Source organism: Macrobrachium nipponense, chromosome 43, assembly GCF_015104395.2.
Source record: "Macrobrachium nipponense isolate FS-2020 chromosome 43, ASM1510439v2, whole genome shotgun sequence".
Classification (NCBI taxonomy): Eukaryota; Metazoa; Arthropoda; class Malacostraca; order Decapoda; family Palaemonidae; genus Macrobrachium; species Macrobrachium nipponense.
The window spans coordinates 21,708,623-21,780,711 of record NC_061104.1 but is presented as its reverse complement, the minus strand read 5'-3'; the positions used below and the strand labels follow the sequence as shown (position 1 = coordinate 21,780,711).

General features: G+C 37.3%; 2 protein-coding genes across 4 annotated transcripts; one reads left to right on the top strand and one right to left on the bottom strand.

Annotated features, from left to right (window-relative positions):
• The first annotated feature begins 6,383 nt into the window (after positions 1–6,383).
• Positions 6,384–13,388, top strand: LOC135213560 (uncharacterized). The gene is made up of 5 exons (XM_064247529.1): positions 6,384–6,445; positions 9,800–9,891; positions 10,137–10,264; positions 11,667–11,749; positions 12,502–13,388. Exons 1-5 carry the CDS (start codon positions 6,434–6,436, stop codon positions 12,862–12,864), a joined length of 678 nt encoding a protein of 225 aa, XP_064103599.1. The 5' UTR covers positions 6,384–6,433; the 3' UTR covers positions 12,865–13,388.
• Positions 13,389–24,232: 10,844 nt separating this feature from the next.
• LOC135213559 (uncharacterized) lies at positions 24,233–67,233 on the bottom strand. Of its 3 annotated transcripts, none has more exons than XM_064247527.1 (3): positions 67,080–67,233; positions 28,540–28,727; positions 24,233–26,527 (listed from the first exon to the last, which is right to left on the bottom strand). In XM_064247527.1, the coding sequence occupies exons 1-3, from the start codon at positions 67,092–67,094 to the stop codon at positions 26,032–26,034; spliced, it is 699 nt and encodes a 232-aa protein (XP_064103597.1). In that variant the 5' UTR covers positions 67,095–67,233; the 3' UTR covers positions 24,233–26,031. The 3 variants fall into 3 exon arrangements, with proteins under 3 accessions (XP_064103597.1, XP_064103596.1, XP_064103598.1); XM_064247526.1 differs by lacking the exon at positions 67,080–67,233 and adding an exon at positions 55,045–55,186; XM_064247528.1 differs by lacking the exon at positions 67,080–67,233 and adding an exon at positions 28,931–28,951.
• Between the last annotated feature and the right edge of the window lie 4,856 nt (positions 67,234–72,089).

Sequence of the window (72,089 nt, the reverse complement as noted above, 5' to 3'; positions counted from 1 at the left end):
GATTTTTGGACAATCGAAAACAGCTGTTGATTTTCGGACATTCGAGAACAGCAATTGATTTTTAGACAATGGAAAATAGCTGTTGATTTTTAGACAATCGAAAACAGCAGTTGATTTTCAGACATTCGAAAACATCAGTGGCCTTTCAAACCTTCGAGAAAACAAAATACTTATTTTGCAGACTTTGCAGACCAACGCCCAATGTTTACAAATTCGCCAATATCAACCAGCTTTCAAAAATTACAAAAAAAAAAAGGCATGATCCGACATCCAGCTTACTTGAGGCGCATGCTAAAATCTATGGTCAAATGGTGCGTCGTTTCACCAACAAAAATTAAAATAAATATGATGTATTCTAATAGAGATAATTGTTCTGTATTGTTTAACATATGCATTATTTATTTTTCAAATTTTCATTCTAATAAATAAATCATAAATATCCCAAGGTCTAGAGAATACACCTTGAAATATCCCATTCTGAAATTCCTGTATCGTTGACTCAACGCGAAACACTTTTTTCAGATCTTTTTAGGCTCTTCCATAGACCTTTCCTACCAATCGCCCCCCATAACAAGAGCAACAACAACAACAACAAAAACAAAATAGATCGTAGGCTTACTCCCCGAGTAAGTAGAGTAGAGCTCCATGCCACCCGGGAAGCCTGTGACCTTGGGAAACTGGTCTAAGGTGGGTTCGCCGCCCCCCGCCCTTCGTAAAGGACAAGCAAATAAATCTGTATGAAAGAATAGTAGTTAAAAAATCTTGATACAAAACTAATTTGGTAATCTTTTTTTTATGTCATGCAACTCCTTGGCAGGATACCTACGTATTTTATCTTGAAGTTTTATTGCAATAAGATTTCATAAAATCTAGAGACGTGCTATAAGTGCTTGCAGGCAGTGTTGCATTTGAATTATAAGCAAGCCGGTTTTCTAAGCATGCAAGCAATATGAACACGGATCCCACTGAGTATATATATATATATATATATATATATATATATATATATATATATATATATATATATAGTTTTATATATATATATATATATATATATATATATATATATATATATATATTATATATATATATATATATATATATATATATATATATATATATATATATATGTGTGTGTGTGTGTGTGTGTGTGTGTGTGTGTGTGTGTGTGTGTGTGTATTATACAAATAAATAAATATATATATATATATCATATATATATATATTATTATATATATCATATATATATCGTAAATGAAATAAACAAATGAACATCATATGAAGGCATATACGTAAAGGTAATTATGAAATATGATTACTGAATTTATTTAAAAAAAGTGGCTTTTATGAAATTTGGTAACCTCTAGATCAAAATCATAAATTGTTAAGAAGAATATGTAAGTAGGTAAGTAAGTAAGAAGTAAGTAAGTAAGTAAGTAATTAATAATAATAATAATAATAATATAATAATTAATAATTAATATAATTATAATAAAAATGAATAAAAAAAATGAAACCATAAACCCTGAATCAAGCGAATGTCCGGCACTTGCACAGAACCAGTACAAAAAGAGACATGATTCAGTGGCAAAAGCCCTCCACTGGAGCCTGTGCAAGAAACATCAGCTACCTTGCAGTACCAACCTGAAGGAGCGATAGAAAACGATCAGACAAAGGTCCTCTAGGAATATGGTATCAGAACAGAAAGGGTGATACGTGCGAATAGAGCAGATGTGACGTTGATTGACAAAATCAAGAAGAAAGTATCACTCACTGATGTCGCAATACCATGGGACATCAAAGTTGAAGAGAAAGAGAGGGTAAAAATGGATAAGTATTAAGACCTGAAAATAGAAATAAGGAGGATATGGGATATACCAATGGAAATTGTACCCATAATTTTTAAGAACACTAGGCACGATCCCAAGATCCCCGAAAAGGAATCTGGAAAAACTAGAGGCTGAATTAGCTCCAGGACTCATGCAGAAGAGTGTGATCCTGGAAACGGCGCACATAGTAAGAAAAGTGATGGACTCCTAAGGAGGCAGGATGCAACCCGGAACCCCACACTATAAATACCACCCAGTCGAATTGGAGGACTGTGATAGACACACACACACACACAAAATAATAATAATACAAAAAACCAACAAGTCGAATAGGAAATTATAATAATAATATAATAATAATAATAATAATAATAATAATAATAATAATAATAATAATAATAAAAATAATAATAATACAAAAATAACCACCCAGTAGAATAGGATTACTATGATAAAATAATAAAATAATAATAATAATAATAATAATAATAATAATAATAATAATAATAATAATTCTGTTGTCTCTTTTCTTGAGTTGGTACCCGGCATCCATCTTCTGTAGTACTTTGTCATGGGAATCATGGCTACTACGAATAGTAGTGAGGACAGTGAGTCGTCTTGGAAGATCCCTCTCCTAATATTAACCTCTGCTAGTCTTATTCCAGAGCTTGTAAGTATGTATTCCAGTTGCGCATTGTATTTTTTGAGGAAGCTGATGGTGTTTTCATCTGCCCCATATATTTTCAGGCATTCTATTAGCCATGTATGTGGTATCATGTCGAAGGCTTTCTTATAGTCTATCCATGCCATGCTTAGGTTGGTTTTCCTTCTCTACTGTTCTTCATTACCATTTTGTCTATCAGGAGCTGGTATTTTGTGCCCCTACACTTCCTTCTGCAGCCTTTCTGTTGGTGGGGGATGGTGTTTGTCTCCTCTAGGTAGTTGTATAGCCTTTCACTGATGATACCTGTTAGTAACTTCCACATTATTGGTAGGCAGGTGATAGGTCTGTAGTTACTGGCTATATTTCCCTTACTCTTGTCTTTTTGTACTAAGGATGTTCTTCCTGTGGTCATCCATTTGGGTGCATGGTGATTTGAGATACAATGCTGGAGTTGTTCTGCTATTCTTTTGTGTAGGGCCTTGAAGTTTTTTTTTTGAGCCAGTATCCATGGACTTCATCGGGACCTGGGGCTTTCCAGTTGGGCATTTTTCTTTAGTTGGTGTCTAACTGTGTCTGTCGTGATCTCTGTGAATCTTTGTTTTTATTCTCCCTGTTTCTTCTTCCTTGACTTCCTGGAGCCAACAGAATCAACCATCTGATGTTCATGGACGACATCAAGCTGTATGGTAAGAGCATCAAGGAAATAGATACCCTAATCCAGACTGTAAGGATTGTATCTGGGGACATCAGGATGGAGTTTGGAATAGAAAAATGCGCCTTAGTCAACATACAAAAAGGCAAAGTAACGAGAACTGAAGGGATAAAGCTACCAGATGGGAGCAACATCAAACACATAGATGAGACAGGATACAATTACCTGGGAATAATGGAAGGAGGGGATATAAAACACCAAGAGATGAAGGACACGATCAGGAAAGAATATATGTAGAGACTCAAGGCGATACTCAAGTCAAAACTCAACGCCGGAAATATGATAAAAGCCATAAACACATGGGCAGTGCCAGTAGTAATCAGATACAGCGCAGGAAAAGTGGAATGGACGAAGGCAGAAGTCCGCAGCATAGATCAGAAAAACCAGGAAACATATGACAATACACAAAGCACTACACCCAAGAGCAAATACGGACAGACTATACATAACACGAAAGGAAGGAGGGAGAGGACTACTAAGTATAGAGGACTGCGTCAACATCGAGAACAGAGCACTGGGGCAATATCTGTATGTGGTATCATGTCGAAGGCTTTCTTATAGTCTATCCATGCCATGCTTAGGTTGGTTTTCCTTCTCCTACTGTTCTTCATTACCCTTTTTGTCTATCAGGAGCTGGTCTTTTGTGCCCCTACACTTCCTTCTGCAGCCTTTCTGTTGGTGGGGTGGATGGTGTTTGTCTCCTCTAGGTAGTTGTATAGCCTTTCACAGATGATACCTGTTAGTAACTTCCACATTATTGGTAGGCAGGTGATAGGCCTGTAGTTACTGGCTATATTTCCCTTACTCTTGTCTTTTTGTACAAAGGATGTTCTTCCTGTGGTCATCCATTTGGGTGCATGGTGATTTGAGATACAATGCTGGAGTTGTTCTGATATTCTTTTGTGTAGGGCCTTGAAGTTTTTGAGCCAGTATCCATGGACTTCATCGGGACCTGGGGCTTTCCAGTTTGGCATTTTCTTTAGTTTGGTGTCTAACTGTGTCTGTCGTGATCTCTGTGAATCTTTGTTTTATTCTCCCTGTTTCTTCTTCCTTGACTTACTGGAGCCAACAGAATCAACCATCTGATGTTCATGGACGACATCAAGCTGTATGGTAAGAGCATCAAGGAAATAGATACCCTAATCCAGACTGTAAGGATTTTATCTGGGGACATCAGGATGGATTTTGGAATAGAAAAATGCGCCTTAGTCAACATACAAAAAGGCAAAGTAACGAGAACTGAAGGGATAAGCTACCAGAAGGGAGCAACATCAAACACATGGATGAGAAAGGATACAAATACCTGGGAATAATGGAAGGAGGGGATATAAAACACCAAGAGATGAAGGACACGATCAGGAAAGAATATATGTAGAGACTCAAGGCGATACTCACGTCAAAACTCAACGCCGGAAATATGATAAAAGCCATAAACACATGGGCAGTGCCAGTAATCAGATACAGCACAGGAAAAGTGGAAATGGACGAAGGCAGAAGTCCGCAGCATAGATCAGAAAACCAGGAAACATATGACAATACACAAAGCACTACACCCAAGAGCAAATACGGACAGACTATACATAACACGAAAGGAAGGAGGGAGAGGACTACTAAGTATAGAGGACTGCGTCAACATCGAGAACAGAGCACTGGGGCAATATATGAAAACCAGTGAAGACGAGTGGCTAAAGAGTGCATGGGAAGAAGGACTAATAAAAGTAGACGAAGACCAGAAATATACAGAGACAGGAGAATGACAGACAGAACAGAGGACTGGCACAACAAACCAATGCACGGACAATACATGAGACAGACTAAAGAACTAGCCAGCGATGACACGTGGCAATGGCTACAGAGGGGAGAGCTAAAGAAGGAAACTGAAGGAATGATAACAGCGGCACAAGATCAGGCCCTAAGAACCAGATATGTTCAAAGAACGATAGATGGAAATAACATCTCTCCCATATGTAGGAAGTGCAATACGAAAAATGAAACCATAAACCACATAGCAAGCGAATGCCCGGCACTTGCACAGAACCAGTACAAAAAAAGGCATGATTCAGTGGCAAAAGCCCTCCACTGGAGCCTGTGCAAGAAACACCAGCTACCTTGCAGTAATAAGTGGTACGAGCACCAACCTGAAGGAGTGATAGAAAACGATCAGGCAAAGATCCTCTGGGACTATGGTATCAGAACGGATAGGGTGATACGTGCAAACAGACCAGACGTGACGTTGATTGACAAAGTCAAGAAGAAAGTATCACTCATTGATGTCGCAATACCATGGGACACCAGAGTTGAAGAGAAAGAGAGGGAAAAAATGGATAAGTATCAAGATCTGAAAATAAAAGAAATAAGAAGGATATGGGATATGCCAGTGGAAATCGTACCCATAATCATAGGAGCACTAGGCACGATCCCAAGATCCCTGAAAAGGAATCTAGAAAAACTAGATGCTGAAGTAGCTCCAGGACTCATTGCAAAGAAGAGTGTGATCCTAGAAACGGCACACATAGTAAGAAAAGTGATGGACTCCTAAGGAGGCAGGATGCAACCCGGAAGCCCACACTATGAATACCACCCAGTCGAATTGGAGGACTGTGATAGAGCAAAAAAAAAAATAATAATAATAATAATTAACAGTGAAGTGAATTAAGCTTAACCAATATCCAATAGCAAATGTTCTGCTAAACTTTAAATAAAAATAAAAATTGTAGAAAAAATGTTAAGTTCAAAATGATAAATTTAACATGAAATACATTTGTAAAAATAAATGAAATATGATTACTGGAGGAAATAAATACAATAAAATGAAAAGAAAATAAGTTGTAAACGTTTACTGAATAAGAATAGACGTATTATGATAATTTTGAGAAAATGATTTACGAATACTCGAAATGAAATCATTTTTAAGCCTGGATTTTCCTTCTTGAGTTCAGTGACCTCGAAACGTACCTCCAGTTCCTTCAGCAAACGGTAATAAATGAAAGAAAACGCCAAGGAAACAGGTAGAAACATCTGATAAAACAAACAAAAGGAAAACAGGCCTATAATCCTTCCTGCTTAGCGTATAGGTTTTTATAGAAAGTCTTCAGTTTTCACCTACATATTAAATTATCGTCCGGAACTCGACTATAAACATCGCCCTGCGAGTGGTCAACACCGCCGGTATAAAATGCTAGGTACCGCCGGTCTGGGGCCTTATCCCCGCCTTCCTTTCCCGCCATCATGAGGTTCCTGGTGAGTGTTCGCTAATTTTTGGTCCTTTTCCGCGGTAATATTTTAGAAATAGTTGTGCTTTGGTTTAAAATGGCTGCGTCTGTGTTGTGACCTTCGTTTTGAATTCCATTTTCGTTACTGGAAACAGATGATTTATGTTTTTTTTATCGTGATAAGTCTGTGAAAATGGTACTAGTGTTTTCTCCTTGGATGCTTGATAAACTCGCCTAGTGTACCTACTGAAGGTTTTTGAGATTGTTTTTAAAATTTTTGAGCTAAATATTTTCATTACTATTTAAGTTACGTCCAGCGGTGTCATTGCATGTGTATGAAGATAATTACCACGAATATTTCTGGGTTATTGGACTTTTTTCCTTCGATATTTACTTTTGTATTGAAAGAAACAGTGCCAGATTTCATTGTATGCTGATATCAGAGCTCGTACGCCCATGGTAATATACTTGTATGAAACTCATTAAAAATGATTATAAGGCGATCAGGTTAAAACCCCAGTTATAAATATCTTCCTACATTGTTTTGTCTTCTCACTGTAATACTAGTGTAATTAAGCTGTAATCATTGTATTAGTAGGTTGGTCTGTATCAGGATAACAGCACAGACATTCCGGGCTGTTACCTACAGGCACGTGGTAGACTGAAAACAGATTTAATGAGAGAGAGAGAGAGAGAGAGAGAGAGAGAGAGAGAGAGAGAGAGAGGGGGGGGGGGATATTAGTTGTGTTTACTATAAATATCCTGGAATCCATCAGTATTAACAACTTATTCCTCTCTCTCTCTCTCTCTCTCTCTCTCTCTCTCTCTCTCTCTCTCTCTCTCTCTCTCTCTCTCTCTCTCTCTCCACCACCCCTCCCCTCTCCCTTTCTCTATTACACAAGCACTCCTTCCTTCATTTTATTCCAAACTAAAAATTGTCATCTCGTATAAAGCCTAATTACACTCCAGCCATTTCTCTCTCTCTCTCTCTCTCTCTCCGTGAAGTTTGCACTGTCTCCAAGCGGCGGCAGTCAGCCTTTGAATACTCTGGTATTTACCGTTGAGACTCACCGTTATAGAGTCAACCCTTCAAAGGTCATGTCCTGGAGAGGTTAGTGACTCGTGCCCACCGGGGCGTGATGCCCCAGTACGACCTTACAGCTTCCATTTATTGAAATATGGTTGATATTTTTATTGTTGGGATTTTTATAATCTTAACGAATGCTTTCGAGCAAGGGCCCGTGCTGGCATACAGCCATCTTAATCTAACAACTGTAGAGATGGCAACACTAGATTCATTTCGCTATATGCAAATGAACCTTCAGAATTGACGATACATTGTGTACGTGACTGGTGTATTCATACATATTTCCTCTCACCATGCTCCTTTTCTCAGACACCTTTTAGTTCTCAGCCATTATGATTTCCACCCACTACAGTCGCCTCACTAACAGGTGCACTAGTTTACCGCTTAGGTCAACAGAGGGACAACTGAACTGAACGAAACGGTTACTGTATAGGCCTACAGAATTCTCCCTCTAGAGAATCGTATCTTATGGGTCTACAGAATCCTTCATCAAGAGGGTACCTTAATCTTCATTTAGTTTTTAGCCGAGTTACTCGACTTGAACAAAGAGGAAAGAGAGAGAGAGAGAGAGAGAGAGAGAGAGAGAGAGAGAGAGAGAGCATAAATTTAGCCCACTGATGCCGCCAGAGGTCACCTTTGCAGACTCGTCAGTCCACTTTCTGAAGATCCCGTATAGGGAGGGGTGAGGAGTGGTGGTGGTTTCCTGAAAGGGTCCTGGCTGAATAGCGTGGTATGGCAACTGCATACTTCGCCATGGTGTGGTTTTAAGTTGTTACAGGACTGTTGTGGACTTCTGGGATCTGACCAGCCGACAGAGACGTAGGCCTAGATACTTTTTCTGTCTTGATTAATGATTAGTTTGTTAATATCAGTTCCATGTCAAGATGTGACGGCTTTGTTAATAAACTCTCGTCTCTTGTTGCCGAGGCTCTCTTTCTTCGATTGTGTTTTGTTTATTACTTGCATTTTATCGTCTCCGATCCCATACAGTCATTTTACTTCTCTCTCTCTCTCTCTCTCTCTCTCTCTCTCTCTCTCATGAACATCCTTAAATATGAAATAAATAACATATTTGATAGTAAATGTTTCAAAAACATTCGTCCTTTAACTTTTAGAGGACATGTTTGATGAAGGTTTTAATTCCATTCGGATCTTTCCTTATTTACACTCGATTAGAATAGGAATGGAAAGATCATCCCTAGATAGCAATTTTTACTTCTCTCTCTCTCTCTCTCTCTCTCTCTCTCTCTCTCTCTCTCTCTCTCTCTCTCTCTTTTTATATGAACATTCTTTTTACATGAAATAAATGACATATTTGATAGTAAATGTTTCAAAAACATTCGTCATTTAACTTTCGGAGGGAAAGTTTGAATAAAGGTTTTAATTCTATTCGGATTTTTTCCTTATTTACACTCGATTAGAATAAGAATGGAAAGTTCTTCCCTAGATAGTAAACCCAAAAGTTTTCTGGGGTCGTTAACTAGGGCTAATATTTCTTGGGGGTCATTATCTTTGTGATATTTAGTCTTTTGTTTATGTTTTTACGGTCCCCCCCAATGGGCTTGTCCTAAACACGCCGCAAAGTGTAACAACTTACTCAACCTGGCAACTGGCTCTAGTCTATGATATCTATTTTGACTCCCCCACCCCCTATTAATTACCTATGGCATACTGTGTGAAGTTCTAAGCAAGGATTTCGAACCAAGGAAGGGGTAGGGGGGGGGGGAGGATGGGTGGGGGTGGACTAGCTAGAGGAGGGTGTGTCTAAAAACCGGCTTGGTAGAATTGCTGATCTTAACGTGAAGCTAACAAAGCCAAGCAGGAAAGAAAGAGCATCATACAGATTATTATTATCATTAATATGTTATTATTAGTATTATCATTATTCTAAAAATAGTGAAGAGACGTGAAGTAAAATAGCTTTTAATAACTACTTGATTATGTGTTATACATAAATCATTGCAGTCTCGCAGAGATCTTGACATTTAAAATTTAATGGAAATTTCTTTTACATTCACGAGTGGCATAACTGGAATAGAGAATCCGTATTGAGACACGAATTCAACTATAGCAGAAAATCATTCAGAAACCTAACTACAATTAATAAAGCAAAACATGAATAACGAATTCTGATATCAAAATTGAGGAATTCACCTTGATGAAAACAAGCTCCACAAACAGCCAATCAGATATTTCTCCTTTACAGGTTAAATAAAATATATAAGATTAAAAAAATTAATTAAACCTTCTTAAAAAGTGTAAAAAGTCACTCAACATTATCGGTCTAATTTTCAGGTGACATCGTGCTTGTTTGGTCTAGCACTGGCCGGCCCATTCCCTGGGTTCCGCTACGCGTACACGATACCTCAAGCCAATCAACAAGTATGGTAAGTAAACAAGATTGCAAGTTCGATATTGGAAGATGTGACTGGCATATAGAAGCAGTTCTTCGAATGATAGGCCTAGTGAAATTTGTTGCGACAATGTTGTGCATTAGGCCTATTGATGTTGGTTCGTAACTTGGAATGTTCATAGTCTATATTTGCTGCGTTTGAGTAATAATAATAATAATAATAATAATAATAATAATAATAATAATAATAATCCGAATTTTTCTTCTACCTTTCCGCAGGTCGCAATTCAACGAACGCTCTGGCACCAACTATGCCTATGGTTACGAGTTCCCGGGACGAGTTCACCATGAGTCAAGAGACGTGGGTGGCAATGTCAGGGGAGTTGTTGGTTTTGTGGATGCCAACGGTGAGACTCGGAATACACGCTTAACTACACTGGGATATCTCGGAATAAATTCCCGCTGTCATATCACAGAATACACAATATCTCACGGACGGATTTCAGAAAACACTCCTGCTATCAGATCTCAAAATACACTTTTCCACTCACAGATCTTGGAAAACGCTAGAGCTGTCACGTCTCCAAATGCACACTACTTCACTTCAGATCTCAAAATGCAACATTCCACTGGCAATCTCATAATACCCTCCTGCCGTCAGATGATCTGAAAATACAAAATTCTACTGGCAGGTCTTAGGATACATACTTCAACTTTCAGGTCTCATATGAACACTGCCACATCTTGGTATAAACACTTCAAGATCCGCAGTGTCAGATCTTAAGAAAACACTACCACTCAAATTTCGGTCTACGATCTTCAGATCTTCAAATTACAAACTTCATTTGTTAAATGATAAAATTCACAATTCAACTTTTACATTACAAAATACAAACTTCCGCTATTAGATCTTGATAAAATATAAGTTTTTACTGGCTAAATACCAAAATACTTACTTCATCCGATTAACCACAAAACACATACTCAGTCACATCCAAAGTTTACACTTCCAAAACAAACCTGAAAATACACACGCCCGTTGTCAGCTTTCGAAACACACTCTTTCATTGTCAAAATCAAAATGATCACATCTACATACCAAAAATATACACTCAGACTCTTTATTGTCGAAAAACACAATACCAAGTTCATTGTCGAAAAACCCAATACCAAGATTATTGTCGATAAACACAATATCAACGTTAATTTCAAAGTATACACCTCAAAATGTACACTATAATCAACAGTCAATATATACATTTACCCTCAGATTATAACCACATAATGTACGAATTCCAAAGAATTAATTTTTATATATTTTTTTTATATTTTATGAAAGTGCTGACTTCAAGAATCTTATTGGTGTGGTGTGTCCACTAGCCTAATTTCTCTAGCCACCTTGGGTCCAAATCCTGCCCGGGAAGGGAAATAACTTTTGGACTTGAAGGACACCAGTGTTAAAAAAAGATATTAGGAAATAGACAGGTCTTAACAGATCACCGTGGAAAAAAAAAATCCTTGACAAGAAGAGTTTATTCTTCTTCCAAGTTAAAATTCAAGAATAAGTCGTTTTGCCAATTGTGTTTGTGAATTTTACTATATAGTTTAGTAAAAAAAAAAAAAAAGAAAGAAAAAAAAACCTTGACAAGAAGAGTTTATTCTCCTTCCAAGTTAAAATTCAAGAATAAGTCGTTTTGCCAATTGTGTTTGTGAATTTCACTGCCAAGGACTTTCCAGATTTCGAGGAATATGTTTCGTGTTCCGTTTTGATTCCTGTTATCCTGTTATTTATTAATTCTCGTCTTCCAGGATCACCAAATGTCTGGAAATACAGCAGCGACCCGAATAATGGATTCAGAGTTGATACTGAAGTAGGCGAGAGCAGTCCAGAGGTATGAGTTGATAAAAATTTGATACAATTGAATTAAATTATATAATATATATATATATATATATATATATAGCTACAATGTCCTTTAATATCTAATTCACTCTACCTCAGAATTAATATATTTTCATATATGCTTAACCGAAGGGGAATTTTTTCTCGATAATAGATTTGCCGGGACCAGGGCGCGAACCTATTCATATATGCTTAACCGAAGGGGAATTTTTTCTCGATAATAGATTTGCCTGGACCAGGGCAAATCTATTATCAAGAAAAAATTCCCCTTCGGTTAAGCATATATGAATAGGTTCGCGCCCTGGTCCCGGCAAATCTATTATCGAGAAAAAATTCCCCTTCGGTTAAGCATATATGAAAATATATTAATTCTGAGGTAGAGTGAATTAGATATTAAAGGACATTGTAGCTCGATATATGTATATGAATCACGGAAATGTGATATGACTTATATATATACATATATATATATATATATATATATATATATATATATATATATATATATATATATATAGGCAAAGGCAAATACCACGAAGGAAAGTGAAACAACGGAGTGGTGCAAGGCCTTTCGACTTATTGTCCTTTACTTAGCAGTATAAGTCGAAAGGTCTAGCCCCACTCTTTTGGTTCATTCTCCTGCTTGGCAATTGCTTTTATTTATATACTCATCACGTTCCATATCTTAGTGATTCAGTTATACACGAACAAATCTATATAAAGATACTTTTTCAACTTCAGGTACGTTCACGAGACCAAACGCCAGAGGAAGACTCTACGGCCATCTTTTACACGGCCAAAGACGGTTCAGGGAGAGAGCAGTTCTCCGTCAACCCTCTGCTGAAGAGCGCAGTCCTCTCCCAGCACATCTACGCCGCTGGGAGCTCCCCATTCTCCAAAACGCCCCAATTCTTCGTCGACCACGAGCAGGTGGAGGAAGCAGGGAGCGTGTCTGCTTTAGCAGAGCGGTTCGGCGCCGTTCCCGTAGCGGCGGTGCATGACGTTCAGAGCAGACCTTCTCAGGCTAGTCTGGCGTCCGAGTCCTTTTCTCCCCTTCTGAATTTCAACGAGGGTTTGTATACGCTCGAAGTCCCCGTCCAGTAATGTGTGGCTTTTTCTGTTATATGTATTTTCATCGTAGGTCATCTGACAGGACCAGCTTCTTACTCTTAACTGCTTTCTCTGGTAATGGAGGAGGACATCATATTCACAGCAGAATCTCGTGAAATTTAGGAAGAAGAGCGATGATTCTCTTGACTCTTCTTCTTAGTTGGCTTTGCGGGATTTCAGGTGCTTTCTCACGAGCGACTATGTTTTCTGGTATCTTTTAACGCCTTGCTGCAATGAAATCCCAAGACTTTCTTTTTGGTAACTAAAACTTGCATAAAATCTGCAAGGAGTTAACAGATGCCCTCTTAAGCTATCACATCCCTCACTCCCTAAAATATGAAAAAGGAGCTCGTGTGACATCGACATAGAAGTACTACTTGGTTAATTTTAAATCAGAAGACAGTTGGGTACCATGCGTCTATAATTATCTCAGGTTTCCTTTGGTTTGGTGCCTGGAGCGCCACTGAACTTGTGTATTCAAAGAAGGAAAAGTTAGAATATATATATATCTATATATCTTTAATATATATATATATATATATATATATATATATATATATATATAAAGAAATAAGTCGTCTTATAGCAATAATCTCAAGAATATTCAGAAGTTGTCATTCTGAAGAAAATTGTGCAAAGATATTTTTCTAGTTCAGTTCCCCTTGATGAACTGACATGGTCAGATTATGACCAAAATACACATTGCTCTCTTTGTCCATTGTTAGGCAAGTTATTTGGTAAATTATTTTTATTTATTTCATCAGCTAACTGCAAATCGTCCTGATATTTGTATGGAGGACCTATGAGACTATGTATTGTTTTTACTGGTGCTGTCTTGAGCCTGTGCCTCTTAACTGTAAAGGATGACTATACTCCGTTTTTTTCCATCTGTCCATCCGCTTGTGGTGTTTGCGCATGGTAACACTGCGCCCCGGGCTTTAAATAATATCCTATTTCGAATATTAACGGTGTAATTCGCATTCAGTAAATTATTAAAACACTTTCCAGTTGCAAATGTACACCCAGATATCCTTTTATTTACCTAAAACTTACACATAGTGTAACTATTTAAAGCCCGGGACGCAGTGTTACCATACGCAAACACCAGAGGCGGGTGGACAGATGGAAAAAAAACCGAGTATAGATGCTTGTATGACATAAGTCTTACATATCAATCGCTTCTTTTTTGAAGCTTGTTCTCTTTGCTTTGGCATTTTATATTCAGTATTTCTGCTTATATATTCGACATTATATATCTTATTTATGAGAGTTGTCATTTGGGTATGTGTAAGTAATTCTATATAGATTTTCTGTTGTTTTTGTATGTTAAAGCCATAAACCAATAAAGAAATTTATTATTTATATAACATTCTATTACTGCCTATTTCTTATTTCCCTTCGGAGGAGACAATGCTTTAACCTTTGTGTGTTTGTTTGTTTGTGTGCGCGCGTGTGTGTGTGTGCGCATGCTTTAACTAAATTTCTCGAGAATAAACTGACAAGCTTTGCTTTGTCGTCATGTAAATCATCTCCCCAGTTATGACTTTTCGACATGGAAACAATTTTGCCCATTATAATAGTTTATCACATTTAAAACACCTTTTCGCTTATTTTAAATGTGTGGTATATTTTCACAATCACAATCCATCTCCGGATTAGTGATTAAAGAAATTCGAAGTTGGAACAAGATTAAGGTGAGAATTATGCCAGTACGGGCTCTTGGCCAAAAGTGGGACGTCTCGCTTGGTAAGCTAGAAAGCTACCAATGGCATCATTAAGACCTTGTAATATAATTATCATACGTATTCATTTTAGCTTCCATTACCAATAACTCGTTTATACAAGCATATTTTCAACAGCAAAGAGAAAATAAGCAAGCAGGAGGGAAATACAGTAAACTAAAGATGAAATAAACAAATGTAAACAGAGGCATATAATGAAAAATGGGAGTAAAACCGCTGCTAGTTACTTTCAAGACACAAATGAATTTTCCTTAATATCAAGTACAGACCTAATAAACTATAACATAATAAACAGGAAGAGAGAGAGGAATAAAAAAAAAAAGTAAAAACATTCAAGTAAGAAATATAGTTTTGAATTAATTTTACAACAACTATTTCCGAGCTTTTTGATATTGCTTTTTGTTAAGTTTCGTGAGGTATATGCAGACAGTGAGTTTTATTCATTACTACTTCTTAATTGGCAGTCAATTCTCCTGTGATTTTCTTTCGCTAGAAATAGATACCTGAAGTCAGTTGTTTCTGTCTTTCCGGGTACCAAATTTAACAGAGCTCTACAATAAAATAACTCTCATCACTTAGGAATTGCTGGCAAGATTCAATGCTCAGAAAACTTTGAGATAAACGAGGACAAATCTATAGCAGAGGCTACCCAGTGAAAATACAAATAGCGTAATTACCCATGAATAAATATATAGAAAATGGACTAAGTTTGCCATTAATAGAAAACGTTTGCTGATTATTATATGGTAAACTATACTAAATTTGATACCTAGCCCTTGTTTAACAACGATGTTGAAAGATTTATGTTTGTATTCTTAATAGAAGTCTAGCAGTTTGAAAATCCCCTGCTTCTTGTTTATGTTAAATTTTACTAACTAACCCTCCCTATAGCTACCTATCTTGATTATTTCTACTTCTTAACATTCTATTGCTTTCGTATTCTTAATCATTTCTGGGTATTTCGAATCAAACAAGATACGTACGATCTCAGTTAATCATAATACAATTAAGCTCTTTGATTTACATTATTATTATTATTATTATTATTATTATTATTATTATTATTATTTTTTTTTTTTTTTATTTTTTTTTTTTTTTTTGCTCTATCACAGTCCTCCAATTCGACTGGGTGGTATTTATAGTGTGGGGTTCCGGGTTGCATCCTGCCTCCTTAGGAGTCCATCACTTTTCTTACTATGTGTGCCGTTTCTAGGATCACACTCTTCTGCATGAGTCCTGGAGCTACTTCAGCCTCTAGTTTTTCTAGATTCCTTTTCAGGGATCTTGGGATCGTGCCTAGTGCTCCTATGATTATGGGTACGATTTCCACTGGCATATCCCATATCCTTCTTATTTCTATTTTCAGATCTTGATACTTATCCATTTTTTCCCTCTCTTTCTCTTCAACTCTGGTGTCCCATGGTATTGCGACATCAATGAGTGATACTTTCTTCTTGACTTTGTCAATCAACGTCACGTCTGGTCTGTTTGCACGTATCACCCTATCCGTTCTGATACCATAGTCCCAGAGGATCTTTGCCTGATCGTTTTCTATCACTCCTTCAGGATGGTGCTCGTACCACTTATTACTGCAATGTAGCTGATGTTTCTTGCACAGGCTCCAGTGGAGGGCTTTTGCCACTGAATCATGCCTCTTTTTGTACTGGTTCTGTGCAAGTGCCGGGCATTCACTTGCTATGTGGTTTATGGTTTCATTTTTCGTATTGCACTTCCTACATATGGGAGAGATGTTATTTCCGTCTATAGTACTTTGAACATATCTGGTTCTTAGGGCCTGATCTTGTGCTGCTGTTATCATTCCTTCAGTTTCCTTCTTTAGCTCTCCCCTCTGTAGCCATTGCCAATTGTCATCGCTGGCTAGTTCTTTAGTCTGTCTCATGTATTGTCCGTGCATTGGTTTGTTGTGCCAGTCCTCTGTTCTTTCTGTCTTTCTCCTGTCTCTGTATATTTCTGGGTCTTCGTCTACTTTTATTAGTCCTTCTTCCCATGCACTCTTTAGCCACTCGTCTTCGCTGGTTTTCAGATATTGCCCCAGTGCTCTGTTTTCGATGTTGACGCAGTCCTCTATACTTAGTAGTCCTCTCCCTCCTTCCTTTCGTGTTATGTATAGTCTGTCCGTATTTGCTCTTGGGTGTAGTGCTTTGTGTATTGTCATTTGTTTCCTGGTTTTCTGATCTATGCTGCGGAGTTCTGCCTTCGTCCATTCCACTATTCCTGCGCTGTATCTGATTACTGGCACTGCCCATGTGTTTATGGCTTTTATCATATTTCCGGCGTTGAGTTTTGACTTGAGTATCGCCTTGAGTCTCTGCATATATTCTTTCCTGATCGTGTCCTTCATCTCTTGGTGTTTTATATCTCCTCCTTCCATTATTCCCAGGTATTTGAATCCTGTCTCATCTATGTGTTTGATGTTGCTCCCATCTGGTAGCTTTATCCCTTCAGTTCTCGTTACTTTGCCTTTTTGTATGTTGACTAAGGCGCATTTTTCTATTCCAAACTCCATCCTGATGTCCCCAGATACAATCCTTACAGTCTGGATTAAGGTATCTATTTCCTTGATGCTCTTACCATACAGCTTGATGTCGTCCATGAACATCAGATGGTTGATTATTATTATTATTATTATTATTATTATTATTATTATTATTATTATTATTATTATTATTATTTTATTATTATTATTATTATTATATAATTCAGAAGATGAAACCTATTCGTATAACCTTCCAAAGAATAGGGTGTTCACAAGGAAGAAGTAAGAGGAAGTAAAGGGAAACACAGAAGGTAGAGATACCACCAATCAAAAAAGATTAATGAATCGGCGAATAGATAAAAATATATAAAAATGCAAGAAGCCTAGTATATTAGCCAGTAATGCATTGCGTTTTCGCTTGAACTTTCGAAGATTCAATTGCACGATATCCTCTGGGAGGCTGTTCCACGGTCCAACGGTGTGAGGAATAAAGGTCCTCTCTGGAACTGAGAAGTTGGACAGAGAGGCACATTTACTGCATATTGGTGTTTCTGCTGTTCAGCGAATCTGGCTGCTCTCGGCAGATAAAGGGGATCAGGTATCAGTTGTGAACGGGAAAGATCTTCGTTGAAATACACCTTATGAAAAAGTAATAAACAAGAAACCATCCGTCGATGGTCCAAGTCATAATTGCTACTGTTATGAAACAGAAACATTCCACCACGAACAACTCTGTCCAAAAGAGGTAAATCACTGGTAGAAGCAGAAATCTATACGGGAGAACAGTTTTCCGGTAAATGAAGTACAAGTGACCTAAGACAGGTTGCACTGATTTTATCACTGTTATAAATACATGAGGCCTTCCGAACAATACATAACTTTCGTGCAGCATTTGCTGAAACTTTCATTAGATGTTTCTCAAAAGTTAGACGCGAGTCAAAAGTTACACCAATAGTTCAAGCTTCAGATTCATTCAGGAAAGTTCTATCTACCTGAAGGGGAGGATGGGGTGGAAAATCTGTACGAGGTCTGTTAATCAATAGTGTTTTCGTTTTGCTGGAGTTCAGCCTCATACCCCACCGACTACACCACTCCCTGATCCGGTCCGTGTCCCCGAATGAGGCTGAGGGCAGCTTCATTTCTCATGAGTGGAGACAATGACACACCCACAAGTGTTGCATCATTCGCATGCTGAACAACCTTTCTTTTCAGGTCAACAACCACATCACTTGTATACACTAAATATAACAGTGGACCAAGAACACTGCCCTGTGGAACTCCAGACATAACAATGTCTTAGTCCACAGCAACTCGCTGCTGCCTAGCTATAAGGGAATCTTGTAGTAATCCTAAAACATACCCACCCACTCTAAGATTCTGAAGTTTATAAATAAGTGCCTTGTTATTGACTAAATCGAAAGCAGGACTAAAATCTTTTGAATTACTCTGCACTCAAAATCTTTAGCAAGATTTCTTTGCAAATGGCATGTCAAGTCTAAAAGAGCATTCCAAGTGACTAACTGTTTCCTATATGCATATTGAATATCAGCTAACATCTCAGCACAATCCAAGAAATGGTGGGCTTATATATAATTTTTGGGTTGCAACATTGCACATACATTATGTATGATCATTTGCCTCAGAATACAACCTTCCATTGATCACCCGAAAGAACTGTGAACATGAATTGTCACGGGGTGTAGTTATAGTTCTGAGCATTTATTAAAATACACATGTTTATCAAGCTACTGTGATCCTAAGGGACACATTTATGAACGATTGCTTTAGTACCATCTATTGCCACCAGAGTACAGGATGATAATCAAAGATAAGGACAGGCTTGACCTTCACATTACTGATCAAGATGGCCAAGGCTGCTTATGAATCCTATAAGCCTCCGCCGACTTTCTAGTTGAAAAAGAAATCCCTTTCCATTTACTGTTAAGTCACGAATCCTAGTTCTAATAAATGTATTGCCAGTGCCGAGGAAAATGCATGCAAATTGAGCTATATCTCTGTCACCTGTATAATAGGGATGGTACTCTGGGATGGATACTGCCTAGAAAAAAATTGTTAGTCGACTAGGAAGTGATAGAAGGTGGTTATGCTGCTGTATGTTAGGAATTCATGGTCTTCCCCATCAACAGAAACATATAAAACGTTCACTAAAATAACTTGCAAACATTATTGTGTGAAAACATCCATCAAAGTCTGGACGAGCGATTAGCCTTGGTTTGATTATTCGGACATTGCAAACCTACTATTAGGCTGACTGACTTCACCCATCCCACACAAAGACCTTCATCCAGCTAATTGTTAAAGATGGCATCAAAGCTGGAATCTTTCTTATACCTGTCAAAAACCAGGAAGAATGTCGTAGAGTGACTCAGACAGATTATGGCAGTGATTAGGCCTCCTCTTTAGAGAATTTTAAGCCAAGATTCTCAACTTCCGAACCAATGGCTAACTATTATAATTTATCAATGGAAGGCTGTTGGCTAATTCTGAGGAGAGAGTAGGCCTATTTCACCTACCTGACCTTACCTTACAGACCTTACAGACCTTACAGTTCGTTCGGGTTGCCCCAGGTCCCTCAGTGTGAGGCACCTCTAATGTCTACCAGAGAGTTGCTAGTACATCTTCCGGTATATTTTGCATCTTCCAATCTTGGATGGTCTGGGATGCAGTTTAGATATTTGTCGAGCTTATTCTTAAACACATCTACGCTCACTCCTGATATATTCCTCAGATGAGCTGGCAACGCATTGAATAGACGCTGCATTATCGATGCTGGTGTGTAGTGGATTAATGTCCTGTGTGCTTTCCTTATTTTTCCTGGTATTGTTTTGGGCACTATTAATCTACCTCTGCTTGCTCTTTCTGATATTTTTAGTTCCATGATATTTTCTGTTATTCCTTCTATCTGTTTCCATGCCTGAATTATCATGTAGCGTTCTCTTCTCCTTTCTAGACTATATAATTTTAATGATTGTAGTCTTTCCAAGTAGTCAAGGTCCTTAACTTCTTCTATTCTAGCTGTAAAGGACCTTTGTACACTCTCTATTTGTGCAATATCCTTTTGATAGTGTGGGTACCATATCATATTGCAATATTCAAGTGGACTACGAACATATGTTTTATAAAGCATAATCATGTGTTCAGCTTTTCTTGTTTTGAAGTGCCGTAACAACATTCCCATTTTTGCTTTACATTTTGCCAAAAGAATTGCTATTTGATCATTGCATAACATGTTCCTATTCATCATCACACCAAGTCTTTAACTGCTTCCTTATTTGTGATTGTCTCATTATTAGGTCCCCTATATGCATATAGCTTTCCTTCTCTGTCTCCATAATTTATTGATTCAAATTTATCAGAGTTAAATACCATCCTATTTTCCTCTGCTCAATCATATACTTTGTTAAGGTCTCTTTGTAGAGCGTTCCTATCTTCATCACAAGTAATTTCTCTACTTATTCTTGTGTCATCAGCGAAACTACTCACTACCGAATCCTTAACATTACTGTCTATGTCTTCAATCATAATAACAAACAGTATTGCAGCTAACACCGTACCTTGTGGCACACCGGATATTACCTTGGTTTCATCCGATTTCTCATCGTTTGCAATAACTATCTGTTTTCTGTTGTGTAAAAATTCTTTTAACCATCTTCCTATTTTATCTACGATATATTGTGTTTTCTAATTTTCTTTGCTAATATATTATGGTCTACTTTGTCAAAAGCTTTTGCAAAGTCTAGATATACCACATCTGTTTCATTTCCGCTTTTCATACTTTTGAATATGTTCTCACGGTGGACTAACAGTTGGGTTTGTGTACTTTTTCCGGGTACGAAACCGTGTTGTCCTATATTAAAAAAATTATTTTTTATTAAATGTTTCATAATATTTTTCTTCATTACCCTTTCATACACTTTCATAATATGTGATGTTAGACTCACAGGCCTATAATTACTTGCTCAAGTCTTGATCCACTTTTGAAAGTAGGGGTGATATATGCTAATTTGTGCTCATCATAAATCTTGCCTGTATCTACACTTTGTCTTAATAATATTGCAAGTGGCTTTGCGATAGAATGAACTACTTTCTTTAACAAAATAGCAGGGATTCCATCAGGCCCTGCAGCAGCTCCATTTTTAATTTCATTAATTGCCTGCACAATATCAGCTTCATTAATTTCTATGTCAGCTAAATATTCACTATTTTCGTCCCTTACTTCTATATCATTATCTTCATTATCTATTCTAGGGGTGAATTCTCTCTTATATCGTTCTGCCAGTATGTTGCAAATTTCCTTTTTTTCATTCGTTAATCTCCCTTCAATTCTCAGAGGGCCTATTTCTATTCTTCTTTTATTCATCTTCTTCGCATATGAGTATAATAGTTTGGGGTTTTGCTTGATATTTAATAGGGTTTTTTTCTTCCAAGTCCCGTTTTTCATTTTCTTTTGATTGTATAATCTTTTGTTCTGCATTTTCTATCTTACTTTTTAGTTCTAAAACTTTCCATGCATTTTTTTCTTTTGCAAGACCTTTTTTCCACTTTCTGATTTTCTGGAACAAGATCCTTCTGTCTCTTGGTATGCATGAATGATGTTTACTTTTCTTCTTCGGTATATATTTATCCACTATTTTCTCTAATATTTTATATAATATCTCGTATTTACTCTTATGTCATCGCTTACGAAAATGTTATCCCAATCTTTGTTTAATTCTTCATTTATTTCTGACCATTTTATATTTTTACTGTAGAAGTTGTATTTTCCATATCCTTCCCACTTTTTCATTTCTTGCTTATCTCTGTTTTCACTTGCTTTGGAATGAACTGTTAATTCTATGACATTATGGTCTGAAATACTCGCATTATAAACTATTAATTCTTTAACATAATTCACCTCGTTCACAAATACTAGGTCTAAAGTATTTTCCTTTCTTGTTGGCAGGTGATTTATTTGTTGAATGTTGTATTCTAGTAGCATATCTAATAGCTTTTCGAATTGCCTCTTATCTTCTGCACTACTATTACTCTCTTTTTTATATGTATAAGTACATCCACAATCTCCTATTCGTTCTTTCCATTCTACGAAAGGAAAGTTGAAGTCAGCAGATAGGAGAATAGTCCAGTCCTTGTGATTTCTACATATATCATCCAATTTTTCAATTATTAAGTCAAACTCTTTAGTATTAGGAGGTCTATATATTACTATGTTCATTAATTTTTCAGATTCAAATTCTACCGCTATTAGTTCACATTCTGAGTTACTATATTTCTCATATATTTTTCCTTGTTTTTTGTCTTTCCCATATATTGCGGTTCCCCCTTGATTCCTATTTTTTCTATCTGATCTATAAGTTTGGAACCCTTTTATTTGATCATCATTCCCAGTCTCTTGGGAATACCAGGTTTCACTTATATTCATTATATCTATTTTCTTTTCAATTTGGGTTAGTTCTTCTAAGTACTCTATTTTTCTTTTTGAGTTACTCGTAACTAACAAACCCTGCGCATTCATCACTATGATGGTTTGCGTGTTTTCTCCTTCATTTAATATTGGTAGTAATAAGGATTTTCCCATGTCTCTTTCCTGTTCTGGTATGTTGTTCTTTTTTTCATTTCCAGAAATTCTGACATTAAAAAATCCAACTTTTCCATAAATTTGATCTTCCTTCATCATAATTATTCATTTTGTGTCTGAATCTGCAATTTTCTCCGTTTCTGCAATATCCTCTTGCATAATAAATACAGTTATTATCCCTTGAGTAGAATTTTGGAGCTGATGCATTGAAATTTTTTGCTGACATCTCTGCATATCTCATTGGTGGTTTGCTTTTCTCTTTTACCTGATATTCTTGATTTCTCTCTTTATTTGTTTCTTTCTTATTTTGGATTTTATTACTTGGTTGGTTATTTATTTGATTATGATTCATGGCTACAGGGTGCATATATTTGCATTTTTTGTCGAACTTACATCCTTTTCCTTCTTTTAGGTTTTTGCATATTTTTGGATGCAGATCTCTGCAATCATCCCCATATCCATCTAGGTATGCACATTTACCATATATTTCATAGTTGTGACATACCTTAGGATGTTTGTAGTAACATCTTTCTCCAAATCTGCAATTCCCTCTTTTCAAAAGGTTGCAGATTTTGTCTTTCTTGTCTATTTTTTCCTCTTTCCCGTCATTGTGTAGATCTGGGTAGAGCCTCTTCGGGATTTGCTTTTCTGTTGCCATATCGTAATTTATTTCTTCGTAGGTATGCTGCTTTATTGCCTCATATGTAGTATCAATGAGTATCTCTGCATCCATACTTTTATCTTGTTCTTTGTTTTCCTTATTTTTTTCTGTCATTTCATTTTTGTTTACTTCTCTTCCGTTTTCCTCTTCTTCTTCTTCCTCTTCCTCTTCCTCTTCTTCTTCTTTGGGGGTTAACAGTGTTCATTTGTATTTCTTGATGGATTACTTATTAACTCATAGTTTTAGAGACATAAAAACCTACATTTCCACTCCATGAAAATCTAACTTCAACGAAATGTTATTGGTATTTCAGCCAATACTGTGGAAAACAATATTCTTTGCGAGGGTTTTCTATATCTACAGCAATTGTGGCATTGATGGCACATACCTCACAGTGTTTGCTCTTGCCTTTGCTTGGATATAGCTTGCTTATATAGCTGCCAGAAACATTATCACAAGACGTCCTTTTAGACTATCCTCTTCAAATTTCATTTCAGGACGGAGATTTTTATCATCCTTAGATCCTTAGTACCAGAGCCTGGTAGCTTATCGTAGAATATGTAGGTTGCTGTTCTAAAAGGGCATCATTACTGCCATATTCCCTTGGTTTTGGATGAATCTGGTCTTAGGATAGCCTGGGCCATTGCCTTGGGGCAACCCGTGGTAGGAGTTAAGAATAAAATGTATGAGGTGCCTGGTGTGAACCTCTGAACTTAACCAACAAACTGAATGGTGTCTCAATGTCATCCTGTCTTGGATTAGAGGTTTACTCTCCTAGAATTGTCAAATGTGTATGCCTCCTTAAATATATCTACTAATTTGTTTACCTCAAGATGACGTGGGATAAAGGATGAATCAAAGACCGATTTTCATTTAATGATAATTTGTAATGCTCTAAGGATAGGTGTAGCCAGGCACAACCTAAAAGTCACATTGAAATTACGTCGTGGAAAATTGTGATAGGGGGAAACCATGGTGCACTCAACTTAAGAATCACACGAACCTAAGGTTATCTTAACTAAAACAAAAGTTTAGAGAGAAGGAAGCAGATTTGTGACGTTCACATGCTAACAGAAATGAATGAACTAGAATGAGTAGGTAGTACATCTGTATTCAAAACTCCCACAAGAGGTATAGCACTAAAATTCAATAAATTTTGTTCCTGTTTAAATCTAGGCTAGTACTTTTGGTTTAATGTGGTCCTGTGTTGGAGATACAACCCACATATTGTAAGTTGTTGATTACTGGACTATTTTCCATTACTTTAAATGATCTATTCCATTTTCTGTTAGTCGGAATGGCCAAACTTTGTCTATTCTTGTTAACTTCTACTGTTTTGCAACATTTCTGTCTTATTCTAAAGATGTATTACAGCTTCTGGAATCAAAATGAAGAAGGTTGGGTGGATTTAACTGAACAATTTGATAATTTTACATTATTTCCTGTTATATTTTCTAATTATTACTCTTTTTGTTTTGGCAACAAAAAACAATGACATTTGAATAAACAATGAACAACTTTCAGCTCAGGTGAGTTGCTTACCAACCTATTCGAATCAGAGAAAACGTTCAGAAAAAAAAGAAAGGTATTTTGTGCCATGGCTACAAATTGGTAATCTTGGAAAATGCCCTTTAAAGCTTACAGGTAACAACGTCATGCGGTGTCGATAATGAGAACGAGAAAAAAAGAATGATAATTACAGTCCGTTTTCTTCGGGACTGGCGGTAAATATCTACAGCCAATATCGTTGAATCTCATCGCGATTGGCGGACGACCACGCTAATCACGCCCACCGGTTATGAACTCAGATGCATGAACCAATCAGAGGCAAGATAGAACAGCCAGTGATAACGTTTGTGGATATTTATCGTCAGCTTCGAAATAAGTTTATATATTGCCCAAAAGATCCGGATTTTATTCTTCTTTTGATTTTCAACCACGAATTTAAGTCAACAAATGACCTTAGTCTTAATTATAGTAATTAAAATGCCCAGAAAAGTATCGATATATAAATACAAGCATGAGAACTCTCGCATGGGTTAAAGTCTTTACTAGAGGATTTCTCAAATTTGTATATTTTTTCGGGAGGACCCTTAAATTGGGTCTAATGTTATCCCAGCTCATAAAAACGCTTGCAACTGTAAATTCTTTTCGCCATCATTATTCAACACCTTTCATAGGAGTTCTACAGCCATGATCACGAACCAAAGGCGGTTAAGATCTTCTGGCTCCGAATAAGAAAAATCTAGGTAATTTTGGATATAGAGAGAAAAATTCAGTTTTTCAAAGCTCGAATTCAAGTTTCAGAATTTTTGAAGGACGAATTAAAAGCTCTACCTTACCTTACCTGGAATGGGAAAAAAATGATTTATTTTTGCAACGCAAACTGGAAAACTTCAAAAATCTTCCTGAATTCGAACGAAAAACCTCAGCATTTTTTGGGGGATGAATAACGAAAACTTTTAGAATGAAAAAAATAAAATAAATAAATTATTCATTTTTGAACGTGAACCGAAAAACTTAAAAATTCTTCCTGAATTCGAACGAAAATCCGTAGCATTTTTGAACGAATAACGAAAACTTAAAAAAAAACCAATCTACGAAAAATTTTCGACGAGCCGTTGCACAGGTAAGAACCAGAAGACGCCGGGAAGTTAGAAGCCGCCTACACGGCAATGGCAGCGGGGAGAAGAGGCTCGTCATTGACCGTGGGCGGCCCTACCAAGAACGTATCGGTCCCGCGGATCGTTAAAACCGGGAAGACAGCCGAGGCTTGGGCGTACTGAGGCTCGATGTCCGTCACGATCGCCTGGCTCTCGTCGTCTGCGTACGTCGTTACCCCGTTGCCGTTCGGGAACTTCGCTTCCTCTCCCGCCCGCACGAGGGCGCCGTAGGGCGCTTCCTGTGCCTGAGGGTCTCCTTCCGCCAGAATTCCTCCTTGTGTCTGAGTTTCTCCTTGCGTCTGGGTGTCCCGAGTCTCGTACAGGGGCGCTTCCCCGCCGGGGATGGCGTCTCCCTTGGCCCTGTAGCCCTGGGGTCCCGCGCCGTACGATACGTCCACCGTCTGTCCGTCTGGCGTCTTGTAGACGTAGCGTCCTTCTACGTGGCCGTTGGCATCCCGTGATTCGACGCGCCACTGGTCGGCCCCTTGCATTCCAAATCTGGAAGGAATGGAAAGTACTGGTGAATTTGTTGGCGAAAAGGATAAAACTGAACTCCAACCTGATGCTTGATATGAAAACGACGATTTTCATGACAAAGTAATGCGAATATTCCAAATTCAAAGGTACGTTGACTGAAACATAAGGAATAGAACTCAATACGACCTGACCTAACCTAATCCAGGGGTTATTATCTACTGGTGCAATCATTGCTATATTGACAAACCAATCGTATTTCCAGTTTCACTGCTGGAATTAAGCGAAAGAAATTATTTGTCCTACAGTACTTTCAGCAAAGCTGGTAGTGACCAGCCGTCCTATGGGAATATAGAAACATGCCAAGGAATTTGGAAATTGTCCTTTTACGTCTGAGTATTGGCCAAACACCTCTCTTAATAAATTGGTTCCCCTTGACTTGTAGAGAATTCTAGCCTTGGAACCCTTAGAGACAAATTAATGATATTTGAAAGATAGTTGTCTTGATTTGAACTGACCTATGAGGTCATTCAGCGCTGAAACGGAAATTGACAGTAAAACGTTTGAAAGGTGTAACAGAAGGAAAACTTCGTAGTTGCTCTAAGAATATCAATTGTTAGGGGAGGTAGGAAAGTAAGATGGAAGAAAGAGAATATGAAAGGAGGTACAGTAAAAGAAACGAAATGGGTTGCAGCTATGGCCGAAGAACCTTAAGTAATGCCTACAGTGCATCGCAAGAGGTGCACTGACGGTACTACCCTACTATGGGGAAGATAGTTGTCGATAATAAGGCTATTTATGAGAGTTTAAAACAAAGAGAGTATTATAATAACCAAGTAAAACGGACACGCCATTAAATCTCGAGGTTTTTCTAATTTGAAATGATTTTAAACCAGTGTTGTGTTAATGATTCCCGCAGTGCTGAGGAATACTTAAGAAATGTGGGTGTTAGTTATTGTCTTTATAAGACAGCTGTCCTGAAGATTATAGTAGTATAGTTAAAAGAACACTTTTTCTCCCATTACCTTATATAGTTCAACGCCTACAGTGGATCGGAAAGGTAGACCACAAGCTATCACTATCTAACCTTCTCTCTCCCTCTTCCACTTACACATGAAGAAATTGGTTTACGCTCTCTCTCTCTCTCTCTTACACATTTAGTAATTGGTTTATAGACCTCTCTTTTTCTCTCTGCCTCTGTCTCTCAAGTTCACTTGCACATTATTGATTGGTTTACAGCTCTCTCTCTCTTTTTCACTTTTTCACTTCCAAAATAATTACTTGGTTTATAGCTGTCCATCAGTTTCGCTCTCTCTCTCTCTCTCTCTCTCGCACTTACACATACGTGAATAGTTTATAGCTGTCTCTCTCTCTCTCTCTCTGTCATTTACACATTAAGTGACTGATTTACAGTTCTCTCTCTCTCTTTGTCACTTACACATTAAGTGGTTGATTTACAGATCTCTCTCTCTCTCTCGCTTACACATCAAGTGATTGGTTTATAGCTCTGTCTCTCTCTCTCAAACACACACACACACAATCTCACTCACTCTATTACACATTACGTAATTGGTTTACAGCTGTCTCTCTCTCTCTGTCACATTAAATGATTGACCAACAGCTCTCTCTTCTCTCTCTCACACATACAGACTCCCTCTCTCTCTCTCACATTAAATGATTGACCTACAGCTCTCTCTTTCTCCCTCTCTCTCACACACACACACACTCACACTCACTCTGTTACACATTTAGTAATTGGTTTACAGCTCTCTCTCTCTCTCACATTAAATGATTGACCTACAGCTCTCTCTCTCTCACACACTCTCACTCACTCTATTACACATTAAGTAATTTGTTTACAGCTGTCTCTCTCTCACATATTAAATGATTGACCTGCAGCTCTCTCTCTCTCACACTCACTCTATTACACCTTAAGTAATTGGTTTACAGCTGTCTCTCTCTCTCTCTCACATTAAATTATTGACCTGCAGCTCTCAATCTCTCTCTCTAGGGGCAAACCGGAGCGTAATACGTACCTGTAAGACCCATCAGGGCCATTCCAGATGAACATGTCATCGGAGGCCGACGGGAGGCTGGAAATGATATCGGGCAAGGCATCATAGAAGGCCGCCCCTCGATGTTCCACCGGCAGGTTCTGGACATCAACTGGGCCCGCCCATGCTACCATGGCACTCGCCCACGCCAGCGCCGCCGCCCACACGCCCTGAAATGTTAAGGGAGTCATTCAGTCTGTCGTCTAAGACAATTTAGTTCAGTAAGTATTTTTTTAAAAGAAATTTTCGAGCTATTTCTATTACCATTACCTTTACTTCGTAAGATTATAATCACTTACCTTTTATTGAGTATCGTATTTAAATATATTTACTTAATTTATTTTTATTTATTTATTTGTTTTATTCTCGTTACCTTCATGTTTGAACGCCAGTCCTGTACTGAGGGTCATTGACTCCAATCTTACATTAAACTGGTCCATCCAAACATTTCTTTTAGATATCTAAAAAGAAATTATATATTAAAATCAAAGTTATTTATATTTTCTCTTTATATAACGTTGCATTTTGTTAAAAAAAATTCTCGTCCGTCATACAACTGAAATTGTGTTGTTCAAAAAGCGTTTATCATTAAAATATAAAAGATAATTAACGATGCTAATATAATAATGATTTTAAAATCAAAGGTATTCATATTTTCTCTTTATAAAACGCCGCATTTTGTTAAAAAGACTTTTTTCGCCCGTCATGCATTTCTTAAGAACAACAACACAACTGAAATTGTGGAGTTTAAAAAGCGTTTATCATTTGAAAAAAAAAATTCCATTGAAATATAACAGATAATTAACGAAGCCAATATAGAATATATTATATCCTTGTGCAGCAGACATTAAGGAAAGTCAACTTTACCCATGAACAGTCACTGAATGTAGTATGTCGAGCAACATAAAGCAAAACTCGCACATACACGGGATCCTACTCAGACCCGAACACTCAGAAAAACACTAGACCGTAAAAACCATATCCCGACAAAAGACCAGCAATTTAAGACATGTTATCACTCGAGCGACAGTCATTCGTCTTACTTGTGCTAGCCTTTGCATAGCTTATTGTTCGACCCTTCCCCTACTCCCTCCTTCTTCTTATCCCTTGATTTGCTACCTCCTCCCCCCGTCCCATCTCCCACCCCCAAAAGAGCACCTTGTTTGATGCTCATTTAGTAGTGTTGCCAGACGGATGGGGGAAGAAGATTCGAGCGCGTAAAAAAAACACCAACCGTTAACCGGAGCTTCAGAAGCAGAGTGCCAGCGGATATGAGGAGGATCTGAAGCAGAGTTCGAGAGGTTAAAGCAGGAGGATCAGAAGCAGAGTTCGAGAGGGTAACGGGATGTTCAGAAGCAGAGTTTGAGAGGAAAGCAGGATGTTCAAAAGCAGAGTTCGAGGGTAAAGCAGGAGGATCTGAAGCAGAGTTCGAGAGGGTAACGGGAGGTTCAGAAGCAGTGTTCGAGAGGAAAGCGGGAACTTCAGAAGCGGGATCTTCAAGAGCAGAGTTCGAAAGATTTAACCGGAGCTTCAGAATCTGTGTTCTAAAGACTAACCGGAGCTTCAAAAGTTTTATTCTAAAGACTAACCCGAGATTTAAAAGTTGAATTCGAAAGTTTAACCGGAGCTTCAAAAACAGTCCGAAGGGATAACGGGGGGTTTCCAAAGCAGAGTTCAGAACGCCTTGCGGAGCTTCAAGAGAAGAAAGAAGTTCGATAGGCTAACTAGAGCTCTAAAATAAACAACGTTCGGAACAATCATCCCAAAGATGGCCGTTTACGTAAAAATGCTTCTTTTCCTCTCCCATGAAAGACAAGGAGCCTCTTATTAGCTGCCATTACTCGAGGTGTGTGAACTGCATAAACAGGCGCTTGGTGAAGAAGAGCCGGTATTCCTCGCTCGCTCAGAGAACAGGTTTCACACTTAATACGATTCGTACGGATTCATCCCTTCTACGGGCCACTCTTGACAAAAAAAAAAAAAAAAAAAGTTTCAAAATTCATCCGACCATTTTTTGCTTCTACATACCAGTTCTGTAGCATTTCCATATATCTGCACGTATAGTGCGCAGGCGCTCGTATTAGACGCAGGATATAAGGCTCGGTCTATGCACCTCTACTATTTCTATGGGTCTATAGTACGCGATGTTGGCCATCCCAGTACAAGATAGCAGAAGTAATAAAGGAGTTCTTCTTATCGAGGACACCCGTAAAACATGTCTGGGCCCACATAAATGACGTGATACAGAAGATTCATAAAGATATAAAGAAGATAAACATGAAATGCTCTAGATGGTACGTCAGGTGACCTAGAAGATATACAAAAAGGACATAGATGCTTCACAGAAGAATCACAGAGATTTATGAAGAAGTCTAGAACATGTACGCGTCCAGAAAATAAATGGATAAAGACAATAAACAAAAATAGAGAAAAAGATACACAGATCGATCCAAAATATGTACCAAACAATATAAAACCATACAAATGTTTCCCAGTGATAGGTGAAATATTCTAGGACATTCTTAAACGATCCAACATAAACACAAATTGACCCAGAAGACACATAATCAATGTCACACAATGAAAACGACCCAGGAATAGAAACACGTGACCCAGAATATACAAAGAATGATCCAAAGGACATACAACAATCCAACGGATCCATAAAATACACAAACTAATCCAGATGATCCATAAAATAACCAGCGTTCCGTTCAATATGGATACTTTACAAAGCAAAGCAGATAATTATCCTGAATTATTTCATGCATACTTAAGACTTTGAATGCCGTGGATAGGGAAGACAGAAAGACTGGCATGGAGGAAGGATAAGTAATTTTAGAAGAAGGAATAAAATGAAAACAAGAGGCCTTGTACATTTTAGTGACGGTTTGCTTTTGAGACTTAATTTGACATTTTAGGGCAGAATATGATTTTGGAGACTATCTTTGACAATTCTCCTTTGACAAAATTGATGTGCCTACTTATGTGTACATTATGTTTCACGTAAACATATAGTGCTGCTTTGATAACAGTGCATTACTGTTTTATTCTTCTTCTTCTGCTTCTCATTCGTAATTTACAGGCATTCTTATGGAATAAGACAGAAGGTCAAGAGCTCAAGTCATTAGTTCCCTCGTGCAGTAACAACGTGAGCTTATGGTCAAAAAGGAAAGGAGAAAGGAATACATACGTATATATGTGTGACGGTTTCGCGAGCGCATAGCTAAGCAATGTCAACAAACATTCCTAGAATAAAACCCAACAGTCGCTCCACACAAACACAATGGGTATGGATCCCTATAAAGATATGCAATTACATCCTAAAAGAAGAAGAAAAAGAAGAAGAGTATTTACTGCGTATCATAGCACCTCGAAGATGTTCTCCCCCAGAGCTCTGATTCCCCTTAATTGTAGCCCCTTGCATTGTGCTGGGATGCTCACCTTGAGGCATTCCTGCTCGGCAGGTTTATATTCTCGTGGAAAACAATGAAGACGACGACTCCTAACGAGTTCCAGGAAAGGTGTGTCGGTGTGAGTTGATCAACTTGTTTGTATAAAACATGTATACATACTTACATACTTATATATTTGTATAATGCACACTACACGCACATATTTACACTTTTTCTTCCGGAGCGGTAGGGGGGGAGTTTGCACACCCCTCACTTTTCTTGTTGAATCTTCAGGAATGAGGTTGCTAGCCCTACGTCCCTTTTCTTCACCCCAGCAGGACGTGATTACCCATTTACAGATGGGATGGCAGGTGGCCAGTAGGCAGGTGAGCAATCCAGGTACCTAGCTAAAGCGAGCTAAGCCCTGCACCTGTCAGCTCAAGGCTTACTTAGGCTAATTGCGCCTCCAAAGGTTACTTTGACAGATGTTGGGCTTTTGTGTTTGATCCTTGCGAAAACTTACACATTTCTATAATAATAATAATATAATAATAATAATAATAATAATAATAATAATAATAATAATAATAACTGGTATGTGCTATGTGTTTGATTCCTTGACGAAAAACTTACACATTTCTATAATAATAATAATAATAATAATAATAATAATAATAATAATAATAATAATAATAATAATGGTATGCTATGACTAAAATAATTCCTACATTAGTTCAAATGTCCTTCACTCACTGAGGGATATTGTCACGCAGGTTTAGCTGTCATAAATCAATCACTCCCTGAGGTAAGTAGTTAGAGCGTCAGTGATCGATGTGGCCAGTGCTGAAACACACACACACACACACACACACACACACACACACACACACACACACACAACAATATCAAATTTGCTCGACTTTTCAGTATGAGGGAGGAATGCTGCTCAGTAAAACAACGGCCAACGTTAACAAAGTTGACTACTATAAAGCAACACATTGGACGACATAAACAACAAAGCAGCTGACAGGGAGAATAAAAAAAAAGAAAAAACTCCCCTAACGTTCTCCAAAAACTTCATTCATAAATCAGAACGAGAGAAGGAATTTCTGCCTCGTAAAACCCTCTGATCCTACGAACCTCGAGAGAAGATTAAAACACTTGTATCGGGATATAAAAACGTCTCGGAAATTTATCTCGGGCCATCGAGGTGAAAACGTAATAAGCAAGATCGCCTTTCTCTAGTCTCCCTGTACAGAATCGCTTTTAAAATCTACAGGTGTATTCTACTTGTTTTCAGGAAGTTTATTGTATATAAAACAGATTCCAAAGAGATATGGGGCTTCTTTGTACACGTAACTCCTAAGGCTACCGAAATAACTGAAACATAAGTGAGACATTCCTTCGGTCTTCCTGTGATATTGGTGCATCTTACGTTGGTTCAGGAAGTTTATTGTATGTGAAAGACAGCTATGTCTGTATAGCTTAGGGTTTTTGGTGGGAAGTTTGTTGTATATAAAAGAGATTCCAAAGAGATATGCGGCTTCTTTTTTCATGCAATTCCCGAGATTAACGAAATAGAGTATATTAGCCAGGGGAATGTACTAGCTGTGCAACGAACTTTCGCGTGATGTCGGTCTATTTTACTTCTGTTTTGGGAAGGTCATGTTTTATTAAAGACATTCCAAAGGGAAATGAGGTTATTTTTACTCCCATATTATCAAAATAAAGCGAATTATCCAGGGGAATATACCGGTGATGACTAAATGAAATTCTTGGGAGACACTAGACAGAACAGTTATATTATAAAAGGAATTCTTGGTCGCCAATGAAAAGAAGGTTCATTTATTTTTAGATGACCGCTTTACATTAACTTGACCAATTCCAAGTTTTGCATAATGATCTTTCTTGAATTTCCAAAAGAATCTCTTATGAGCTGCTGGAAGGAGTAGAATGTTTTCAGGAACAAATTCTTTGCTATTGTAAAAACCAGATATTTTGTTGCTACATGACTCCCCAACATTAAATTTAACAAGATCATGTATTCCAAAATGTTATTTTGGGTGATGACAAATGGTTAAAAGTGAGAGTCGTATAATAACTTAATTCTCAAGATTAAGTCAGAACTGAGACAAAATCATATGCAATAATATATAATTTACTATATGATTCATTCATTTGCCTGGTGTCCTTCAACCAAAGTACGTATCTATTCTTTTTTTTTTTATATAAAATTGAAAAATTCAGAAGTCCAGTGAATTGAAGCTTATCAAGAAGTGAAACCGTCGCTCGCTTCTGTGTCCCTGTTGGATTGAAAAATCCAGAGGTCCACACTAGGCCTCCAAATCTACCATATATAGGCAACAGATCGTTCTGGCATAAGCCATCTTAATCTAAACAGCCCAACCAACCACTCACTTTAGCAGCGAGTCATAGAGACATTCTGTCAATCATTTTATGACATAAATCTTTATAAATCAATATTTTATAGATTCTTGCAGTGGAAGTCACAACTTGAAATATAAGATAGTAAGGGAAAGGTAGTGTTATATCAAGAATGATTAAACCAGATGACTAAAGATTATCCTGAACTTCAAAACTATCGGAGACAGTTTTGGAACTGCAAGTGCTCGAGAAGGCTTCCAACGAGTTGGGGAACATTGCACATGCGCTGAATGATGACTGGCATTATGTTCAAGGGCGTGTCTCTCAGACCACGATTTAATTCGCTGGGTTTCTGTTTTTTCCAGTTTGTTTAGCTCTCTTCTCGAACCTTTTTCGCTCAAGAGCATCCCACTTTGCAAAGTTTCTCAGCAAGGCAATGCTTTATAAAGATATGTGTGTTCAGTTTTGGATACAAATGATGATGAGGATGTTTGAAAACAGTTGCGAAAAATTATAAGATAGATTAATGTGGCCGGGCTGTGTCAATCGGTTTACAAGAAGCTATGAAAGGTGGCTTAATTTAAAGGCAGAAAGCTGAGCACTGCCGCCTCCTCACTCTCTCTCTCTCTCTCTCTCTCTCTCTCTCCTTCCTTGTCTGTCTGTCTGTCTCTAGTCTTACAAGAGAAAAAGTTGAGCTCGATAAAGGTAAATAATGAACGCTCATATATATATATATATATATATATATATATATATATATATATATATATATATATATATATATATATATTATATATATGTATATATATATATATAGATATAGATATATATGTATGTATACATCTTTGAATGTGCCAGATCTTAGTTAATTGCTAAACTGAATTCATGTTATAGTTATAAGAATTAAGTGACACGGTTTTCTAACCAATATATATATATATATATATATATATATATATATATATATATATATTATATAGTATATATATATATATATATATATATATATATATATATATATATATATATATGGTTAGAAAACCGTGTCACTTAATTCTTATAACTATAACATGAATTCAGTTTAGCAATTAACTAAGATCTGGCACATTCAAAGATACATATATATATATATATATATATATATATATATATATATATATATATATATATATATATATATATATATATATATAATATATATATATATATATATAATATAAAACTGACGAAGGATTCACGCACTTACGCAGATTTGAAAATTCTTTTTATTCATGACTATGACTATCATACACAGTTTCGTGCAAGGTGGAGGCTAACCAAATGAACTGTCTCAGATAATATTGAAATAAGAGGGCCACTAATTGCCACTTTCTTTTAGCAATTAGTGGCCCTCTTATTTCAGATACAAACGATTTAAGAGGACCACTAATTGCCACTTTCAGGTAGTTAGTGATCCTCTTGTATCAGATACGCAGAAATCTGAGTGCCACTAATTGTTCCTTTCTTTTAACGTTTATTGGTCTTCTTACATCAGATATCACCGAAATAAGAGGAATACTAATTATCACTTTCTTTTGGCGATTAGTGGCCGTCTTATTTCAGATACCACAGAAATAAGAGGGCCACTAATTGCCACTTTCTTTCGTCAATTAGTGGCCCTCATATTTCAGATACCACATAAATTCGAGTGCCACTAATTGCTCCTTTCTTTCAACATTTAGTGGCTCTCTTATATCAGATATCACCGAAATAAAAAGGACCACTAATTTCCATTTTCTTTTATAAATTAGAGGCCCACTTATTTCAGATACCGCCGAAAGTAGGGGGCCACCAATTGCTAAAAGAAAGTGGGAGATTAACTAAATCTTAGGTCAACAATTATCAGTAACGTTGGAATTATCACGAGCTGCCCCAGAAACAAGAGCCCGTGCTGGCATAAGGCCTGCTTCACCTAAACACCAAAAAGTACGAGTTTTGCTAACAGAGTTCTGTGTAATTCCTCGTGTTTCCTTAATCATATAACCTGCCTCTTTTCAAGGGCGTGATTGTAGTCCTTTAGCAGTGACTGAGCTTTCAGATTTACAAGTTTTTCGTTATCTTAAGGGAATTCAGTATATCATTGTTAGCTTTATTTTTTTTATCGATTAAGGGAATTCAGTAACTAATTATTCGCTTTTACGAGTTTTCATTTCTTAAGGGAACTCAGTATATCTGTTTTTCATTTTAATTTTTAATTTTTGTCCTTTACGAGTTTTCCATTGCCAAAGGAAATTCAATATCCCACTAGTTGCCTTTAAAGTTTTTAATTAGCTAAGGGAATTCAGTATCTCTTTTCTCCTTACGAGTTTTCCATGGGCTAAGGGAATTCTATATCTCTCCATTTGCTTGTGCGTGTTTTTCACAGGCTAAGGGAATTCAATCCTTCACTGCTCGCTTTTACGAGTTTTCTGTCGGTTAAAGGAATTCGATATCTCATTTTCCTCCTTCACGAGTTTCCATTGGCTAAGGGAAACTCAATATCTCGTTGCCCGTTTTTTTAAGCCACCCATTGGCTATAAGAATTCGTTATCTTTTTGCCCATTTATCTGGATTCCCATTAAAAATAAACCGGTACTCCTTGCAGGTCACATAGCCACTGCGACGGTAGACGAACTATTCGCGTAATCAGTCAATCATGGGTCGGATCAGACGGCAGTGATAAAGGGCCGTGTTCAATTGACCGGCAAACATTCTATGGTATTTCAGATCAATGTGTGGTCAGGGTTGTGTTCAATTGGCCGGAAAACATTGCTAAGGTGCATTGGATTAAATCTGTGGGGGTACCGCTAGGTTATTCTTTGGGAGCCTGTTCGATTTTCATGTTAAAGTCATTTTTATATCTTTCTTTGTTGCGCACTTCTGTGTCAGAAGTATATATTATAAACAAATACGGGAGAAAGTTAAAGAAATTAATATAATAAACGAACAAGGTAGAAAGCTAAAGAGGTAAATGCCATGAGTATAAAGAGAAGAAATTTAAAGGAGCGAATGCCATAAAGGAATGCTGTAGAAAGTTACTCGTGAAGTATATACCTTTTGAACATTTTTGGTGAATTCTTTGTAAAGAGTCTAACAAAATTAAGTAATGAAAAGTCGGTAACTAAAAACAATAGGGGACTATTTTGAAATATAATCTGAAACGTTTGAAGTACTAACTTTATATCGGTAAAAACTTATTTGTAAAGCATATATCTTTAGGCCCTTTGCACTTTGAAATGAACGTTTTTGGCCAATTCTTTGTAAAAAAAAAAGTCAAATCATAATGAAAAGAAATGGCGATAACTAAAAGCCATAGGAAAATGTTAATATGTACTTTGAACGTTTAAAGTTCTAATTTTTATAACATTTTGTATATAAATTATGGTAAAGAATTTTGGGGCAGAAAATACAATAAAGACAAAGATAATAATAATAATAATAATAATATAATAATTAATAATAATAATAATAATAATAATAATAATAATAAAGATTGAAACTGGACCACATTAGGCAAGGGTGAATTAGCAACCTGAAGGGAGCTTCTCTAATGGTAGGGTAAATCTACGGTTAAATCTCTCTCTCTCTCTCTCTCTCTCTCTCTCTCTCCTCTCTCTCTCTCTCTCCTCATTCTCTCTCTCTCTCTCCCACTGGCCTCACAAAAGCGGCTGGGCTCTTCCGACTGTATCAGATAACGAACAGGTTTAGTGAGGCAATTCATGAATAAGATTTTTACCAAATGGTTGTAAAAACTGCATTTATTTTCTGTTCTGCTCTTTTATTAAAAGCTCCTTTGGCGCTAAACGAGAAGTGGACAGCAGTAGTCAGCTGGTGACTGAAGAGAGAATGGGGTTGTATGATAATAATAATAATAATAATAATAATAATAATAATAATAATAATAATAATAATAATAATAATAATAATAATAATAATAATAATGCTCAAGACTTGACAATTATGTAAAATCAGAAAAGGAAGTGTGAGAAACGATTAATTGACTCGTCTTAGTGAAGCTTTTAACTGGTGCAGTGCTGAAGATTTTTATTTTTATTTTTATTTTTTTCGTAAGAAATTATGATACCGTATTTTTAAGCACAAGATTTCGCCTTTCAAGTTAAGATGATTTCAGGGGAAAAATCATTAAGACAAATAAATAAATAAACAAACCAACAAATATATTAATTATAAGTAAATAAATGAATGAATTAACTAATGCATAGAAATCTGACAGAGTGAAATATTAATACTAAAAAATACTTCAATATATTAGGTACTTAAAACCAACTAAGTAAACGAAAAATGAACTATAATGAAATAATATAAAATAAATTGAAATGTTATAAAATAACGAACTAAGTAAAAAAACTAAATATATTTGAGAAGGGACCTGAACTACGATTCACAGAGACTTACAGATTTATGAGGTTGGTTAAGTTATATCTGATATCCGAGGACTTCAAAGGGCATTGGAAAGGAATTGGAGGGGGAGGGGGAATTTGGGGTAGGGGGGAAGGATGGGGAGAAGGTTTGGTGGAATCTTTGTTACTGAGTTAGTTATGTGGCTAAATAATTGTAAATGTTAAAATGTTATGTGTAAATTGGTGGCAAATTAGAATATATATATATATATATATATATATATATATATATATATATATATATATATATATATATATATATATATAATATATATAAGTACGTATGTACATATACAGTTTATATATATATATATATATATATATATATATATATATATATATATATATATATATATAATATGTATATAAAAAACAAGTAGAGAGAGAGGAGAGAGAGAGAAAGAGAAAGAGGCGAGAGAGAGAGAGAGAGAGAGAAATAACATTCCTATAAGGTAGAGGGTGACCGTCAAATTGGTGCCTATTTAAAAATAATTTTAGATCTGCGAGGGAGTTCCGCCAACAGTGTGCCTCGTGCGATGCAGTGTAAGCAGTTCTAAAGGCCTTGTGCGACGTCCCCTCGGCCTAGTTTTCACTCCTGTATCTACCTAGCTATCCAACTTCTCAAACTGTCGTATTTTATTCCGAAACTTTCACTGAAGAACGAATCATTCGAAATTAAGTTTGCAAAATGGATGTGAATTAGTCCGAGGTTGGGGACGGTACGAAACGTCCTGACAGCCGCGAGACGTGCCTTTTCGTTTGCGACCATCTCTTATATTACCGTCCTTTTTCACGGTATGAGTCAAATAATAATAATAATAATAATAATAATAATAATAATAATAATAATAATAATAATAATAATAATAATAATCTGTTGTCATCTGTGAATGAAGAGTTGTTTATATGTCTGTGTTTTTCTGTACACACATTTTGAGTGATAACATTAACTTCTATCTGCTTTTATTTTTATTTTAATGTATTTGGACGGTTTAAACACGAAAGTGTGATGATGAAATATCCAAAAGAATTGATAAAGAGAGAGAGAGAGAGAGAGAGAGAGAGAGAGAGAGAGAACACATCATCCAGTATCTATTTCCCAACCCATTTTGAAAATAACTCATTTTCCACTGACGATAAACTAATGAAATTGTTTGCTATTTCTGATAAAAATGGCAAATGATAAACGCTTCAGAAAACGGCCACTTATTACGAAGAAGAAGAAGACGAAGAAGAAGAAAACGAAGAAGAAGAAGAAGAAAAAGAAGGAAAATAAATTAACGGCTGGAGGCTTCAAGGATAAGTGACCCTTACTTAAAGAGCCCAGAATCTTGCGCAGTAAAGATTGCACCATAATTTCCTGATCGTTAATCATATGAAAAATAATAATCCCAGCGTTAATCATAAAAGAGAGGAAAAGATAGATAGAATATAGATAATATAGATTTTAGGCCAAAGACCAAGCGCTGGGACCTACGAGGTCATTCAGCCTAGAAAGGGAAATTGATAGCAAGATGGTTTTAGAGGCTTAACAGGAGGAAAACCTCCAAGCAGTTGCACTAAGAAACCATTGTTAGAGATGTTGGAAAGTCTGTTGGAAGAAAAAGAATACGAACTGAGATACAGTAAAAGAGATGAGAGAGGTTGGAGTTAGGGGCCGAAGGGACGTTGCAAAGATCCTTAAGAAATGCCTAAAGTTCACTACGTGAGGTGCACTGACGGCGCTATCCCCTTACGGAGATATGTCTTATACGAACTGGAAATACTTTGATAGGAAAATTAGGTTTAATAGTACCATTAGGTAATGGGTTCACCCCTGGGCTCTTTGGGTTTCTACGGCCCTCATGCGTGTCGAGGTGGGTTCGCCTTAGGGAAAAAGTACAGCAAGATTAAAAAAAAGCAAAAAACAACAGCAAAGAACAACAAAAAAGCAATAAAAACAGTTGTAAAGCTTAGTTAGTGATCTATATTATTCCTTATCCCTTTACAACAACATCAACAGAAAGAGGAATTGGCAAAAATAAATAAAATAAATAAATAAATAAATAAATACATAAATAAATAAATCAAAAATAAAAAAAAAATTAAAACAATAAATAAATAAAAAATAAAGAAAAAACATGTTAAAATTCAAACCAAACCAAAAACAAGTCTCAACAACAATTGGTACAACTACAATGAACAAAAGCAACAACAACAAAAGTCAAGTATATTCTTTATGAGCTTTAATTCACTAGGGCATACTGGTATCTCCTTACCCCCTTCATACATAAACAAAGAAACGCGAAAAAAATCGGAAATACCAAAGACACAGTTTAAAATCCAGCCCAATCTCCAACAACTCGCCAGGCTGCTTACCTTCCTCCATCCATCACTCTTTATTTTCCTCAAACTGTAATTACCTTCAAATTTGCGAACCTCGTAAAACAGTATATCATTCTAAAAATGGTTTGAGAATATGGAATTCTCCTAGTCACACTTCATTCTCTATTCCAGTTACGTTTTTTAGATGAACCGAACTTGCTGATTTGTTTATCTTTTTGATATTATTCGTTCTGTGTTTCACCTCTCTCTCTCATTGCTACAAATATATCTCTCGAATTTATGCCAATGCTATACACTATTTAATAACACACCCCCTACCTTTCAATGATTGCTATTACCCGTCCCCCCCCTTCTCTCGCTTTTATTATTATTATTATTATTATTATTATTATTATTATTATTATTATTTTATTATTATTATTATTATTATTATTCTCGTAAACGCAAAAATGTTTTCTGTTTCCGTAGATAGAGAGAGAGGAGATGAGAGAGAGAGATGAGAAATTTTTTTTGCCTCTAAGTGCAACAAAAACCACCACATTACATAAATTGATTTTAAATTTATGTTAGTTCACCTCCTTGTCTTTCTAATCAGCTGTGATAGGCTTGAGAGAGAGAGAGAGAGAGAGAGAGAGAGAGAGAGAGAAACAAATAGCTAACATAATTATCATTCAAACCATGCTATCGTTCATTTGGTATAAGCCATAAAAGCCATCATCTGACCGAGCGCACAATTCTACTGATAAGTTGCGTAAGATTCTTATTCTCTTCAGACGGACGAAAAATTTAGAGTCAGTGGACAGAGAATTTTCCTGACCCAAGCCCGAGGTCACGCCATGCCCAAATCGGGTAAATCCCCCTTCGGTATCTGGCCCAGTTCTTCAGCCTCGTACGAATCTGCTAGCGAGAGAAAATAGGAAAGAAAGAGTCAGTTTTAAACTCTGTTGATGTCAGGAGTTTTGTTTGTTTCTAAAGATTATGGTCATTTGTACCTTACATAAATAGAGGTGAAATGATTAGAGGTTTTAGTAAATATCTAACGGATGTTATGGGTCTGGTGTGATAGGCAGTGGGTTACAATGAGGCCTAGAAAGCGATGAGAGGGTCATTGTCCCCAAAAGCTGTAAATGATTAATTAGCGTTTAAATCGCTGACCTCTGCTGGGAGTCTAGTGCAAGCTGTTCTGGGTCACAATGAGACCAAAGAGAGTAAGTGAGGGAATGTTACCCCCTCCCCCCCACAAGCTCCACCACTGTCCCCCGTCTTAAATGGTCTCGTTACACCCGACAACCCAGAACCTCACACATTTCCTCAATATAAATCATAAATCCTCTCAAAGCTAAACCTTGGAATTCTCTACCCGACTCCATGTTCCCAGATTGCTATTATCTTCCTTCTTCCTACTTCCCTCCTTTTTTTCCTCGTACCCTTATGCCCCGGGGATTCCCCTGCTGCGTCTTGCCCTACGATATCCGGGTGGGAATACCTGTTCTCTGTCGCGATACGTATCTAAAGATGAAACACACCAGGAAAATATCTCGTTGGGGGAATATTCTTTCCCGTTTATAATTTATCTTCTTCATCATTAATATTTAAGAAGATTTTTCCCATTACAGTTCATACAAAATTTCGGACGACCAACAACCATAGCGCGCCTCAGTGGCGTGAAGGGGTTAAAGCTGTGTATTTCTGGTGATAGACGTTCGCTCTCGACGTGGTTCGGAAGTCACGTATAAAGCCGCTGGTCCCGTTGCTGAATAACACTGGTTCCATGCAACGTATAAACACCATATAAAAACAAAACAACCATAGCAGACTCTTGAAACAGGAAAATTAGACCAGAACAAGATCGGATTAGGTTAAAATATCTAACCAGGCAAAATAGACAAATGTACTTAGATAACAAGAGAGTCCGTGAATCACTTATATATTTTATCACCGAACTCTTCCTTGAGCGTTTGCATACTCAAGCTAGTCTTAAGCCCGGACAAAAGAAGAGCGTTTCAGGAACTTGCAACAAACCTTAGAAAACAGGACCCATTCCCACTGGGTCACAATGAGGCCCGGAAGCCAAAAGACTGAGTGAGTTATAGCATCAGAATTCTCGGTAACTTGAAACTTTTGGGTATAGTCAGACACTCGCATGTTGCTAACCGGACGCTTAGTGTCTCAGGCCACACTGACCCCAAGTCAGGTTCTATAAAACAAAAGATTACCTCTGGAGATGTCGTAAGTTAAAATGGCAGTTACGGAGAACCGGTTGACTTTCAACGAGGAAGGAGTGTCTGTCGGGGAACACACGCACACTCATGTCCCCTTTTAGCGGGGCTATGTCGCCAGCAGGTAACAGGACCGGGGCGAACATAGCAATCAGACCTGGCTGAATGGTTGTCATTCATTAGGGTACAAGGTACTGAAGATTTCTTAGAGCGGTTTTCTGTATTATAAAGGCATTGTGTCACGGGTAAATTTACTGTTTTTTTTTGGCATTTCACTGTCTGATTTTTTTTTTTTTGCACCATGTAACCAATACTGGGGCAATATGTAGGCCTATATCTAGGCCTACATGTTTTGCTCGCTAGTCACCACCTTGACGAGCATGCATGACTGCATTTAGGTCACCGATAAAGGCACCAAAATCTTGACTAGTTTGTTTACATTTCGGCAAAAGTCCGTCATAAGACGCACGAGGACAAGATTTAAGATTTCCAACTGTAACTGAAGAAGAAGAAGAAGAAGAATTGACTAATTGTCTTCTGCTAAGGAAACATGCCAGTGACTGACATTTCCATAAGTGGATTTCCTAAAGTAAAAGCCACTGCTGGAAAATGTGCTTTATCTATCTTATTAAGCGGTTTACAAATAATTTAGCAAGCCATGGATCATTCATAGAGCATATAACCCTACCAACTCTACAGGATCTCATAAGTATCCGGAAGTGTATGAAATCTTCCAGGTGTTGAGAAGCTATATGGAAACCATATGGCTGAATTTGTTTGATCAAGTTTTGGCCATTGTTTCGTAGACAATAACAAAATTGAATAAATGGACAGATAAACAAATATGTCAATAATTCAAATTTAGACCCCCCCTCTAAAACTAGGCAACTCTCCTTTGACCCACAGTCCACCTTTCCCAAAATTTCATTAAAATCCCACATGTGACCCTTTGAGAGATATGGAAAAAAAAGACTTGGCAGAGGTAAAAGAAAGGAAGAGAGAGAGAGAGAGAGAGAGAGAGAGAGAGAGAGAGAGAACCGAAGGCTAGAACAGGCTTTTAGAATTGTCAAGATAACGGGTATAAGGAAAAAGGAAAATCATGGAACGAAACCAAGAGTTTCGAAGAGAGAAGCATTTCATAGAATGCAATGAAGAGCCCCGGGTTCGTTGACTTCGAAGACTTCGAATCTACAAAAAAATAAGACTTTTCTCGAATGCGCATCTTCCAAAACACGAAAAAAAGAGGAAAAACTTCCTGTTTTTTTGCCCCATTACCCACAATGGCTCTATTGTTCTCGGGGCTACCAGACGAGAGCCAGTTCTCAAGAACACCGCCCCCCACCCCCAAACCGGAAACCAAACCAAACTGGAGACTCTCTTTGACCATAAAAGGACGAAATACGAGAGGAATGGAAAGATTCTTCCTCTTCCTCCTCCTCCTCTTCCTCCTCCTCCTCTTCTTCCTCCTTCTCCTCTTCCTCCTCCTCCTCTTCTTCCTCCTTCTCATTCTCCTTCTCCTACCTCCTTCCTCCTCCTCCTCCTCCTCCGCTCCTCCTCTCCTATTCCTTCCTCCCTCCTCCTCCTCCTCCTCCTCCTCCTCCTCCTCCTCCTCCTCCTCCTCCTCCTCCAGGGAGGAAAAAACGATGACAACCTCCTCCTTCGTCAGGTTCCGACAGAGAATGACGTCGCCAGATCAGCCACTTATGGTGTGGCGTTAGTTGCAGGTAACCTCATCGTGACGGTCCAGGCATCTCTAATTAAAGACAAAGAATACCCTTCTTTCCATTTTTCTTCTGGGGGGTGAGGATGGGGGAAGGTGAGGGGGGTGAGGGAGGGTTGAGGGTTATAGGGATGTGGGTGGGAAGGGGGTTGGGGGTACAGTCAGGTCAACGTCCACTCCAAGAGGTCAACAGAGACTTTGCAATTGTGGAAGCCACTCCGTAATTATCACATAAAGCGGCCGGGTCATAATTAGATACCCGTATAGTATTAGCAGCAATTCGCCGGTTTTTTTTATTAGATGGCTGATTACAGCAGTTTTCAGAAACGTTGAGCTTTCCCTCGTCAGTCTCAGAAGTAAAAACACTACTACGAAAAATTTTCACTCGTTATAATTCACTTTTAGATTGTTAAATTTTATGCCATAATTATTTTTGTATTTTCAAGATCATTTAATCTATCTTAATAAGGGGCCTTATATCCTCACTGACAGTCCATTAACACAACCTTCTTGCCCTGACCTGTCAAAATTTGGGCAGATATGCCCGTCTCGGCCCCTCCACCATAAAACAAAAATCACTGGAATGGCACCTCAGGTGTATTCCACCTGATTTTATCGAGATTTTGGCGTAAGGTTTTGCTCTTTATCTACTGGGTCTGACGCGATCGTATCAAAGCTGTGGTGAAAATTTCAGTTAATCTATGAATGGAATATTTCGTTACTTTCATAGGATATTCTATGGGAGTTTATGGATATTTGATCGTATAACTGACGGACTATTCTACCAGAATTTTTTGGAGTCTGTGTAGAGACCCTCGTATCTACGGAGGTTGCTAATTTTAAAACTACATAAACTGTACGCAAAGTACCTGGCTACGAGCACTTCTGAAAAGGTATTACAGACGATTGTTGGCTAAGCATAAATTAAAGGACTATAAGACTCTTCCGCCTTCCCTGTCATGTAAAACTTGCCTCAATACTACAGACAAACGTGTCATCAACACATGTTGGCAACTTATCGCATACATATCACACACATGTTTAAAACAAGTCGACGTCAGTAAGTGGAGAACGCTAATCGTATGTAGTACTGGTTAGGACGACCAATAAGTCATTGACTTGTATTCAACTTGTTTGTGATGAGTGAGAGATAAGTTTCCGATTTTGTATATGATAAGTTTTATTGTAATGAGGGCTCATCTTAAGGATAGTTACTTGAGCCTGTTTTGACTTATTTATATACATACATACATATACATATATATATATATATATATATATATATATATATATATATATATATTTTGCTTACAATTTGACAATTTTCGCAACTCGGTGTCTACACAGGTGTATTATTAAAACAGTTATCAATACACACACACACACACACACACACACATATATATATATATATATATATATATATATATATATATATATATATATATATATATATATATATATAATATATATATATATATATATATATATATATATATATATGTGTGTGTGTATTTATGTATATATATATATATATAATATATATATATATATATATATATATATATATATATATATATGTATATATATAATATATTAGTTAATTATTGGAACAAAAACAACAGACTTCTTCACATCAGCTAATACTTTGATTTTGTTCAGCGAAATAGTTAAGGAAACTGTCTCAATACGTTAGAAAAGGCCAAAAACTGAAAATGGCGAAAAACGAAAAATGAAACTTTTTTTTTTTTTTTTTTTTTTTTGTCAACCTGAAAAAATGAAATGAAAAACAAATTTGTGGTGAATAAATGCCATTACTCCAGGTCATTCACCCAAGAGTTTTTGCTCATTTCTTATTTTCCAGGTAACATTCGCGAAAACCAAAACAAAAGCTTCTTCTTCACTGAAATGAATCTCAAGATTCCTGGGCTAATGTTCGCTCCACAGAAAACGTAAATCGACAAAAACTCATTTGGGGTTGAAGTTTGGTCGGTTTACGCAGCGAAAATGCAACGTCTGGGTTGGTTATGGTTGAATTTTGGTTAATATACCGAAAGCTAAACGTAATTCTTATATACCACGTATTTCTAGAAGGCGAAATTCATTTAACTTTTCTTCAGAGAGCGGTTTTCTGTAATTCAAGAGAAGTTAACGTACGAATTTTTTGCTGGTCTAAGGCTATATCCAAGCAGTTATATCTTATGGAACTTTCTAAAAGACGAAACGAGATTTGGAAAAAGTCTTGAAAACGACTACAAACACCGCAAAGAATGGTGGAATCTCATTTTAATTAACTTATATCTGAACTTAGCTGATATAAGCCGTGACTTGCATTAAGACAGACAGACAGTCAGACAAAGGGAGAATGAAAGACGTATTAATTCTGATGATCAGCGGAGCGAATCAAGTAGATGATTAAGCTGTTACAGAGAGAGAGAGAGAGAGAGAGAGAGAGAGAGAGAGAGAGAGAGAGAGAGATCAGTCACGAATAAAACAAGGCAAAGAAAGGGTAAAGCAAGGGAGAATTGCTGAGAAAACAGAAGCAAGGAAGAATTCTCGAGCTAAGCAGTATAGTGGAAGAAATGGTCCATGAATAATCCAATTCGAATGTTATTGAACTCAACAAAGTAATTGCGGGAAAAGGCGGCCTGACGGGTGCTACAAGGGCATCCGGGTGGGGTGGGGACTGTCTCCTTGAGGTACTTCAATCCCCACTTCTTTCATGCATACCATTACCTCACTTTCTGCTTTTTTTTTTTTTTTTTTTCTTTCTTTTTTTTTTTTTTAACTCCCGTCATAAAGCTGAACGCTTGAGAGGCTTACAATAGAACTTAGGAATCTGATGTTGGCGGCTATGGGTCACGATGAGGCTGAAGAAACCAACAGAAACTGACTCACACTACTTTGTCCATCTCTGTCCGTTCACCAACAAGACAACAGCACCTCTTGGGAATGCCAATCAAAGTATAGGTCTAACAAACAGCACCTTCTGGGAATGCCAACCAAAGTGTTGGCCTAACAAACATCATCTCTTGGGAATGCCAATTAAAGTATAGGCCTAACAAACAGCACTCTTGGGAATGCCAACCAAAGTATAGGCCTAAAAAACAGCACCTCTTGGGAATGCCAACCAAAGTATAGGCCTAAAAAACAGCACCTCTTGGTCAATGCCATTCAAAGTAGCCAATAGGCCTAACAAACAGCACCTCTTGGGAATGCCAGCCAAAGTATAGGTCTAAAACAGCACCTCTTAGGAATGTCAGAGCATAGGTTTAGTTAAGCCCAAGAACTGGTAAGTTTGATAGACCAAATGTAAGCATTTAAAACAACGTCTTTTTTTCTCCTGCGTAGCCTTGGCTTTCCCTCCGCAGACTCAAGGAAATTCATGACCACGCCCTTATACCAGCTCGTAAAACAAAATGCAAATTCATGCTTCCCTCTCCTCACCTGAGACTAGGGACGGACGGCGACTGAATCCTAAATTAACGGTTCTACTATTGTATACGTGATGTCTCTACCACTCTTAGTTTATTCTTTAGCTTACTTTCTTAAAGCTCTGTTTGCTGTTATTTCATGTGCCCTTTCTTCGAGTTACTGAGTTATCTGTGTTCTTTAAATGAAAATTTTATCCTTTTCATCAAGGATTAAAAAATTTAGCAATGTATTCCCTCTTATCATTTTTCTTTAGAATGTCGATGTGTGGTTCACTGAAAAGTTACTTTCAGTAAATGGCATCCTTGACTTATTCCATAATTAGAACAATAGGCCTAACAAACAGCACCTCTTGGGAATGCCAGCCAAAGTATAGGTCTAAAACAGCACCTCTTAGGAATGTCAGAGCATAGGTTTAGTTAAGCCCAAGAACTGGTAAGTTTGATAGACCAAATGTAAGCATTTAAAACAACGTCTTTTTTTCTCCTGCGTAGCCTTGGCTTTCCCTCCGCAGACTCAAGGAAATTCATGACCACGCCCTTAGATCCAGCTCGTAAAAATGCAAACATCTTCCCTCTCCTCACCTGAGACTAGGGACGGACGGCGACTGAATCCTAAATTAACGGTTCTACTATTGTATACGTGATGTCTCCACCACTCTTAGTTTATTCTTTAGCTTACTTTCTTAAAGCTCTGTTTGCTGTTATTTGCTGTTATTTCATGTGCCCTTTCTTCGAGTTACTGAGTTATCTGTGTTCTTTAAATGAAAATTTTATCCTTTTCATCAAGGATTAAAAAATTTAGCAATGTATTCCCTCTTATCATTTTTCTTTAGAATGTCGATGTGTGGTTCACTGAAAAGTTACTTTCAGTAAATGGCATCCTTGACTTATCCATAATTAGAATTGCGTTTCGTTTAATTCACAAAACTCGCTGAATAAACCCATAAACTAAAAGGCACAAAATCACTCGTCTTGCCCATCAGTATTTTGAATTAGAAAGATGAAAAGAACGTATAGGACCAGCTGAATATTATTCTAAATTATGCCCAGCGATTTGAAATCCGTTGTACATCGAAATTATCGTTTGTTCTTACAGCTAAATAACTTTTCATGTCCCACTTATTATTATTATTATTATTATTATTATTATTTTAAAGAAATTACTGACGTAGACATTCAGAAAATTTTAACCCTAGATGCAGTACAAAATATAACACGCTTCATAGCTTTCAAGCATTTAGCACCTCTCTCTCTCTCTCTCTCTCTCTCTCTCTCTCTCTCTCTCTCTCTCTCTCTCTCTTTTTAAATGTATGCGTCTGAGTGTACATAAAAACTCAAGTTCATTCCCCACCCAGACAATTCCACTCTTCTAAAAGAAAGAAAACGGAACCTCCCTCCAAATCGCGCCAACTAAAACGTCAAAAGAAGCTGAGGATCCTATAGTAGAAAGCGAGGGATTTCCTAGGACTTCCCAAGCAACGATCCTCAAGCGGATGGCACGTAAAGGTCTCAGGCCCCGAGGGGCCAAGCAGTTCCTGGTCAGGTTCTGCATTTCACATTTTTTTTTTCCTTTCACGTAGTGCTGACCTCCTGGAGGAATGGCGCCATCTGTGAACTCTACGAGGAACTTGGAGGAGACAAGGAACATTGGACTAGTGAGACTATTCGTTGTGATTTTGTTTGTTTGAGTTAATTGTGTATGTGTGTGAGGATTATAGCAAAACAATAATACTTTAGTCTCTCTCTCTCTCTCTCTCCTCTCTCTCTCTCTCTCTAACACACACACAGATTATTGTCAGTGGTATATGCCTACCTTCACTGTATCTCCCTCTCTCGTACATTCAGTGGTTCAAAGAATCAACTGCCCATTTTGACATATATTTTTTCTCTTCCTTTTATGCGAAGTGGATGGGTCTTTGCAGTCAGTCACAATTTGTATGTATATACGCGTATGTTTATAAATACTACACGCACAAAAAGACACTAAACATGATTATGAAGAGACCATAATATCTGAGGCTCTCTGGAGAGAGAGAGAGAGAGAGAGAGAGAGGAGAGAGAGAGAGAGAGAGAGAAGAGAGAGGAAATACTTGTACGAAGTTATCATTCAAAACGGATACACATTAACCTTGTAAGACTAGACTGCTTATAGATATTTAACAGTTAAGAGAATTATCTGCCCGAAACCGTGTCTTTAGCTCTAATGGATAAAAGTCATAGATAGCAATACCAAAACTCTGAAAGTTGCACGAAACTGACGGCTGATTTCGTCGATGGTAAACGTTGCTTAAATCAGGGTGGACTCAGTAGACGAAGGAAACGCCGTCTCTGGGAGTGTCTACTGCATTCTTGCCTAAATGGTGTTGTCAGAACGAGGCATGAAAACAAAAGAAGTTCAGTAACATGAACACTATAGTTCGCTTATCTCTTGGTAGGGTAGAGTATCAGAATCTAAAAGCCAAATAATTCAGAATTTATCAGACAAGAAATTTTCTAAAGCCAAATAGTTCAGAATTTACCAGACAAGAAATTTTCTAGGCTAAAACTGAACTCGATACCCCTTCCCTCTGAAACCTACCCCTTCCACTGAAACCTACCCCTTCACCCTTTTTTCCATATAAGGAACGCCACGGGGCCCTTTCCTCTGAGTGATGGAGATAATCAGAGCCTCTCTGAATGGGGCAGACTTATCACATCTTTCTAAAAACGCAACAACAGTTTAGAAACGGCGCCCCCCTACGGAACGATATTATATATTTTTTTTACCCCTCCCAGTGTCCAGCAGAGTCGTGTGACCTTGGTGCAAGAACTAGTTTGTTTGTGAGGGACTTCGTGGTGGACGGCTAAGAGCAGGACTGGAAGAAGAAGAAGAAGAGGAAGAAGAAGAAGAAGCAGGCGTGTTTTTGGGGGGTGGGGGTGGGGAAGGGTGGGCCAAGGTTACTGTAAAAATCGGTCTGTTTAACGACGGTGATGACCATGGGGGTTTTAGGACGGGGAGGAATGGGATGCTGTCAGATGCTGCTCTAGTTGGGAAAGAATTCATCCCCGGGCGAGAGGGATGGATGGGCTTGGGGGAATAGGGGGGAGGGGGACCCTCATAAATGAGGCACATGGTTTTAAGCATACGTCGAGGTTCACAGAGTACTCTCATAACCGAGATATGTGATAGTTCTCATAGATAATCTCATAATTTGGATGAGAATATCAATGGTAACCGTATTTCACGAATGAGATACGTTCCTTGTCAACACTGGATTTTCATGGAGTACTTTCGTAAACAAGTTATAGATATGGACGGTGACGGAATTCTCATAAATAACCTCGTTACGTGGATGAGAGAGGTCTCGTTCGAACGTCATAACCCCAGAGATATAAATCTGGATGTGAGGAGTATTCTCATGAACGCCACTCATAAAAAAAGGTGGAATAATGTTATGGATAGCAGACCCTTCATGGAGAATCCTCATAAAGGAAAAACAGATATATTAATAATTAATATTCTTCTCATGAAGAATATTGAAATTAACAATTCCCTCATAACGAAAAATAATCCTTCTGACAAAAAGAAGAGAAATTTCCCAAGAAAGAGCCCGTCTAATTAATATTCTTCTAATGAAGAATATTGAAAATAACAATTCCCTCATAACGAAAAATAATTCTTCTTTAAAAAAAAAAAGTGTTAGAAATTTCGTAAGCAAGAGCCCGTGCTGACATAAAACCCGCTTTATGCAATATATAATTTCATTCCCATTTGATCGAAGAAACATTGATTTACTGATGAAATGAGCTGGCGCCGTTATATCTGTCATCGAATTCGAATCAAATAGTTGTCTAGCATATAATTAATCGTCTGGTGATGTCGGATTATTCAGGCCTCCTTGTAACCCATTGCCAATCCCTCAGACTCCCGAGATGCAATTGCGATCTCCAGGTGGTCAGCCATCCAAGTACTGACCAGACCCAACGCTGCTTACCTTACCAGTAGGGGAGCTTGCATGTAAGTTCTTGGTAAGCAAGACTGATCACCAGTCCAAGTCCTGACCTTCAGGAAGTTAAAAAAAAAGTTAAGCATATCTTAGTTTTACCAGACCACTGAGCTGATTAACAGCTCTCCCCGGGCTGGCCCGAAGGATTAGATATTTATACGTGGCTAGGAACCAATTGGTCACCTAGCAACGGGACCTACAGCTTATTGTGGGATCCGAACCACATTATATCGAGAAATGAATTTCTATCACCAGAAAGAAATTTCTATGATTCCCCGTTGGCCGAGCCCTTCAGGAAGTGCCTAACAGTTTTAGTAGCTCACTGTTCCTCAAAATTCAAATAAATCTCTAAATTCTTTTGTACAGGAAGAAGAAAAAACGAATACCAACAGGTGATTACGGCAATAGGCCTACCAGTTTTATGGCTTTATTGAGGCGATGGGAGCCAGATTGGGAGATGCCAGAGATGTGTGATGAAATTTGCCAACACGTTAAGAGCGCTACATTCCTTATAGATTAATCCAGAGAGAGAGAGAGAGAGAGAGAGAGAGAGAGAGAGAGGCGAGAGAGAGAGAGAGAGAGAGAGAGAGAGAGAGAGAGAGAGAGAGAGACGCGGTGGAGGGTGATACGGGTGAACAGTTATAGCTCACTGGTGTAGTAAAATAAATCTTTAGGTTTTAAAGAGAGAGAGAGAGAGAGAGAGAGAGAGAGAGAGAGAGAGAGAGAGAGAGAGAGAGAGAGAGAGAGAGAGACTCTATCTATACGTTTCATAATTCCACCTCTTGAAACCTGACATTTTACCAGACTATATATATCTGGAAACGGATAATATATCTTTACGTAATGATGTTCCCCAACACCCCCCTCCCCCCGCTCCCGTTTCACACCTCTGTGTTTTGGTTGCATCGACGCTTCTTCTTCTTCTTCTTCTTCTTCTTCTTCTTCTTCTTCTTCGACAATTTGCCAAGGACACGAGGCCCTGCAGCATTTAAAGATATGAGTGAGTTTTAAGCGACGAATTGTAATGACAGTTTTCGTAAGTACAAGCGAGAATCAATTGTACCGTTTCAAGCGTTCTAAAAAAAATGAATAAAAATAAAATAAAACAAATCGAACTATCTCTCGGTCCGTCTTCTGATTCTTAACGCCATTTGGACCACAGTTATTAGCAATGCCCTCGAGACCTGTTACCAGAGGGACCCCAACGCCAGACCCTGTCATCTTGACAATTGACGGGTCGTCTCAGATGAGATGGCCTTCCGATGCAGAACGCGAGGGACGTTCATTGTCCGTAAATGCTGTGACGCCTTCCCCGGGCCACGCCCTTCCTCGGCCATCCCTATAGGAGGACATTCATCTTGCTCTCCTTCTACGGATCAAGATTCCTACGGCATTTGATTTATCTTTCTCTCGTGGGAAGACGACGACGTTAATATTTCGTCTCATTCGCTTCCAAAATAGGGTCTTCTCTTCCTTCTTTCGTGGTTCTGTGGGAATCTTTGCTCCTTTAGGGGGTACATAGTTCAGCAACTACCCTCTAGGCTCCTCTTATAACCCTCCTTGTTTGAAGAGGCTAAACTTTAAAGGGTTTTCTCTTCCTGCGCTGTTATTTTCTTGTCTTTTCTAACAAGCCTCTTCTTCGTGGCTATTTTCTTATTCCTATCATTCATTCGGGCCTGGGCTGGAAAGGGGTATTGGGATGTCCGTGCCATTGGCATTTTCATCTAAAACGATACCGATAACCTTCTTCTTTTGAAGTGGCGCGTAGGGGATCACTTAAGCGGTCAGAGCTACTGACATTGTCCGAAGACGGCAAAAAAGAAAAATAAGAACAATTAGACCTTTCTATTTCTTAAAAGGAGGAGTTTATCTGAGAGAGGGAGAGAAAAAAGAACAGAAGTTAAAAGAGAGTTCCAGCACTTCCCTAGATTAAGGTACGAACCAACAGATTAACCCTCGATTTCACAACTTTCTACGTTACCTGTAACTGGAATACCCGGCGCGTTCAACAAAACCGAGAGACGCGTTCATCTGGCGTTTATTTGAGAACGTATAAATTTTTGTCAAGTGCCGTGTGAATGTTTGTGCAGATGAATATACGAAAATGTCACAGGTGTTGTCGCGTGCAATACGCACCGTTTTGTCAAGTTGAATATAATCTTTTCGTTAAGCAGAAATTAAATCTTTTCGTAGTACGGTGTACGTCGTTTTACCACGTTGAGTGATAGTCTTTTTGGTCAAGAGAAAAATAGTAAAGTTTTTCGAATACAGTGCAAAAAGAAATTATCACGTTCAATACCAAATGATTTATAGCCATCTACAGCAGAGTTTATCGCGTACAATGTAAAAGAATTTACAACAATGTACAGACGAGTTTATCTCGTACAGTGCAAAAGAATTTACAGCCATCTACATTAGAATTTATCAAGTTATATGAAAAAGAATTTGCGGTACGACGTTTACGTAAAACAGGTGTCCAACACACGAGGAATTGTCCAAGGAACTCACGACGCTTCTTGGCCAGGGGCAACGCACGATCACATCAACAAAAATAAAACCACACACAAAAGTATGACGGACTCACTCTAACACTCCCAATCATCCCGGACGCTGGAACGAAATAGAAGACGTTCAAGAGCTGCTTCTTCTTCTTCCTCTCCCCACCACGACAACTTCTTTGGCTCGAACGAACTGGCCTTCTTGTCTTTCCCAAGGTCTCTAACTGGGGTACAACACCTCCTCCTACTTTTCTTCGTCTTCTCGTTATTCTTCTTCTTCTTCTTCTTCTTGTTCCTCTAGAGCCTAGAGTCTCTCTCTCTCTCTCTCTCTAATCATTGTTACAAATATCTCTCGAATTAATGTTATGGTTATACACACTATAGATCATACTCTCTCTCTCTCTCACTTATGTCATAAATCCCTCTCGAGTTCATGTCACTGGTACAATCAGGCTCGTGGCAGCAATGGCCGAAGCAGGAGTTAACATCAAGCAAAGAGGATCTGACCTTGAAATCTGAGAAACAGGCTGGCAATAAGCAATACCATGGTTTATCGTGTTTCCTTAGGTGCATGGTTTATTTGCTGGTGTATTCTGGTATATTTGTGGTTTAACTATCGCGTTTCTTAGCAAAGTGTAGATGTTCTTATTTTTGTTATTGGCCTTATGCCAGACCAAAGATTTCCCACTGAACCGACGCAATATCTTATTTATCTTATTATATGATTTAAACACACCTGAGCCTGTCTCTAAGCGTCTTCTCTGTTGTCATTCTATCCTCTGAATACAGAGGCCGATGGGGTAGGCATCCTAGTATCCTTATCTAGCCCAGGCCAGGAGACAACAAGACAAAAATGGGGAGGGGAAAAGAGTGGGTTATAATCCTTAAGAAAAAAAAAAGTCTTTATAATTTCGTATGACATTAGCTCCCTCAAACGCCACGTTGATTAGCCGTTGTCAATGTGACGCCAGATCGTAACCAATCCATCAATTATCCAAAGGCTCCATTCTTCTTCTCTCTTAACCACCACAAATTGACTCGAGGTATCCGAGCTGAAACCCGATAGCAGATACCAGAAACCAAACAGGTTTCTATTATGGGTGAAGGTGTAAAAGAGACGCTTGCGTCAATGCGTCTTTTCAATTCATGCAATTGATATATATGTATGTATGTATGTAGGTTTGTATGTATATATATATAATATATTATATATATTATCCTCGTCAAGACGTTGCGGTCGTTTAGTTGTATATGTTCGTTTGCCAGTGCTTGTCGGTGAGGAAGATATCGCAAACGAATTGGTTATGCATTTTGTTGGGATTTGTGAGTGGGGTGTGGGAAGATCGGGTAGGGGTGGGGTCGGGAGAAAGGGATGGGGTGGGGTGGTGGGGGTTGTTGGGGGTGGGGTGGGTTAGGGGGTATTTCATGCGGCAAGGAAGAGCTAGTTAGGTTTAAATTTGAATGTGGTTGCAGAGGTGGAAAAAAGATTCATTTATTTATTTATTCATTTATATTCATTGATTTTTTAACGTCCTTTTACGTGTAATAATTTCCAAAAACCGTTTCATTCCGATGGGTTAAAAGCAATCGCCAGTCCTTAACGACATTTTTACGTCTAGAAAAGGGAATTCTCTACCTTCCCCTGCATTTCTTGACTCCTTTAAAATCACTTCTCTTTAAAAGGCGTATCTAAGTTCTACCCTTTCGAAACCTAGCTTTGGAGTTTTCCCTTCTCCAGTTTTCCCTGACTCTTTCCTTTCTGATGAATTGTGTTTTTTTTTACTTTCCTTACTTTTCTTGTTACAGCCTGAGCTAAGCTAATTAAGGAAATCGGTAAGACGTTCCGTCGGCCTCCAGAGTAAAAAAGAAAATAAATACAGGTAATAATATAACCGAATAAATAAAGTTACACTCATTTAAGTCATTTGTATAATTATTTACTTACTTGTCATGAGCCACTTTCGTCGACCCATAACAAACTCCATGTCTGGTCCAACCAGCCACGGGTGACAATGAGACCCAAAATGCCAGTGGAGTAAGTGGTTATACAAATAATTCTGTTACTCATTATGCAAATGCAGATTGTGCCAGGCGCCCACAATGATGACTCGGCCATTGTCAACCTTGAAATGAGAGAGAGAGAGAGAGAGAGAGAGAGAGACTAGTATTCGTGAATCCGGCAACACTGATAACAAGCAGAGAATCTGGTGGGTGTCCGTACCCAAACTAAAACCTGTTTTTAAAGATGGTTCCTTATTTTTTTTGTTAATAAGGTGAAACATATAGAATTCTAGGTTTCATATCAGTAACACAATAATTTTGATGAAAGGGATAACTAATGTATTTCCAGGGTAGGACAATGACCTTTCCACTAAACGGACTTTACTTGACCTAACATAGGCAATCAGCCGTCAGAACGGCAATTGTTTAAGTCACACGAATATGACATGACCAAGCCATTAACTCTCTCTTATCATACCACACTTAGAAATATGACCTCTTGCTGGCACAAGGCACGCTTTATCTAAATGTACCAACCAACTAGGACTTGAAAGCCGGAGACTGTATCTCATCCCAATATATACAAGCAAATTTTCGGTCCAGTGGGAAACGTGAAAAACTTAATATCTGCATGGCCTGATAATGATCTTTATTGTTAGACAACAAAAAAGAAGGTATCTGCGGCTACTGAAAATAGAGACTTAGTAATTTTCAGAATAAAAAACTTTTGATGACCTCCAGGACAATAAGGTCTTCAGCATCCTCCAAAAATAAAAGCCTAGATTGGCCACCGAAGGAAAAACTTACGATGACTCCATAACTTGGGCTTAACTTTAGCCATAGCAATAACAGTTTCTTTTAAATCAAACGTCATCACAATCAAACGTCATCACAAGTCACTAAAATAAGGAGGACCGTAGTGTCAACATAAACAAGATGGTTCCTAGTGTAAACATAAACAAGATGGTTCCTAGTGTCAACATAAACAAGATGGCTCTTGGCGCCAATATAAACAAGAAAGTTCTTAGCGTTAACATAAACGAGATGGCTCTAGTGTCAACATAAACATGACATCTCTTAATCAACATAAACAAGAAAACTCTTAGAGTCAACATAGCCAAGATGGCTCTTAGTGTCAACATAAACGAGATGGCTCTTAACGTCAACATAGCCACGAAATCTCTTAGTGTCAACATAAACAAGAAAACTCTTAGTGTCAACATAGACAAGATGGCTCTCAGTGTCAACATAAACAAGAAAACTCCTCGTGTCAACATAAACAAGAAAGTTCTTAGCGTTAACATAAACGAGATGGCTCTAGTGTCAACATAAACAAGAAAACTCTTAGCGTCAACATAGACAAGATGGCTCTTAGTGTCAACATAAACAAGAAAACTCTTAGTGTCACCATAAACATGAAAACTTTTTATTGCCTCTAAAACCGTCATAATAGCTACCAAAGGAAAGGACTTCAATGTTGTCCTACCTTTACATAAATGGTTAAGTGGGTATTGGGGGGAGGGAGAGGTAAGCAAAGGGTGGGAGGGAGAACGAAACTAATCTCGAAAGAGACTTACATCAAGGGAATAACAAAACAATAAAAAGATTCCAGAGCTACGTAGCAGAGGCGACGAAATATCCAAAAAAATCCGGGGCATTTAACAAAAAGGACAAGAAAATAAAATTCTAAGTGTTCTTGTTAATAAGCAGATGGCAACAAATTAAAATAAACTAACAAAAAAATTCTCTTAAAAAATCTCTTTGGTTAATTCGTTCACTGGCAAGTAAGACAAGTCACTGAGAAAGGTGAACCAACCCGAAAGGAAGAAGAGGAAGAAGAAGAAGAAGAAGAGAGAGAGAGAGAGAGAGAGAGAGAGAGAGAGAGAGAGAGAGAGAGAGAGAGAAGTAGAGTGATAGTGTCAAAGGCCTTCTGTTCTCAGGTAAAGGTAAGGACTTAATAGCAGTGCGCGTTTGTTTGTTTGTGGATTCGTTGATGTTTAATACTTTTATATTTTCACTGGCATTTTATTGGATTTATTTTTCGCACTATTTTACTCTCTTTCGCATTAAATGATTTTATTGTTTCTCTCTGCTTTTCCGCTCGTTATTAGGCGTGAGCGATGTGTTCTGTGGTTACTTGACGAATTATAGTTTTTCATAGATGGTTACGTCATGCAAGCACATTTTGAACAATAATAATTATAACAATAATAAACATAGGGTATTATTACATCCCGTGACAAAATCGTAATAATAATAATAAATAATAATAATTCATTTTGCTTCGTCATTTTTAGTAATAATAATGATAATAATAATTCATTTTGCTTCGTCATTTTCATACTAAGTCGTGCAATGGCGGTTTCTTTAATATATAGCTAAAGGCGTAATGTGATCAACAGGCTGGACTATCCACTCCAGGCCATCGGACCGTATCTGCGGAGTCACCTCAGTTTTGACATGATGCCAGTTCAAGGCTAACCGATAAAACAACGCCAAGGTACTGTTAATGACCACTGCCTCCATGCAGAGCCGGTGAAGGCTAAATGCGTTCGTGAATCGCAATAACACTTTCTCGGTACTTTAAAGCAAAACTTCATGAAGGTTTTGCACTAAGCAAGTCAATAGCCAGGACAAAAACTTGAAAGAAACCCGAGACACTGAACCAGGAAATCGATTAAATTGACGCACACGAGAGTAACATTGGTAATGACACTAGAAGTACGGATAAATCAAGTCCCTGCGCATGCGTGACTCGATCAATTCCTTTCTCTCGTCCGCAATCATCCATTGTGGTAAAGGGTAGCCAGATGGTAGGGACCAATGGTGGGCTGGGCTGTTGTGTTGTTGGGGGGGGGGGGGGGAGTTATAGGAAGGGTTACCAGGGAGTGAGAACTTGGGAAGGGAAGTACGTGCCTCGTAGTAGGAGGAGGAGGGGGAGGAGGAGTAGGGTTAGGAGTTGGAGGAATAGCAAGAGTAGGAGGTCATTGATCTTTCTCGGACGCGCTCCCTGGGACTAAAAGGCGCCAATCACAGGACTCTCAGAAGTGTTGTTTAATTTGGGGCTTTGTTTGTTTTGTTAAAACAGTCCAATTTTCATCTGAATTATTTATATCTCGTTTCTTGGTTTGTTCTGAAGGTCAGTTAACGGTTGGGCTTTCGATTGTATATATAATATAATAGATATATATATATATATTATATATATATATTATATATAAATGTATATATATATATGTGTGTGTGTGTGTGTGTGTGTGTGTGTATAAATGATACATATATACATACATACTATATATACATATATTATATATAGGATATATAAACTATATATATATTATATTGTAATATAAATAAATAAATGAATATATATATATATATATATATATATATATATATATATATATATATATATATATATATATATACTTTAATGAACTCGACAACGTCATCCTTTACGAATGCCGTCGACAAATAAATATTTATAACAGAAATCCCATAATGAATTTTAACAAAATCCTCAATTCTTTCAAAGCGAATTTAACAGATAATACAACACACGAACAATTTTAATCACTAAGCAGTGCGCGGTGTGTTAATCCCCACGAGAATATTTAGGATACCCCAAATTTGACATCTGGACGCGGGTAGAACAATCGTACTGAATGACATTTGGCGAGAGAGGGTATTTCCGTAATACCAACGCACTGATTATGAATGATAGTCATGTTATTTACGTCATTACCCTAAAGAGCAATGCCCTAGTCATTGATTGAATGAGTAATAATATCATTACCGAGAGGAGTAATATCGTTATCTATGGTTAATAGAGTAGTATTATCTCTATGAGAGTAATGGAAATTAACAGTAGTGGTGACGGAAGATAAAAACAAATTATCTTATGCAGGTGAATTAAGAAAAACTTACACTTACGTTACTATTATTATTATCATTACTAGCAAATATACGTATACAGAAATTATGTATGATAAATTCGTAAAGCAACTAAGTCTACGGTCGTAACCAGCCCGTTCACGGGCAGAACCAGCTCCGTTTCAAGGAATCCCTTCTCACCCCCACCCCTTTCGGAGGGTGGGGGGAGGTAGGATGAAACCCCATTATAAACCATCTTGGGGGTCCCCACTGTAACCCTGCCAAGTTTCATGCCCATCGGACCAGCAGTTTGGCCGTGATTGAATGACACAACGACCATATAGTAAGATTATTTTCCAGTTGCATACGGATTTGCTCTCTCACCCTGATCTCTCTCTTTCTCTCTCCGTCTCTCTCTCTCTCTCTCTCTCTCTCTCTTAACGTAAATGTATTACAAAGGCAAGTCATTACGAAAAAGGTGGATGCCTTTGGGGTACGTGAGAAATTGCCATCTGCGTGCCCTGGCGACGGAGGGAAGCCTAACCTTGATTATGGTATTTCTCAGAGCTCAGTTCACTTTTCAGAAGACCCTTCATTGATTTATCGAATTATGGAGCTAGCACCACTGATCAAATTTAATCTTTTATTTATTTATTTATAGCAAAGGCTAATGAGACGGTCAAACTAATGTCCAGATCTTGCCCAAATTTGAGTGAACAAATTAAGAAATAAAATTAAGTCTTACTGATCTCACCTGAGTTTGTGTGAGAAAAGGACGCCCGTCGGGTTTATACGGAGCCGCCTGAGGGATGAATTAAAAAAAAAAAAGCCACATTAACATAAAAAAAAATTGATGAAGGGAAGTCCATTAACACTTTCTGATGTGAACCATCATTTATTCTTTGAGCGAGATTCCTTCACCAGTAGTTGAGAGAGAGAGAGAGAGAGAGAGAGAGAGAGAGAGAGAGTGTAGTGGTAGTAGTAGTAGTAGTAGCAGTAGTAGCAGTAGCAGTAGCAGTAGCAGCATCAGCAGTAGTAGTAGTAGTAATAGTAGCATGATACCTCTCATTCTACTACTACAACGAAGAAGCAATATGGCTGCATGCATACCTCAACCTACCTTGCATTTAAAGGATATTTCCTCTCTCTCTCTCTCTCTCTCTCTCTCTCTCTCTCTCTCTCACATCATCATCATCATAGTTAATACTCAGGCAAGCTAAACTCCACCACTTCCTTTAACTTGCAAAGGTCAAAATCCCCAGACGTTATTGACGAATTTACAGTTGAGTATTTCAGACGAGCAGCGTGAGGAAAACACTTCCTTTACCGTACTAATGGTGACATTATGAAGGGAGGGATATTACGAAAATTACACCTATTAAGATTTGTACTTCTGTTACCTCTCGCTCCGTATGTATGACTAAGTGATATCCGGAGTAAGTCGCGTTAGTTTGTTTGTATGTTTAACGTATGTTTATACGTGAAATATAGTTTTTTTTAAAAGGTTTAAATGAAATATGGGGATATGCATCCTAATGTCCTAATACAGCCCAGGTCCGAATGAAACAAGGAGTAGGGGGATGGATGGAAACTAGTGTTTTATAACCAAAAGACATTAGAGTACATAATAAGGAAGAGAATCCAAAGTGGGTCTACTTAAAGGGAAAATCTTTCATTTCTTCGTTCCGCACGCACTAAAATCGCATTATTGCGTTCTGCTTGATCTGTGTAAGATAAAGAAACACGAAGTGATGGCGTTTCTGTGCCTACTTTTTCTTTTACTTGGTATCAAATTTAATATATCTTTGTTTAAAAAATCTGTTTGAGCAGAACTCTCTTCAGCCTAAAATCGATTGTCTAATTGATAAATCATCGACTTAAAAGTAAATATCAGATATTTTGTGTTGATTATTTTCATTTACTATTTGTTTAATTTCATCAGTATGTTACTGCACCTTTTTCTCTATGGTATTAATTTTTGTATATAACTGTATAATTTGAACAGCAATAATAATAATAATAATAATAATAATAATAATAATAATAATAATAATAATAATAATATCACGGGGAATACAATCCATTTCATTATCGAAAGAAAATCCCCCAAAGTTTATTCACACACACACAAAAGAAAAAAAATACAAGAGTATTTTTTTCCAGGGTCGTCCGTTATGAAAAAAAAAAAAAAAAAAAAAAATAGTTGACGAAGATAAACGACTAAAAAAAATCTTAACGTAAGGAGAAATTATAAGTTTTGTCTCCCTGGCTTATCCTATCTTTAGCCAGCTGACGATGACACACCCCGCACACTAAATAGGCAACGCCAAAACCGGCAAGAGTGCCAATCTTTCCGCCATGTTTGATCAAGATAACTGAGAGAGGTGTTTGACTCATCTGTCGTCCTTAGGTCACAACGGGCCCAGTCCATCTATGTCTAGGTCAGTATTTAGTCGGGGTCAAACGAGGTTGAAGGAAAATTCAACGGAGACGGAGACTTGGTAACAGTGATCCGTGTAAGTGACTTGATTCCAAAATATTTACTGTTCAATCACAGTCATTTTTTTCCTTCTTATTTCTGCTTTTGCGTGGATAGCAAAAAACTCTTGGTATAGCATAACTATGGCCTTCTGTCATGTCTCTACGAAATCACTATATATATAATTATAATTATATATATATATATATATATAATATATATATATCATATATATATATAGATATTATATATATATATCTATATATATATATATATATATATAATATATAGTTTATATTAACATTCACATACATATATGTAAATACATAAAATAAATTGTAACTGACGATTAAAAGAGAGATTCAAGTTTCTTATGTTCATTATGCAACCTCAAACTAAGGATTACTTAAATACTCATTGTCTAACGCTACTCTATGACCCCAAGGGGGATAAATTTATGCCAAACAAGTGTAATAAATGAAATTTATGTACTTCGTGTAAAATGCAAACCGCTTATGGGAGAGCTTTGTCTTTCAGGCAGAATCTGATTAAAAATGTTTTGCGTTCGTTTCAGCCTTTGCTGAAACAACAACAACATTTGTTGAATTAATCATTACCTTTGCTAAAGAAAGAATGAAATTAGTAGTAAAAACAGTAAAAGTAGAAATTTCTTGAACTACTTTCAATTTCATGTGATAAAGTGTTGATCATAAGAAGGTTTTAAGGATTATTCACGTACCGCCTTCCAAAATCAGGCATTACACAGCCGTAAATCCCTGGAAATTATATGCCTTAAGAACAGAATGAATAAAGACTAGATTGCCATCTAAGGAGAATCTACGGATCAAGGGTCTAAAATGCGCCATGAACATACCGATAAAGCGAACACGGGGCAGAGTTAAATATACCCAAGGACCTTGAATATACCTATAGCCACGAATGTGTCGGAGTTTGCCCTGAAACAGTTTCTTATCTTGTACCTCGTTTCAGTTGAGTGGTAGCGTACAGAGTCCACGCCAGGCCAATTGTAATCCTGTAACACCTTACCACAACTGAGGTATTCCTTAAGGAAATGTCTCATGCTGGTATAAGGCGTGTCTAGTCTAAAGCTAGCTAACTCCTTTGCGCCTCATTGACAAAGCGCACGTAAATGGGGTGTCACTGGTACTACACCTATTTTCTGTGGCAACTTTTATAAAGCACCTCACTGCCAGTCTCTGCACCAAACAGTCAACATTTGTGACAGGATGGAAGCCATATTAAACAGTGTTAAAAGAACACGCTAGATTTTTCCCACCAATACTGGTTACTCAAGAAAAGTCTGGCAACAAGATGAGAAAATCTCTTGAAAACGTGTTCGAGGGACCCCTTCACACAGAAACCTTCTGGAGAACCTCGTCATAAAATACACCAAATAAGGTTTTCGTGAGACACATAGAAAATGTCGTTAAAGCTTGCTGGTAAGAAACTTCCCTAAAAAAGAAATTAGTTTATAAATCTGCAAATATGTTCGTGAAACGCCAACTGGAATCCAGTTCATGCGGCTGAAACCTTTCAGAAAAATTCTAGAAAACATACTGGTAAGATACTTCCCTAAAAAATGAACGTAGTCCATAAATCTGGAACAGTGTTTGTGCAACACCAACTGGAATCTAGTTCATGCTGCTTAAGCCTTCTAGAAAAACTCTAGAAAACTTGCTGGTGAGACACTTCCATAAAAATGATACTAGTCCATAAGTCTAGAACCTTCTAGAGAACGTAGAAGCTCCTTTAAACTACAGACTTTGTAAACCGCACTTATCTGCATACCGTCCAGACCGCAATGAGGATTTAACCATCCGGAACCTGGAATTCGTCAATTTCCAGAACAATGATGGACAAACCTACTCTCTTGGTTCTTCATTGATATTCCTGTCATTTTTCTCACTCCCGAGGGGGAGGGACTTTTAAGGGAGCGTATCTCCATAACCTTACACCTCGGGTTAGACTATATAATGTGTATGGTAATTCTGGGTGTGGAAAATTGGTCGGGTTTAGCTTCTGATGTGCAAGGCAAACTGTAATACTGCTAAAACAGCGGCAGCAGGAACTATGGCAGCAGTGGTTACACATATCAGATATATAAATCAAATTTCGGTTGTATTTAAAAACACACACGCACACACACAAATATTTAAAAAACTTACTTAGATGATCATAATAATCATAATAATTGTAAGCCATTAAAAACTAAATTGTAAAATAACAAGAAGACCCAGTTATAATTTAGATTTTTCATTGAATTCACTTCCATATTATTATTATTAAATGGTTTATTCTAATACTCAAGTGGAGAGAAACATCACTGAGTAGGTTTATAAAAGGAAGCTTCTGTAGAATTATTATTATTATTATTATTATTATTATTATTATTAGGTTTCACGAGGGGAACTGTGGGTACGAATCCATATTTTTTCATGATACAAAACATGGAAATCAGTATGCTTTACGTTACATAAAATTTAGGTCACAAAATTTTACGTAGCGACCAGAAATGATAAAAAAAAAAAACTTGGCGGATCGGAGCTACGAAATATCAGTAAAATATCAAAGAAAAAAGTTCACTGCATTTTATGTTGTCAAATACATCATAATCCTGAGGTAAGTAAAATTAACTAAAACTTAAAATACTGATTATAATATTCAGTTAAGAAATACTCTTACTTCCTTTGATTAGAAAGACGAAAAGGAAATATTTCTGATTTAATATCCTTCTTAATATTTGGCATTAAATTAAATGTTTAATGAATGATTTATTTACGAGGTATGCACTTGAAGCAAGATTTAGTCTTCAATAATCGTCCACTAGGATTAGACACTTTTACTCATTCATCATAATTAATTTCCAGTTTTCAGTTATTTATGAAAATGTCAACTAAACTTCAGCAGGAGCAATTTTCATTTTTCATTAGCAATTAACAGTACGCTATGTACACGGTAGTCACGTCTTGGTTCTAGTTATCCGTTAGAGTAATTGCTATTTAAATTTCCATCATGAACAAGCTCCAGGTTCCAGTTTCCAGGCATTTCAACATCCACTGTGTACAGCGCCCAGATTCTAATTACCAACAGAGGCCATTGATAAGAAAGAGACAATTGGAATAGCTTCTTACATCAAACCATTTCATTAGTAGTCGATGCACGTAATGCAAAAAAGAAAAGAAAAGAAAAAAAAACAAACAAAAACAAAAAGTACGAAAGCCAGAAAGCGTCGCGTGAGAATTGCAAGTGCTTGCGTCTTGAAATTTCATGCCCAAATATGGTTACCGAAAAGCACTGATATATTTGCGACTTTTGTCTGTCTGAGGTTCTTGTCGATACGTATTCAATGACAGAGAAGGGAAACAACAAGGAATTGTGCATCGCAGAATGCTGCATATTAATGATATTTGCGAGTGATTTATGTAAGCCAACATAATAGACGAAACACAATTAATTGCACCTTGTGTTACTCAAAGAATAACGTCAGATCTCACCACTTTGCGTCTTGTAAAACATCATATCACATCATTTACATCGGCGAATCCTCGTTCATCTTCCTATCTAAACACATAACCTTCCACAACCACAATAAAACACAACCTAACCGAAACGATAAAAGTTTTCGCACTACATACCGCGAAGGTTGTTGTTAGGGGTAGGGGGAGGGGGGTCCATAATTCAAAATGTACTTCACACCTGGAATAACACAAAAATAACAACAACAACTTCACCGAAGAGGAGACTCACCCAGACCCGACACATCTCGTAACCTTGAGCAGACTGGGAGCAGAGGCCCTGGCCTTCGTTGGACAACCTCGTGTAGCGGATTAGTCAAGCGAGGTTTCGTATGTGTGTAAGAATGCGTCTTCGCCTGCCTGAGCCTTATGCATCAGTTTGCCTCTTGGCCTCCGTTTCTTCTTCGGGCGGCGTGTCCTGCCTGGATCGAACGATTATTGCTCCTGGAAAAAAAAAATGCTTCTGGAACGGGATCCTCTTGGTCTTATGCAATCGGGGCGAATGTCTTGTCAGAAAGTTTGCGTGAAATCCCGCACAATAAGATGGTCCATATTTTTTTACTGAAATAATTTTTGGAGACGTTTTAATTTTCTTTATTTTCTTTCCACATGCAATGCAGAATAGTTTTATTACAATCTTTACCCTAATAGGGACAATTCAAAATGATCTTGGGTAAAAACTCTTGAAACCATCATGGCTTCCGAATGCATAAATGAGAATTCCTTGCAATTGAAAAAATAAGTTACTAAATATTAATAACTTGAATTCCGTAATAAACATGATTTAAATGAATTCTTAGCGTAACGTATTACCGTTAAATACACGCGATAGAGTTTAACGTAATCATGATACAATTACGTTAAACGGTTTCTCGTCCAGAAGGAAGTACTTCTGCAATCCTAGATGCAAGCAGGGTTGAGGACACATGTTACGTAAACACTTCATACGAACTTTCCGTAATGGTACGCACGTAGCCTTTGAAGTGTGGTAATAAATACGGGAAAACAGATTCAGTAGCTGATTCGTCAATCTCTTTCGTGATCATCACGAAACAATGAATCTTGAGATACGTGGCTGGACATGCTAACTGGTTCTTGCGAAAAGACAATAGCACTCGGAGATTGCGAGGTCGGTATGGCAATCAAAAGACAGGGTACGAATCGAAGAAAATAATAAGTAAAAAAAATGAAAAAAAATAGAGAGAGAGAGAGAGAGAGAGAGAGAGAGAGAGAGAGAGAGAGAGAGAGAGAGAGAGAGAGAATAGACTCATATTCCATTATGTAACGTTATGCAACATTATGTGTGTTATATAAAACTGATAAAACTGCTCTAGTCATCCAGTCTTTGGACATGTAAATGATTGGTTTTAATATATTTGTCAACTCGTTTCCGTGAAATTTTTCTCTCATAAGATTTGCCAAAATGAATAAGTTACTCCTTTTTGCTTTTTACTCCTTTACAATCACAAGATAAAACTAATTTGTTATTTGTTCGGTGTTTCATCTTTATTCACAATGATTTTATCATTCAAATTGGAAACGAAAATATAGTTCAGCAGAACTAAGGCTTAGATCCATCTGTCTACAATTAGAATTAGGTTAGAATGAGCGTTAATCGTATGCACGACAAACTGAATTAGGTACTAGAAGAGAATCTCTCTCTCTCTCTCTGTATTATGTAACTATAACTTTCACTTGTTCCCCACCAAATTTAAGTTTCGCGATGTAAGGGATTTCAACGCAACAGTAAGAAAGTATCTCGGGTGATTTCCATGAAAACGTTTCTCCCCACATATTTGCAATAACGAATAAGTTATTCCTTTTTGTTTTTGATGCTCTACAATCACAGGATAAAAACTAATTTGTTATTCGTTCGTTGTTTCATCTTTATTCACAATAATTCTATAATTCAAATTGTAAATAGAAATATAGTTCTGAAGAACTAAGAATTAAATCAAGCTATTTTCAATTAGAGAAAGGTTTAAATTGTCATCAATTGTTAGTACGACAAACTGAACCTGTCAATAGTAAAGAATCACTTCTTTCTCTCTCTCTCTCTCTCTACGTTATGTAATTCTTCTCATTTATAACTTTCACTTATTCTACATCAAATACAGGATTAGGGATTTTAACGTAACAGTAAGAAACAATCTTGAGTATTTTCTCTTTCCTAGCCATAACCTCCTCTTTCGCTCTATGTCTCTCGAAATGATATATCCTAGTTTTTGCATTTTCTCTGCTTTCGTATTTCAAAATGGTTACACGCATAAAACTTGTTGTCAGCTCTATACTATAACCGCTAGGTTGCATAGCGATTTTCACGGTGTACAATTTTTACTACCAGCAGGCTAGTGGAAAAAACTGGAAGGTGTTCCAGGGCTGTTTAAGTATTTTGGACTCTGTGTGTGTGTGTGGGTGTGTGTGTACAACATTAAATTCAGCACTCATCTTTTCAGCTGTTTTATCTCATCTTCAAACAAGGATCTGCCTTTATATCTGTATTATCGCACTCGGCAATGTGCAGACGTCTTTTGATCAGCAACTCTCAGTCCATTATACCTAAACCCAGGTATGGGATTAATGTCCATCTACGGAGAAATACGTACACAGGGCTGTACTCTTTACACGTTTTTGCTTTTAAGTCTTTCGGGGTATGCGTGACGTAGGCAGGATTTCAGTTCCCGGGTGGGGCTGAGACGGGGGGTAAGGAGGGTAAGGGGGAGTGTGGGAGGGTGAAGCTGGTTTGAGAAAAAAATTAACTCCGAACAAATCTTATTGATACTTATTTTTAACTATTGTTATAATGTTTCCCGTTGTGTTTTTTTTTGTAATTACAATTAATATATTGCAGCCGTTTGGTTTATAGACTGCCACGTACAATTTCCTTTTCATTTACTTATTGTAATCATCATAGCCTGCTTTCTCTTCTTCACACAATTTTAGGAGGGAGTATCCCACCCGTGTCCCAACTAGGCTGCACCCATGGTCCCAAGGCATCCACCTCCCCTGCAATCAGTGTTCATTACGCCGACTACTGACTTGTTCCGTGATGGGAAAACCTCCAGGTATGCCATTTCTGGAGAATAAATTGGCCACGTAACGATTCGGAATATCAAGGTGTTTTTTACCTGCCTGATAGTAAGAAATAAGTGCAATGCTTGAGCACGAACCTTTGGCAAGTGTAAACGCATGTCGTAAAGACGTTGATGACCTCTGGTGCGTTTTAAGAGCTAGCCTGTCTTCGGATTAAGAAATGAATTCAGAAAAATTACTATTCGTACTATTTATTTCTTACCCATGTAAGATATCTCTTTCTTCCGTGTTCCTAACTTGTAATCTTACATTCTTTCAGAGGCTGGACAGTCGCTTAAATTCATTTGTTGTTAAAACAAGTGTTTTTTCATCTTCATTAATGTTTTCCTCGGGCCTTGGTGGCTAGATGAAAGTGTTTAGAGACTGGAATGTGTTATTGTATTTTGTTTTAAAATGGAAGAGTTTTGTGCTTATTTTTCTATTTTCCTATAAATGAAAAATAAAAACCACGAAGCAAGACCGATTTACACAAGCAATTAATTTTACTTTTCCTCTTGACCGTTTCTCGTCTAGCTCTCTCACTTCTCTAACTTTGTTTTGCTTCAATCTCCATTCTAATACTAATCGTTTAAATGTGGCTCGATGTAATAATAATAATAATAATAATAATAATAATAATAATAATAATAATAATAATAACAATAATAATAATAATATTAATAGTAATAATAATAATAATAATAATAATAATAATAATAATAATAATAATATAATAATAATATAATAACAATACTTAGGAAGCATAAGCATACTTTATTAAAAGTAATGGCTACTTCAGCAGTGTAACGCTGCTGAAGTAGCCATTACTTTTAATAATAAATAATAATAATAATAATAATTAATAATAATAATAATAATAATAATAATAATAATAATAATAATAATAATACCAGCTATACCAGCACCAATACCAGCCCTTAAAACCAAAGATGACCCCGGCCCGAACTGAACTACGCCTACGGAATAATACCGGCACTGACGCCGACCCCTGCTTGACCTGGACCTGATATCCTGTTCTAATAAAAGATTACCTTCAGCATTTACAATTTTTTGAAAATTCCCAAAATGAATATTGGCCAGTTACTCAGAAACATCGATGAGCCTGAGAGGCGAATTGTAAGGAAAATAGAAAAAAAACAATATATAAAATCAACTCGCTTAATTCTGCCATCCTTTTTAACATAATAATAATAATAATAATAATAATAATAATAATAATAATAATAATAATAATAATAATAATAATAATAATAATAATAATAATAATAATAATAATAAGTGCCAATAGACCAGACTTGGCGATGATTGACAAAATTAAGAAGAACGTATCACTCATTGATGTCACAGTACCATGGGACACAAGAGCAAATGAGAAAGAAAGAAAGAGGAAAAATAGATAAGTATCAAGCCCTGAAAATAGAAATAAGAAGGATATGGGATATGCCAGTGGAAATTGTACCTATAGTCATAAGAACACTAGGAACGATTCCAAGAACCCTGAAAATGAACCTGAAAAAAACTAGAAGCCCAAGTAGCTACAGGACTCATGCTGAGGAGCGTTCTAATAGAAACAGCACACATAGTGAGAAAAGTGATGAACTCCTAAGGAGGCAGGATGCATCCAGGAACCTCACACTACGTATAAATACCAGCCTGTCGAATGGTATGACTGAGATAGACAAAAATTTGAAATAATAATAATAATAATAATACTGATAATTATTGTTATAAAAAAAATCAACACGGTTTTGAAACTATTTTTCTCAAAAAGGACATTACAAGCCTTTTCAATTTTATCTGTTGATAGGAGAGAATATTTGATTTATGCAAATAGTTTATATAACAAATTTGCACTCTTACAACAGGTCCATGCCAGTGCTTTATCATAACGCTAGACCATCAATGCTCAAGAGGCTTAATAATAATAATAATAATAATAATAAAATAATAATAATAATAATAATAAGAATAATAATAATAATAATAATAATAATAATAAATAATAATAATAATAATAATAATAATAATAATAATAATAATAATAATAATAACTATGTCACACAATGGCATAATGATGCACAATTAATATGCAGTGTATGAGACAAGATATTGTTAATATTAACCGACCGTGCACACAATACGCAACAAT

Excerpts from the sequence above, each read along its gene's own strand:
- LOC135213559 (XM_064247526.1), bottom strand. Across the intron at positions 26,528-28,539 it reads GGCCCTGATGGGTCTTACAG|ATTTGGAATGCAAGGGGCCG; the intron begins GTACGTATTACG and ends CATTCCTTCCAG.
- LOC135213560 (XM_064247529.1), top strand. Across the intron at positions 10,265-11,666 it reads TGGTTTTGTGGATGCCAACG|GATCACCAAATGTCTGGAAA; the intron begins GTGAGACTCGGA and ends CTCGTCTTCCAG. Across the intron at positions 11,750-12,501 it reads TAGGCGAGAGCAGTCCAGAG|GTACGTTCACGAGACCAAAC; the intron begins GTATGAGTTGAT and ends TTTCAACTTCAG.